We start from the raw sequence: 72,089 nt of genomic DNA, 5'->3' as shown, positions 1-72,089 counted from the left end.
GTTATGTCGTTTGGATTAACCAATGCACCAGCTTATTTTATGAATTTGATGAACAAAGTGTTTATGGAGTATTTGGACAGATTCGTCGTGGTGTTTATCGACGATATTCTGATCTATTCTAGGAATGAAAGTGATTATGAACAACATCTAAGGTTGGTGCTACAAAAGCTGCGAGATAATCAACTCTACGCTAAGTTCAGCAAGTGCGAGTTTTGGATTGGCAAGGTGCCATTTCTTGGACATATCATTTCTAATGAAGGAATATCAATGGATCCTGCTAAAAGTCAAGGAGATAGTGGTGTGGAGCATACCCACTACAGTTACGAAGATTTGGAGTTTCTTGGGACTTGCAGGATATTATCGAAGATTTATTAAAGGATTCTCTAAAATTGCTAAGCCTATGACCTCACTTCTGGAGAAGGAAAGAGAGTTTAAGTGGGACGAGAAGTGCCAAGACAGCTTTGATCATAAAGAAGAGATTGATGTCACCACCAGTGTTGGTTATGCCAGATCTACAGAAGGGATTTGACATTTATTGTGATGCATGTGGCTAAGGCTTGGGATGTGTGCTTATGCAAGAAGGACATGTGATTGCCTACGTGTCTCGTCAGTTACGGAAAGTATGAGTTGAACTACCCCACTCATGACTTGGAAATTGGCAGCCGTTGTAGATGCGCTTAGGATTTGGAGACATTATATTATGGGAACTAAGTGCCAAGTATATACGGATCATAAGAGTTTGAAGTATATATTCACTCAGAAGGATCTCAACCTTAGGCAACGCCGTTGGTTGGAGCTTATTAAGGATTATGATTTGGAGATTCACTATCACCCGGGCAAGGCAAATTTGGTTGCAGATGCCTTGAGTCGAAAGGAGCATGTTCATTCAGCTATTGTTGCCCAGCTACCTGATGAGATTGTCGAGGACTTCAGGAGACTCAACCTGGGGATAGTTGCTCATACTAAAGGAGTTACGATTGATGTGGAACCTACTTTGGAGCAAGAAATCCGCAAAGGTCAACTTGATGATGCTAAAATAAAAGAAATTAAGGATCTGATTATTGTGGGTCGAGTTCCGGAATTCACGGAAGATGAGCAAGGCACAGTATGGTTCAAGGATCGAATATGTGTCCCTGAGATTGATAGTTTTCGTGAGACTATTTTAAAAGAGGCCCATGACTCGGATTATTCTATTCATCCTGGTAGTACCAAGACGTATCAGGATTTGAAGTAGAAATACTGGTGGTATGGATTGAAGAGAGATGTGGCTGCACAAGTGGCTATGTGCGATGTGTGTCAAAGAGTTAAGGCTAAACACCAGAGGCCAGCTAGATTATTGCACCCACTTAAGATACCCGAGTGGAAGTGGGAAGAGATTGGTATGGACTTCATGACTGGATTGCCTCGCACCCAGAAAGGATATGATGCAATATGGGTGATTGTGGATAGATTGACTAAAGTGGCTCACTTTATTCCTGTCAAGACTACTTATAAAGGTTCTCAACTAGCAGAGTTATATATGGCTCGGATTGTGTGTTTGCATGGAGTACCAAAGAAGATCATGTCTGATCGAGGTTCGCAGTTTACCTCAAGATTTTGGAGAAGCTTTCATGAGAATATGAGTACAAAGTTGAATTTCAGTATAGCTTATCACCCTCAGACTGATGGACAGACTGAAAGGACTAATCAAGTATTGGAAGATATGTTGAGAGCTTGTGCCCTTCAGCATGGTAGTAGTTGGGACAAGAGTCTACCTTATGCTGAGTTCTCATATAATAATAGCTATCAGGCCAGTTTGAAGATGTCACCGTTTGAGGCTTTGTATGGCAGAAAGTGCAGAACTCCCTTGTATTGGAATCAAACTGGTGAAAGGCAGTTGTTTGGGCCTGAGATTATACAAGAAGCAGAAGAACAAGTTCAGCAAATAAGGGAGAATTTGAGAACTGCACAATCCAGGCAGAAAAGCTATGCTGATACCCGGAGAAGACTACTTGAGTTTAAGGAGGGAGATTATGTCTATTTGAAGGTGTCACCACTCCGGGGTATGAGGAGATTTAAAGTTAAAGGAAAATTGTCCCCTCGCTATATTGGACCATTCTTGATCTCTAGGAGAGTTGGAGAGATGGCCTACCAACTTGAGTTACCTGCTAGTCTATCAGATGTGCATAATGTGTTCCACGTGTCTCAACTTAAGAAGTGTCTCCGTGTTCCCGAGGAACAGTTACCCATGGAAGAGCTCAGTGTTCAAGGTGATTTGACTTACACGGAGTGCCCGATCAAGATTTTGGATACTTTGACTCGGGTTACGAGAAATAAGGTGATAAAGATGTGCAAAGTTCAATGGAGCCACCACGGTGAAGATGAAGCAACTTGGGAAAGAGAAAAAGAGCTTCGCATAGATTTTCCTCATCTTTTCCCTAGATCTTCTTAAATCTCGAGGACGAGATTATTTTTAAGGGGGGTAGGATTTGTAATACTCAAAATTGTTTACAAGGAATAAATAGTGATTTCCCTATTGTATGTGCCATAATTGCATCATAAAAAGAGCATACCAAAAAAAAATTATGAGGGATTAATTAAAACAAATGATACTAAAATAAAATAAAGTGCATCATGTTGGAGTTTATATGTTTGTGCATTAAATAAAAATAATAATAATATAAAAATAACTAGAAATTGAATTAAGCCCTAAATTAAACCTAGGGTTTTTGAAAATGAGAAGAAGAGAAATGATATAAAAATATAAATAATATAATTGTATTTCCAAAACTTGTATTTTAATTTCTCAATATGATTTGAGAATAAATTTGACACAAATTTGAATTTAAAAATTCGAATTCAAATTGGAATTGGAAATAGAAAATAAAAATCAAATGAAAAGAAAATAAATCAAAAAGGGAAAGGAGAATAAAAGAAAAGGAATAAAACCCTAACTGGGCCGACTATCTCCATTTCGGCCCAGCTCCACACTCCCCCTCTGCGCAGCCCGGGCGGGAACGTGATTGCGCTGTGAGCCACTGACCGGTGGGTCCCACGTACAGTCTCACCGTTTCACGCGCGCGCACACAGGTGCTCGCTGCCTTGTGGGGTCGGGTCGTCAGATCTCTCTCTTCCCCGCTTTCCTCGCGTCGGTAACAAACCCGCCGAGCTACTCGCTGACTCCGCGCGCCATACCCGCCGCGCGAGATCCGCGGTCTCGGGTGACCCACGACTCCTCCTCCCGACTCATCCGCGCAAGAGATAAAAAGCCTCTCGGTTGCTCGAGAGCTGCTTGAACCCATCCCTCTGCCATCTCTGAGAACTGAAAGCAAACAAAACCCGCCACCGTTACCGTTCTTTTCCGGCGTCGAAATTGGACATTCCGTGCCAAAGCTAGAAGGCCGGGTGGGCGCGGAAAGGCTTCTGCCCCAACGAATCTACCGAACCGTGCCCGAGGGCCGAGCAATTTCTCGCCGTAGTACTACACCGCCGCGGCAGCCGCGGAATCGCGGGGTCCGGCTTCGTCGTCGCTTCAACCCTTCGGTATGGCCTTCAACCACCTTTACCGCGTTTGTAGGAACGTCATGCATCTATCCATTGTAGTTCGGGGCACCGTAGCGTCGCTTGGGTAGCTCACCGGACTTCTCTGCCCGGGATAACGCGGTGCGCCGTGGACCGAGTCTTGCAGTTGATGTCGGCCGAAATTTGCTTGGGAATTGTGTTCAGGGAGTCGTCAATCTCGTGGGGGTCGAACGAATTTGGGTCTGGCGCTCGGGTTGGCCGGAATCGTGGGCTCCGGTGACCCCGCCGCCGTGCGCGGTGGCTAGTTGGGTGGCTCGGGCAGGGTTGAAGACGAGGCTTCCGCGGCCGTTGGATCAAGATCTGGCGGTCACAAGCTCATACCGGTTCAACGTGCAGATCCAGCCATTGACCTCAATCGGGCGGCTGAAACAAGTCTAGGTTAATGGAAGATCTCTACCATTGGTCTCTGATCCGACGCTAGGAATTGCGTACCGGTTCGCAGAGTAGGCAATCTAATCTGATGCGTCCGTTGTAGATCGGACGGTGGATCGTGGCCCGCACCCCTTCGACTGCGCGATTTACACTTGAACCCCTCTGTTTATTCGAAATAAAACCCGCCGTCCACACCTGGGGTTTCCTGAGTCTTAGATACTCTTACACCGAGACCCCTATTTTTCCTGGTATTTGTGGCCCAATCCAGAGAACTTTGAAAATTAGAAATTAATATCAGAAATCGATTTTTAGTGCATAAATAAATGTTAAAACTTGTATAATTCATAGAAAATGCATACGAACTCCAAATTGGTCCATTCCAGTTCCTAAATTTTTGTAATAATATTGTCTACCCATTAGTGCCTCTGTTCTGTCATGACAAACACATTAAAATTATTCTTTCACTTAATCTTGTATTAAATGCATAAAACCTTAGAAAATCCATAACTTAAAATATATAACTCCAAATTTAATGATTCCAGTTCCAGTAATCTTATTTTAATGTCTAGTTTACTACTGTATATTCTATTTGCATGTTTGATGTGATGTTAATTTATGCTATGCTATGTATGAATTGTATTGATGCGAGTAGACGAGCAAGCCACCGTGGAAACTGAGGTTCAACAAGTAGAGATAGCTGAGCAGGAGCTCGTGGAAGGCAAGTTGTGCCCTTGATCACTTCTTTTACCTATTCATGTTCTTATTATTCATAATGATCTGCATAGGTTAATTTTGATGGGACCCAATAGGATACCCTAGATTTTGACTATCTTTATACCTTGTTTCACCACTGGTTTTACTACTAAATTTTTGGGTAGTACATGCTATTGCTTTATGTGGATTTGGGTATAAAGATATTTATGACTCATGACTACACTTTCTATTATCTGTTCATTATTTTATGTTCATGATAAGATCATTATGTTAATGGGAACATGGAGAACCACCCGGGAAAACAGTGCTACCACAAGGGTTTAATGGGACGCCCTTGGCTGACTAATTAGGAAAGCTAGTGGAATACTACCTTACCCGAAAGGGGCAAGGGCAGTAGGGGAGAGGTCAGTGCGGGGAGGTCCCTGGTTGATTTTGCTGCGATGGCTGTCAGCCAGGAACCCTGTACTGGATCTTCCTATAAACTGTAGCGGGTTTTCGGAAGCTAGTGGAACTTTGTAAAGGCCTCGTAGTGGATCCCTAGCCATTCACCTCGGTAGTGTCTAAGGGCCTTGCAAACCCAGGCGACATGGGATACACGACTTGTGGGTAAAGATGCGCAACCTCTGCAGAGTGTAAAACTAGTATACTAGCCGTGCTCACGGTCAAGAGCGGCTCGGACCCTCACATGATTAATTATGGAACTTAAATTCAATTTGACATTTGCATCGCATTTGGGATTATTTTACTATTACTGTTCTTTATTATTATTAAGGTTTGGTATTTACTTACACTTAGTAACTGCTAATAAAATTTTGACCAACTTATAAAAGCAATGCTCAGCCTCAGCCTTTATTCCATTGATTAGCCTTACACTTCATGAACTCCCACCTTTGGTGAGTTCATGCCACATTATTCCCCACGACTTGTTGAGCTATGAACGTATGTGAGCTCACTCTTGCTGTCTCACACACCCCCCCACAGGAGAAGAACAGGTGGTTCAGGAGGAGCCACAAGGCGAGGAGTATGATCTGATCTAGGTGGCGTTTCTCAGTCGACATTGGCGCCGACGATCCTTAGTTCGTTTTATATTTATCTTTATTTTGTAATAAGACTTCCGCTATGTAATAAATACTCTGATGATTTATGACATTTATCTCTATACACTCTGTTATTATATATGTTGTCTTCTTGGCGCATGTATGAGGTGCACCCGGCTTTGTCCTTTAAAACCGGGTGTTACAGTTTTGAGGACGTCCCGAATTTCTTTGGCATTTTTCAACCCTTGCACCTTATTGTACTCCTCTCGACACAAGGAGGCGAGGAGTATAGAAGTGTTTTGGGAGTTAAAAAGCCTAATTTGGGCGGCCTCGTCTGAGTCGTAGTCCTCGTCGCCCACTTGTGGTGCCTGCGCTCCAAACCTAACAATATCCCATATGCTTTCATGGAGTGAGGTTAGATGGTGCCTCATTTTATCACTCCAAATTCAATAATCTTCACCATCAAAATATGGTGGTTTGCCTAGGGGTACCGAAAGTAGAGGAGCACGCTTTGGAATGCGAGGATAGCGAAGAAGCATCTTGCTATACTTCTTTCTCGTGGTGCTTCGAAGTTGTAGACTCGGCGCTGGATGTGGAAGGTGATGAAGAGTCGATCTCATAGTAGACCACCTTCTTCATTTTCTTTTTCTTCTTGTCACCCTTCCTATGTGACTTGATGGAGGAAGAGGATTCCTCCTTGTATTTGTCGTCGGACTCCCTTGATAGAGTCTTTCCCGAGCCTATCGCCTTGTTGCCGGTGATAATCTCCCTCTTGGCGCGATCTCCAGACATCACTTCGAGTTTGTTAGACTCTTAATGAAGCACTAGTTCTTATACCAATTGAAAGTCGCCTAGAGGGGGGTGAATAGGCGAAACCTGAAATTTACAAACTTTAAGCATGCACTAAGGCCGGGGTTAGCGTTAGAATTAAATCAGAGTTAGAAAGATAGTTCTCCTTGCTTAGAGTTGCTCAATCAATGCAGATGACGTTTGGGAGCAAACTCAAATTAATATGAGCAAGGGAAATTTTAGAGAGAGGAATGAGGGGAAACAAATCAAGTGAAGATCAATGCAAGTGAACACGGTGATTTGTTTACTGAGGTTCGGTTCCAAAGAACCTAGTCCCCGTTGAGGAGGCCACAAAGGCCGGGTCTATTCCAACCCTTTCCCTCTCTCAATCGGTCACACAGACCGGTCGAGGCTTCTCCTTAATCACTTGGGTCACTAAGACCCCGCAAGGATCACCACACACTTAGGTGTCTCTTGCTAGCTTTACAAAGCACTTATAAGAATAAGAATGGAGAAGGAGAAAGCAATCCAAGCAACAAGAGCAACAAAAGAACACAAAACACCCTCTCTCAAGTCACTAATGAATTGAGTTGATTTGGTGGCTTGGAGAGGATTTGATCTATTGAATGTGTCTTGGAGTGAATGTTATTGCTCTTGTATTGAATGAGAACTTCAGAAAACTTGGATGCCATTGAAGGAGGTGGTTGGGGGGTATTTATAGCCTGCAACCACTTCCTAGCTATTGGCTGAGTTTGCTGTCGATGGGCACACCGGACAGTCTGGTGGTGCATCAAACAGGTACTTTTCACTGTCCGGTGCGTGCCACATCAGCACGCTCGTTGGGGTTTGGAGCTGTCGACCGTTGAAGTCCTTTGTCCTATAGTTGCACCGGACAGTCCGGTGCCACACCGGACATGCTCTGACTTCTGCCGTGCACTGTTCACTTTTGGCAGTCGACCATTGGCACCAGGTTACCGTTGCTCAGTTGGCTCACCAGACATGTCCAATGCACACCGTTTAGTTCGGTGAATTATAGCAGAGCGCGCCCTAGGAAAACCCGAGAGTGGCTAGTTCGAGTGGAGCTCGGCCTGGGGCACCAGACACTGTCCGGTGCGCCACTTGCAGCGCACTCTCAAGTCTTTGCTCCATATTTATTTGAGTCCTCAACTAAATTTCTTTCTTGGTTTGTGTTGAACCTTATGCACCTGAGATAAATGACATCTAAGCAAACTAATTAGTTCATGTGGTTTGTGATGGACGTCAACCACCAAAATCGATTATAGGAAATGATAAAGCCCATTTCCCTTTTAGGTAGCACCAAAGGAGGCATCTGAACCGACTCCCGACACTGACACACCCCCAACCAGTGAGCCTAAAGCCATGCAAATCGACGGAGAACAGGGCGGGGCCACCCTAGCCTTAGACTGGCAGACGTCGTATCTAGAATTTCTCCTTCACGGAGAACTCCCTCTCGGCAAGGCCGAGGGCAGGCGTCTGGCTCGGTGGGCGAAGACCTTCATACTACTTGGGGATGAAAAAGAGTTGTACCAACACAGCCCCTTAGGAATTCTCCAGTGGTGCATCCCCATCAGCCAGGGATAAGAATTAATAGGCGACATCCATTCGGGGGCTTGTGGACACCACGCGGCACCTCGGACCCTGTCACACCCGGATTTAAGGAACAAAGCCGGGTGCATCTCATACATGTGCCAAAGGAGACAACATATATAATCACAGAGTGTATAGAGATAAATGTCATAATAATCAGAGTACTTATTACATAGCGGATGTCTTACAAAATAAGAAATAAATATAGCAGGATCTAAAATCCATCCTTGGCGACAGAAAGCTGACTGAGAGACGCCACCTAGATCAAGTCGAATGCCTTAGTGTTAGGCGGGTCCTCTTCGACCACCTGTTCTTCTCCTGTGGGGGGATGTGAGACAGCAAGAGTGAGCTCACATACGTTCATAGCTCAACAAGTCATGGGGAATAATGTGGCATGAACTCACCAAAGGTGGGAGTTCATGAAGTGTAAGGCTGATCAACAAAGTAAAGGCTAAAGCTGAGCATTGCTTTTATAAGTTGGTCAAAATTTTATTAGCAATTACTAAGTGTAAGTAAATACCAAACCTTAATAATAATAAAGAAAGTAATAGTAAAATAATCCCAAATGTGATGCAAATGTCAAATTAAATTTAAGTTCCATAAATTAATTATCGGAGAGTCCTGAGCTGCTTGTGACCGTGAGCTCAGCTAGTATACCAGTTTTACACTCTGCAGAGATTGTACCGTGTACCCACAAGTCGTGCATCCCATGTCGCCAGGGTTAGCTAGACCCTTAGACACTACCGAGGTGAATGGCTAGGGATCCACTACGAAGTCTTTACAAAGTTCCACTAGCTTCCGAAAACCCGCTACAGTTTATGGGAAGAGCACTTGCAAGAATCCCCCGTCTGACCACCATCGCAGCAAAATCAACCCGAGAACCTCTTTGCATGCAATCCCCTACTGCCCTTGCTCCTTTCGGGTAAGGTAGTCTTCCACTAGCTTTCTTAGTTAGTTGGCCAAGGGCGTCCCATTAAACCCTTGTGGTGGCATGTGTTTCTCAAGTTAAGCTCCATGTTCCAATTAATATTAATGATCTTGACATGAACATAAATAGAATAACAAAATAACTGGAACATGGATATAATGAAGTATTAATTCCAAAACCATATAATAGCAAAAACTACCCATGTGATTCAGGGGTAACAAGGTAAAAAGGATAAACAGGCTAGGGTGACCTATTGGGTCCCATCAAAATTAAACCTATGCATTGAATAGTGATAATAAAGAATATTATTGGGTAACAAAAGTAGATCAAGGGCACAACTTGCCTTCAATGAGCTCCTGCTCAGCTACTTCTACTTGCTAAACCTCAGAATCCACGGTGGCTTGCTCGTCTACTCGCATCAACACAATACATACATAGTATAGGAAAAATTAGCATCACACCAAACATGTAATTAAAATACACAATAATAATCTAGACATTAAAATAGGATCATTGGAACTGGAATCATTAAATTTGGAGTTATATATTTTAAGTTATGAATTTCTAAAGGTTTAATGTGCTTGAAATAGGATTAAATGAGAAATACATTTTCTTACTGTTTTCATGTCAAAACAGAGACTCTAGGTGATAGACATTAACATTAAAGAATTTTAGAAATTCGAATGGATCGATTTGGATTAGAAATGAATTTTCTATGCATTTTACAAGTTTCTAGTTTTGTTTTTATATTAAAAACTAATTTCTATAATTATTTCTCCATTTTTAATCCTCTCGGGACTGGACCTTGATTTCTAAAAAGGTCAGGGGCCTATGCGTAAAAATTTCTACGACTCTGTGAACAGCCTGTGTGGACGGAGGGTTATTTACGAAAAAGTACAGGGGCTATTTACAAAGATTGCCACGGCGAAGGGGTATCTTGTAATCTCGGTCGCACAATCGCAAATGGACGCTACAGATTAGATCTGAGCCGCGGCGAACCGGTATGCGCCAGGAGCCATCCGATCCCAACTCGACGGCCCAGATCTAAAATACCCTAAATCTAATCTCAGTCGGTTATCAACAGATCGACGGTTCTGACTAGACCAGGCAAAACGGTAACCTAACATCTAATCTGGGTCGTCCGCCAATGATCCGATGGCGCACGGTTATCGCCCCAACTTGGCAGACTCGCATGGCGGCGCCGTCCCACCTCACGGTGGAGCTTTGCCGTCGTGCGCCCTGTTCCGGCCCCCAGAGTAAGCCCCTACGTGATTTCTAGCACAGATCCATGAGAGAACGATAGTGAACACGATGGGAGGGTTATTACCGGTGTTAGGAGGATTGGTGAAGCTGCCCCCCGCACGCAGTGCTTCCGCGGCGACGACACAGCGCCGGTGAGCAATCGCCCCGCTAGAGACGACGACACGGCTTGCCTAAACCACGCACGCACGAGCCACGCCTGCGCGCAGATCCGGTGCCCCTCCCTAGTCCCTAAGCCACACCAATCGATGGAATAGGCAGGCGAAGGCGGAGCGCTTCTCTCTTTCCCACTTTCTCCTCCTCGGACGAACACGACAGGATCACATAGCTGGGCGCGAGGAGCGAAACAGGTCGTGGAAGTCCTATTTATCCCCAGGGGACTTGGTCCGCAACTACCCGCGTGCAAAAGGCGGCATCAGAAGCGGTGAAGCTCGCGACGGCGACGGCGTTCGTTACGGAGAAGATGACCGAGCTGACGGGTGGGTCCTGCGTTGCAGTGTAACAGAGCCGCGGCGCAAAGGTTTCCGGTGCGCGCGTGGCATGGGGAGTGGATGACAACGTGGGCCCGCTCAGAAGAGAGCGTCCGCGCGCGAAGAAACTAACGCGTGGGGTCAGACGTGGTCCATGTGGGGCTCGCATGTCAGTGTGGGTCAAGCAGGTCGCGCGCGGGTGAGAGGTTAAGTGGGCTGAGCTGAAGGATTGAGCCCAGGCGCCTTCTTTTCTTTTTTTTCTTTTCTTCTTTTTCCCATTCCATTTTTCTTTTATTTGAATCTCAAGTTAAATTGCAATTTAAATTCAAACTTTGTGGCTCTTCATTCTCAACTATAATTGTGCAATAACAATACCAAGTCTGAAGATATTTATTTATATATTTTATTTATTTATCCATATCCTTTCTCTTTTTCTTATTTCCAAACTCTAATTTCAATTTAGGGTTTAATCCATCTTCTAGTGATTATTATCTTATTATTATTATCCTTATTATTTTATGTAATGCACAAACACAGAAAACTCCAACAAGATGCACTTTCTTTTATTTTTGTATCATTTGTTTTTATTTAATCACTATTAATTATATGTGTGCTTTTTTGATGATGCAAATAAGGCACATAAAATGAGGAGACCTCTATATAATCCTTTTATAAAATTTTGAGTATTACAAATCCTACCCCCCTTACAAAGAATCTCGTCCTCGAGATTGTTAAGAAGGACTAGGAAAGAGATAGGGAAAATCTATGCGAAGCTCTTCTTCTCTCTCCCAAGTAGCTTCATCTTCTCCGTGGTGGCTCCATTGCACTTTGCACATCTTTATAACCTTATTTCTTGTGACACGAGTCAGTGTATCAAGAATATTGTTGGGGGTATGCTTCGTAGCCGAAGATCCTGAAGAAAGGAACACCTTCGGCAGATCCTCTAAGAAGCAGTACCGAAGCTACCATTCACGAAGCTTTGGAATAGTGACATCTCAAGACGAAGGAGCGAACCGACATAAAGATGAAATGACCAGCAGATCCATGATATTTTGTGTCATGATTGTAATCGATTGTTAGGGATATAAATGTAACTTCACACAGGCTACGCCCTGTGCCTATAAATAGATGAACAGTACCCCCGTACTGTTCACGCTGACTTGTATTCACTCGCACGTCACCTGGATTTTCACCTTCTGTCAAGACGAAGGTACAAATGTAATTCGATATTGTTCATATTTGTTCATGATGATATAATAAAATATCTTAACAATATCATAATATTATTCATGTTATCTTCCATGTTTCATATCCTTCTACTTTCATTATTATAATACTTAGATGATGAAGGTATGTCCTTCATAACCTTCGTCTGAAGATCAATATATCCCAAGGGAAATAATACTTCGAAGGACGAAGGATTTTAACGTTTAACATTTTCTGTGTTGCCTTGTTCTTAATTCATAGCATTTGAGAACAAGTCCCCAACATTGGTGCCCACCTCCGGTGAACTCACTTCCACTTGTTTGAGCTGATGACTTCGTTCAACAACCAAGCTGGAGCTGCTTCGGCTCCGAAGCTGATACTCCTGATAACAGGCGGTTCATGTTCAGAGTCAGCTAACAAGAAGCAGAAGAAGGAGGCGCAGAGAAGGGTACAGCATGTTGGGGTGCAAGGACCCTTCATCAAGTCAAGATGGTCTCACATCCCAATCACCTTCTCTCAAGAGGACCTTCAACTTAAGGATTACTCTCACAATGATGCTATGGTTATTTCTTGTGTTATCAAAGGATTTCTGGTCCACAATGTTCTGGTTGACACAGGCAGTGCAGCGGATATTATATTTGCTAAGGCCTTCAGACAGATGCAAGAGCCCGAAGATAAGATCCATGATGCTACACATCCCCTTTGTGGCTTCGGAGGAAGGCAGATTGTGGCACTTGGCAAGATCACGATGCCAGTGACCTTCGGATTCGTACACAATACAAGAACTGAGCAAATTGTGTTTGATATTGTTGACATGGAATACCCCTACAATGCAATCATTGATCGTGGGACACTCAATGCTTTCGAAGCAATTCTTCATCCAGCATACCTATGCATGAAGATACCTTTGGAACAAGGGCCTATTGCAATTCATGGAAGCCAGGAAGCTGCCAGAAAAGCTGAGGGGAATTGGACAGACTCAAAGGCCATTCACAACATAGATGAGGCTGAAGCTTGTGAGCAGTACAAGTACATAAGAGAGAAGGCTACTTCGGCTGATTAGCCGAAGCCCATGCTTCTATGCGAAGATATAGCAGAGCAGAAGGTACTGTTGGGGTCTCAGTTATCTGAAGAACAAGAGAAAACTTTGATAAGGTTTCTATTCAACAACAAAGATGTTTTTGCATGGTCAGCCAACGACCTTTGTGGTGTTAACATAGACGTTATTGAACATTCACTCAATGTTGATCCATCCTTCAGACCCAGAAAGCAGAGGCTTCGGAAAATGTCCGATGACAAAGCCGAAGGTGCTCAGAATGAAGTGAAAAGACTTCTCAGTGCTGGTGTCATCAGAGAAGTAAAGTACCTAGAGTGGCTAGCCAACACTGTTATGGTGAAAAAGGCCAATGGTAAATGGAGGATGTGCATTGACTTTACTGATCTCAATATGGCTTGTCCGAAGGATGAATTCCCATTGCCAAGAATAGATTCTCTAGTAGACGCAGCAGCTTTGTCAGAGCTTATGAGTCTACTAGATTGTTATTCAAGTTACCATCAAATCTAGATGAAGGAAGAAGATGAGACAAAAACCAGCTTCATAACCCCCAGTGGTACATATTGTTACCTTCGGATGCCTGAGGGGCTCAAGAACACTGGAGGAAGCTTCAGCAGAATGACAGCAAAGGTCCTTCATTCTCAAATAGGCAGAAACGTGCTAACATATGTTGATGATATCATAGTAAAAAGCACGAAGCAAGAAAATCACGTTGCTGATCTGCAGGAGACATTCGCTAATTTTAGGCAAGCTGGTCTGAAGCTGAATCCAGAAAAATGTGTCTTCAGAGTAAAGAAGGGGAAATTTCTTGGTTGTTTGGTTTCAACAAAAGGGATCGAAGCTAATCCAAATAAAATCGAAGCTATCATTCGGATGGAGCCACCAAGCACAAAGAAGGGGGCTCAACGACTAGCAGGAAGACTGGCATCTTTGAATCAATTTATATCCAGATCAGCAGAGAGAAATTTACCATTCTTTGAAGTGCTGAAGTTAGCCGAAGTTTTTCAATGGGGGTCAGCTCAGCAAAAAGCCTTCGAAGAGCTGAAGCAGTATCTGATAGATTTAACAACCTTAACTCCACCAGTGCCAGGGGCTCCTCTGCTGCTGTATGTAGCAGCTTCGCACTCTGTAGTAAGTGCGGCTCTTCTTCAGGAGAAGCTTGAAGGACAATTGAAAAAGCAGGCTCCAGTATATTTCGTCTCCGAAGTTCTCAGTTTATCAAAGAAAAACTATACAGAATTGGAGAAGGTGTTGTATGCCGTCTTAATGGCCTCCAGGAAGCTTCGACATTATTTTCAAGCATACCATATAATTGTTCCTTCATCACAGCCTTTGAAGGACATTATGAGAAATAGAGAAGCTACTGGAAGGATTGGAAAGTGGGCTGCGGAACTCAATGAGTTCACCATTGATTATGTGCATAGATCTTCGATTCAGTCCCAGGCGTTAGCAGACTTCATCGCTGATTGGACGCCAGGGGCTCAGGAGGAAGAAGCAAGTAAAGATGCCGAAGCTTGGACAGTGTTCTGCAATGGCTCCTGGGGAACCTTCGGGGCAGGTGCAGCTGCCGTTTTAATTGCACCTTCCAAAGTCAGAACATGCTATGCAGTAAAACTTGATTTCAGCTGCACAAATAATATTGCTGAATACGAAGCTTTGCTTTTGGGGCTTCGGAAGTTGAAGGCAATGGGGATAAGAAGGGCGGTTCTTAAAACTGATTCCCAAGTTATTTCTGGTCATGTTGACAAAAGTTGCAAAGCAAGAGATCCGAAGCTTGAAAGATACCTGGATACAGTTCAAAGGTTGGAAGCCTCCTTCGAAGGTTTTTCTGTCAAGAATATCCCAAGAGGTGAAAATGAGCATGCAGATTTGCTAGCCAAGTCAGCGGCTCAGGGGCTCCCCTTACCTTCGGAAGTATTTTTTGAAACAATAAAAGCACCTTCGGTTGAGCTCATGGAAAGAGCAGTACTTAGTATCTCTCCAGTACACAGTGAAGACTAGAGAACCGAAATAATATCTTTCCTCAAAGGCAATTTCCTTTCAGATGACGAAGCTTATCATAAGAGAATAGCGGCAAGAGCCCGTCCATATGTAATAATAGAAGGGGAGTTATACAAGCATGGAGTCTGTTCTCCATTACTCAAATGTTTATCCAGAGCCGAAGGTATAGAGCTGATGAAAGAAATACATGCAGCGCTGTGTGGATCTCACATCAGATCTAGGCCCTTGCTGGGTAAAGTTTTTCGCCAAGGATTTTACTGGCGGAAGGCAGCTTCGGATGCAGCAGAACTAGTCCAAAAATGCGAAGGTTGTCAAAAATGTGCAAGAGATCAAAGACAACCTTCGTCTCTAACCCAATTTATACAGCCCACTTGGCCATTGCAAAGGTGGGGCCTTGATTTGTTAGGCCCACTTCCACCAGCACAGGGGAATTTAAGATATGTTGTGGTGGCAGTAGAATATTTTTCTAAGTGGATTGAGGTGAAGCCCTTAGCCACAATAACTTCGGTTACTGTCCAAAAGTTTTTCTGGCAAAATATTGTGTGTCGCTTCGGAGTACCGAAGGCTATCACAGTGGACAATGGAACGCAGTTTGATGCCGAAGCTTTCAAAGAGTTTTGTGAACAAATTGGCACGAAGATCCATTTTGCATCGGTTCGACATCCGGAATCAAATGGACTTGTCGAAAGAGCTAATGGCATTATAATGACAGGAATAATGAAGTTAATCTTCAACCAGCCTAGGGGGAAGTGGCCAGATGAATTAATCAAAGTGGTGTGGAGCCACAATACAACAGTATCAAGGTCAACAGGCTTTACACCATTCAAGTTATTATTTGGTGACGAAGCAATAACTCAGAAGAAGCAAAAGCAGGATCAATAAGAACAATGGCTTCGGCAGAGGACGAAGCTAATTATTCTGTGGAAAAAGATGCCATAGAAGGGATCAGGCTTCAGGCTGTGGAGAACATTAATATGTACCAAGCCGAAACAATAAAATGGTGTGACAGAAAAGTTCGGCTAAAAACATTAGGCCTGGACATTTGGTACTTCGGAGAGTGGCCAACCCAGATACAGTAGGCAAATTGCAGCTGAAGTGGGAAGGACCGTTTCTCGTAGTATCTTCGTCAAGACCCGGTTCTTACAGATTAAAGGATATGGACGGCAACGACATTCCTAGATCTTGGAATGCGGATGAGCTTCGGCGATATTATGTATAGCTTGATGTAATCTTTTTTACTTTATTTTATTTTTTCATGGCACCCTTTTTCTTTCCAAAGGGGGAGAAAGGTTTTTAATGGGGCCATAATTTGTAATTTTTCTTTTTTATTCAGCTCCATGAGAGCAAAATCCCCCAAAAATATGTAAATGTAAAACCTGAGCATGCACCTTCGAGTGCAGAAAAAAAGAAAGAGAAACAGGGAGAAGCTCGAAAGTCGTCCCTAAGGGGATGCAGAGCACGACGAAGCTACAAAAAGCCATTCCTAAGGGAGCGCAGAGTAAGTTTTTTGCTCAAAAGTCGTTCCTAAGGGAATGCAGAGCCAAATACTGCCGAAAGTAAAAGGCGAAGAAGTTCAAAAGACGTTCCTAAGGGGATGCAGAACTTATAGCGAAAAGTCAACGCTGATACCGCCGAAAGTAAAAGGCGAAGAAGTTCAAAAGACGTTCCTAAGGGGATGCAGAACTTACAGCGAAAAATAAACGCTGATACCGCCGAAGTAAAAGGCGAATAAGCTCCTAAGGGAGGCTTGCAGCGAAAAGTCAGCGCTGATATTGTGGGAATGTGTGCTCTACTGTGGGAATGTGTGTATCTTCGGCACAAATATCATTTTGCATAAGCATAACATCATCACATCATTTGCATTCATAAACATTCACTTAGACATACATAGGATCATCATCGTCATAACATACATGCTTGCTTCGGCTTTAAAAAGAGAAGGCTTCGGAAAAAAGGAAAAAGAAGCAGTTTCATGCTCCGTTGTGTACAAAGAGAAGGGAATGTGTTTTTTGCCTTTGGCTCAAAAGATACTGGTTTTGTAAGATAAAGGTTCGGCAAAAAAGAAAAAGAAGTAGTTTCATGCTTCGTTGTGTACGAAGAGAAGGGAAGGTGTTTTTCGCCTTCGGCTCAAAATATACCGGCTTCGTCCACATCAAAGCAGTTCATACATAAATAAAAAGGTAAAAATATATTGCAAGGTATGTACAAGTTTACAAAATTAGTACTTGATTCTTAATTTACAAATATTTTTACAATGATATTACAAGATTTTCTTTAAAGTTTTTTCAGCAAAGCCTTCAGCTTCGGCATCATTGAGCTTCGGAACATGAGAGCTTCGGATCATCTGACAAGCTTCGGCTCATTGTTCCTCAGCATCATCATCCTGTGCATATTAAAACGGTGTAAGAAGAGCGCAGAATTAAAGATGAAGGTAAAGTAATAGGTACAAATTTCTTACAGGTTTAAGGTGACTTCGAGCTTCGTCACCAGCCAAGCTTCGTCCGCCCTTTGCCCAAATCTGAGTTATGAACCTGTTCCAAATGCTTCGGGCCAGGCCAGGGATATCATTCAGATCCGCAGGAGATAAACTGAAATTTGGTCGATTTACAATATTTCCGTGCGTACAACCAGTCTTCATGAACGCAATAGTTGTGCCCCGAGAAGCTAGCAAGGCACAGAAATCACTGTGTCCAGCTATAACTTCATCAAGAACATCAACTTCGCCTTCAATATGTTCGAAGGTTCCGGGCAAATCTTCAACTGAAGGGTTAAATTTTTCAGAGCTGGCTCCGACCGAATGGAAAATCTGCTTTAGTCGCTGCACGCATCGGTTGCCAAACTCTAGACATTTATCTTGAAGTTCTTTTAATGATTTTTGCAAATTGGAGCTCTTCTCAACTTCGGCCTCAAGCTTCATATTAAAATTCTGCTTTTCTTCTTCGAAGCTTGTTGTCTTCGCCAGGAGTTCATCATTTAATTTGGCAATTTTAGCTTCAGCTTCTTCCAATAAGCCTTCTGTTGACTGAAGCTCGAAGTCCTTCTTTTCAAGAGCAGCTGCTTGATCTTTTATTTCACTTTCTAAGCCCTCAATTATAACTTCATGTTTTTTATCCTCAAGATCTTGCTGCATTCTCAAAGCCTTACTCAGCATCATACTCTGTGCGCAAGTAACCTTCGTTAGAAGACTCCTTCATCATTAAAAATAATAAAAAGGTGAAGAAAAGTATTTTTTACCTTAAAATTGGAATAGAACAAGCTACCGACGAGGTGTTGGCGACGATAGCGGCTGATGTCCGTCTCAAGCTTCGGGAAACCAATACTCTTCGATAGAGTACCGATAACCTTCGCTCCAGTTTGATCTCTGACACAGCCTAACTTTTCATCGTCGACACCGCCGAAGATTAGTGCTCCCGGCCGGTACCCGCAGGAGATGTCATACTCTCTTAAGTCCTCTTTTTCGGCCTTTGTCAATTCTTGTCCTACTAAGTTTTGGAAGTTGAAATCTTCTTCTTTAGAAGTATCTTCGGCTATTTCCTTTCTAGGCACTACGGCCATGGTCTCTTTGGTGGCTGTAGCAGCTTCTTCTGCAGCTATGTCCTGAAGTACTCTATCAATGTCAGAAAGCGTACTTTCTAGAGTTGCATCTTCGGCAGTCGCAGCTTCAGCAAGTGCGCCTTCGGTGGCTGTAGCTTCCTCAATGGCTGGAGTTTTTGAAGCCGAAGCTAATAATGGTGTTCCTTGGATAGCTTCTGTTACTGTAATGATTCTTCGCTTCTTCGGCCCAGCTGCCTTCTTCGTTATTAAAGGCTCCTTTCCCTTCTGAAAAAGTTATGTCAGATGCAGCCCCAGAGGACTTAGCTTGGTAGGCAGGGTTTCAGTCATTACCTTTAGGATTTCTTCCACGTTGACAGCAGAAGGCGTTGAGGGAATTTCCTCAGTGGACTCAGTCGTTTTCAACTCTGGAGTTTCAGCTTTTCTCTTTTTCGAAGCTGTCACCTTCGGTTTAGGAGTGGTTTTTCTCTTCTTCGAAGCCTTCTCATCCTCATTTATCATTCTGGCAGCTTGTCTGCTCAAAATGCTGACAGTTCTTTTTCTTTTAGCCCCTTCGACACCCTTATCAAGCCTTTCGTAATCAGGATATTCAAACTTCAAGGCATCCATCACCCGGTTCAACCTTCGTTTGGGTCGGGTGTCGAAGGCTGCGGTCATCAGTTGGTCTTTTTTTTGGTATAATTTCCAAGTATTTCATTGCACATTGTCTCGATCATGTCTAGCCATTCTTCGTAGGGCTCTTTGAACTGTTTCTTGAATTTAAAATGATAGGGCAGCCGAACGAGTTCATTTTCTTTCTTCTCTCTTTCAAGCTTCGGCATACCCCATTCCCTTAATGTTGGAAATACTCGGTTGGCCAAGTATTCTTGCACCAAGTCCCTAGTTCCAATATTCTCAGAAACAATTCTGAATTCATGAACAGCATCTGAGCATGGTGCCCCCGGCGTCATGTTGCACTGAGGCCTAGTCAACCCGAAGGTTAGCTTCAGCGGGCTTTGAACTAGATTCTCCTTCTTCTCATCAATTTTAACATAGAACCATTCAGTCTTCCAACCGGTTGGCCACTTGGTGCAGTAGCTGACCACCGGTGTCTTCATGTCTTTGCGGTATGCAAAGTTATAGCAGCCAAAATTCTCATGCAATCCATCTTCTCTAGCCTTCGTCTGATAGTGAAGCTCGTGCACCCGGCAGAAGGCTTCGGCGAGCAGCTCCACTCCTTGGCTTCGAAGAGCCCAAATAAAAACGCTGAGCCTAACAATAGCGTTAGGAGTCAGCTGATGAAGAAAAATCTCAAAATTTTCCAAAACATCTGCGATCATCCTGTGTAGAGGAAACCTCAACCCTGCTTTGAAGAAGCTCTTAAAAACTACCACTTCGTCATTTTCCGGTTTCGGGATGGCCTCTTCCCCGCCAAAGCGAATCAACTTCTTCTCAGCTTCCCCGAAGTAGCCTAGCTTCAACATCATAGCCATATCAGCTTTAGACACAGTTGATTTCCCAAAATCTAAATGGTTGGGCTTGGATGGCATAGCAGTATCATAATCAGCCTCTTCTTCACTTTCGTCAACATTTATCTGCTCCGCTTCAGTGGCAGGAGCGTTCTCCGTCACCAGTCCTGACCGCCTCATAACTTCGGAAATTGGAGCAGTCTCAGTAGCTTCGGTTTCCTCGCCGTCGCGTGTAATCCTAGCTGTTGAAAGCACCCTAGCCATTTGGTGTTGAATTTTTGCGTTTTGATGAAGTTGAAATTTTTTAACTTTGCCGAAGCTCAACTTTGCCGAAGCTCTTTCTTGTCACGAAGCTTGAGCAAAATGAATAGCTTCGGCTGAGGTTGCAATAAACAAGCTTCGGCTATGGTTGAATTTTTTGGCAGCAAAACAGTGCAATAGCAATGAATGTTGTGGTAACTTCACACCTACCCGTTTGTTTATATAGTGCCGCAGGTGAGAAGGTAAATTGTCAAGTCTTCCGCACCGGACAAGCAGTCGCTCGCACCCACTGAACGGTGGGCCACAGAGCCCGAGAAGATGAATAGCGAGGACGCGTGTAGCTGCTTCATGGTGGGGCCACCCCACGCTCGGATTATTCTAATCGTTTCTCAGCAACGAGCTCAGGGAAGGTGTTTTTCGGATCTTCGGCATCTCGAAGCCTAGAAGACTTTTTTCACGGATCAAGCTCGTTACGAAAAACGATCTAGTACCACAAAGGGGCTACTGTTGGGGGTATGCTTCGTAGCCGAAGATCCTGAAGAAAGGAACACCTTCGGCAGATCCTCTAAGAAGCAGTACCGAAGCTACCATTCACGAAGCTTCGGAATAGTGACATCTCAAGACGAAGGAGCGAACCGACTTAAAGATGAAATTACCAGCAGATCCATGATATTTTGTGTCATGATTGTAATCGATTGTTAGGGATATAAATGTAACTTCACACAGGCTGCGCCCTATGCCTATAAATAGATGAACAGTACCCCCGTACTGTTCACACTGACTTGTATTCACTCGCACGTCACCTGGATTTTCACCTTCTGTCAAGCCAAAGGTACAAATGTAATTCGATATTGTTCATATTTGTTCATGATGATATAATAAAATATCTTAACAATGTCATAAGATTATTCATGTTATCTTCCATGTTTCATATGCTTCTACTTTCATTATTATAATACTGAGATGATGAAGGTATGTCCTTCATAACCTTCGTCTGAAGATCATTATATCCCAAGGGAAATAATGCTTCGAAGGATGAAGGACTTTAACATTTAATATTTTCTGTGTTGCCTTGTTCTTAATTCATAGCATTTGAGAACAGGTCCCCAACAAATATTGATGGGGTACTCAGCATAAGTCAGATCATCTTGAACACTAAGGTCTTCCATTGGTAGCTGCTCTTCAGGTACCTTGAGACATTTCTTCAGCTAAGATACATGAAAGACATCATGAACATTCGCAAGATGATCCGGTAACTCCAATTGATATGCCACCTCTCCCACTCGCTTTAAGATTAAGAAGGGTCCAATAAAGCGAGGGGACAACTTTCCTTTGACTTTAAATCTTCTCATACCCCTGAGTGGTGACACCTTCAAATAGACATAGTCTCCCTCCTTAAACTCGAGCAGTCTTCTCCGGGTATCAGCATAGCTTTTCTGCCATGACTGTGCAGTTCTCAAATTCTCCCTTATTTGATGGACTTGTTCTTCTGCTTCTTGTATAATCTCAGGCCCAAACAATTTCCTTTCACTAGTTTGATCCCAATACAGTGGAGTCCTGCACTTTCTACCATATAACGCCTCAAACGGTGACATCTTCAAACTGGCCTGGTAGCTATTATTATAAGAGAACTCCGCATAAGGCAAACTCTTATCCCAACTTCCACCATGTTTAAGAGCACAAGCTCTTAATATATCCTCTAGCACTTGGTTGGTCCTCTCAGTCTGCCCATCAGTCTGGGGATGGTAAGCCGAACTAAAATTCAATCGTGTATCCAAGGACTTGTGCAACTTCTTCCAATACCGAGAGGTAAACTGTGATCCCCGGTCTGACACAATCTTCTTTGGCACACCATGTAGGCATACAATCCGTGCCATGTACAATTCTGCTAACTTGGCTCCTGAATATGTGGTCTTCACTGGAATAAAGTGGGCTACCTTAGTTAGCCTGTCCACAATCACCCATATAGAATCATACCCAGCAGAGGTGCGGGGTAGTCCAACAATGAAGTCCATGCCAATCTCTTCCCATTTCCACTCAGGTATCTTCAGTGGATGCAGTAGTCCGGTTGGCCTCTGGTGTTCAGCCTTAACTCTTTGACACACATCGCACATAGCCACATGTGCAACCACATCTCTCTTCAATCCATACCACCAATATTTTTGCTTCAAATCCTGATACATCTTAGTACTCCCAGGGTGGATAGAATAAACTGAGTCATGTGCCTCCTTCAATATGGTTTCCCGAAGACTATCGATATCAGGAACACAGATCCGATTCTTGAACCATACCGTGCCTTGCTCATCCTCCGTGAAATCTGGGCCTCTACCTTCTGTTATCAGATCCTTAATCTCTTGAATTTTAGCATCACCAACCTGACCTTTACGAATTTCTTTCTCCAAGGTAGGTTCCAATTCAATGGTAACTCCTTCTGTATGTGTAACAATTCCCAGGTTGAGCCTCTCAAAATCTTTTGCTAATTCATCAGGTAGCTGGACAACAATAGCAGAATGAACGTGCTCCTTCCGACTCAAAGCATCTGCAACCAAATTTGCCTTGCCTGGGTGATAGTGAATCTCCAAATCATAATCCTTAATAAGCTCCAACCAACGGCGTTGCCTAAGGTTGAGATCCTTCTAAGTGAATATGTACTTCAAACTCTTATGATCCATATATACTTGGCACTTAGTTCCCATAATGTAGTGTCTCCAAATCTTAAGTGCATGCACAACGGCTGCCAGTTCTAAGTCATGAGTGGGGTAGTTCAATTCATGTTTCCGCAACTGACGAGATGCATAGGCGATCACATGTCCTTCTTGCATGAGCACACATCCCAATCCTTGGCCACATGCATCACAGTAAATGTCAAATCCCTTCTGTAGGTCTGGCATAATTAACACTGGTGGTGACATCAATCTCTTCTTTAATTGATCAAAGATTTCTTGGCACTTCTCATCCCACTTAAATTCTCCTCCTTTCTCCAAAAGCAAGGTCATAGGCTTGGCAATCTTAGAGAATCCTTCAATAAATCTCTGATAATATCCTGCAAGCCCCAAGAAACTCTGAATCTCAGTGACAGTAGTGGACACGCTCCATTCCATTATCTCCTTCACTTTAGCAGGATCCACTGCTATTCCTCCATTAGAAATAATATGTCCAAGGAATGGCACCTTGTCAATCCAAAACTCGCACTTGCTAAACTTGGCGTAGAGTTGATTATCTCTTAGCTTATGTAGCACCGGCCTTAGATGTTCTTCATGATCACTTTTACTCTTAGAATAGATAAGAATATCGTCGATGAACACCACGATGAATCTATCCAAATACTCCATAAACACCTTATTCATCAAATTCATAAAATAAGCTGGTGCATTGGTTAATCCAAACGACATAACAGTGAACTCATATAATCCATATTGGGTTGAGAAAGCCGTCTTAGGAATATACGATGGTCTAATCTTCATTTGATGGTATCCCGATCGGAGATCAATCTTCGAGAATACCCTTGCACCTCTCATCTGATCAAATAAATCCTCAATACGGGGTAATGGATACTTGTTCTTCACAGTAACATCATTAAGTGATCTATAATCCACACACATCCGTTGTGATCCATCCTTTTTCTGTACAAACAGCACTGGTGCTCCCCAAGGTGAGGAACTCGGATGAAAGTACCCTGCCTCTTGTAACTCCGTTAGCTGCTTCTTAAGTTCCTTTAATTCTTCTACAAACATCCTGTATGGTCGCTTGAAAGTACGGGCAGTCCTAGGTAAGGGATCAATGACAAACTCAACTTCCCTATATGGTGGCATCCCTGGTAACTCTTCTGGGAAGACATCCAGAAAATCTCTAACCACACTGATGTTCACACCAACAAACTTCCCATCTACTAAGAATGTCGCTAGTCTGGTGGTGGTAGTTACTGCAATTCCAACTTCAAATCTTTCTCCTTTGGAACTAGTGAGTTCTATGGTTACTTTAGCACAGTGTATAAACTGCCTTTGCCTTTCTTAACCATGACATACCAAGGATCACATCTATAGTGCTCTCTTCTAACACTATAGGGGTAGCCCATCTGGGTTAGAAACACATGGTAAGAAAGGAAGAATTGTAGACAAGGCGAGTAATTACGAGGAATGTTACTGCGAGGGATTTATTAGCTAAGTAGATTAATGTGTTACCTACTAAAGCCATTACCTTATGGTGGTACATGCTAAAATGTCCATCTATACTATTTCAATCAATCAAAGAAGCAAATCAAGCATTGATCATCAGAACAATCAACCGACATTTTTAATAGAGAAAATAATTTAAATTTTGTCTTAGGTTCCCTATCTCTTAGAAGATCATAAGTGTAGGATTCCAAGGTGTGAAATCCATCTTGTCTTAGAGTAGAAAAGATAAGAGTAATCAGAGTGGAACAGCAAAAGGTGAGATAGGATCAAGATAAGTATAGAGAGAATCAGAGTAAGGTAAGTATAGAATGAATCAGAGTAAGATAAGTAGGTAAAGGTTTGTCCATTTCTATCTAGGTTTCATCCTACAGTCAACATTTGTTCTGATACCACTTCTGTCACACCCGGATTTAAGGAACAAAGTCGGGTGCATCTCATACATGCACCAAAGAAGACAACATATATAATCACATAGTGTATAGAGATAAATGTCACAATAATCAGAGTACTTATTACATAGCGAAAGTCTTACAAAATAAGAAATAAATATAGCAGGATCTAAAATCCATCCTTGGTGCTAGAAAGCTGACTGGGAGACGCCACCTAGATCAAGTCGAATGCCTCAGTGTTAGGCGGCTCCTCTTCGACCACCTGTTCTTCTCCTGTGGGGGGTGTGAGACAGCAAGAGTGAGCTCACATACGTTCATAGCTCAACAAGTCGTGGGGAATAATGTGGCATGAACTCACCAAAGGTGGGAGTTCATGAAGTGTAAGGCTGATCAACAAAGTAAAATGTTGAAGCTGAGCATTGCTTTTATAAGTTAGTCAAAATTTTATTAGCAATTACTAAGTGTAAGTAAATACCAAACCTTAATAATAATAAAGAAAGTAATAGTAAAATAATCCCAAATGCGATGCAAATGTCAAATTAAATTTAAGTTCCATAAATTAATCATCGGAGAGTCCTGAGCTGCTCGTGACCGTGAGCTCGGCTAATATACCAGTTTTACACTCTGAGAGGTTGTACCCTATACCCACAAGTCGTGTATCCCATGTTGCCAGGGTTAGCTAGACCCTTAGACACTACCGAGGTGAATGGCTAGGGATCCACTACGAGGCCTTTACAAAGTTCCACTAGCTTCCGAAAACCCGCTACAGTTTATGGGAAGAGCACTTGCAAGAATCCCCCGTCTGACCGCCATCGCAGCAAAATCAACCCGAGAACCTCCTTGCATGCAATCCCCTACTGCCCTTGCCCCTTTCGGGTAAGGTAGTCTTCCACTATCTTTCCTAGTTAGTTGGCCAAGGGCGTCCCATTAAACCCTTGTGGTGGCACGTGTTTCTCAAGTTAAGCTCCATGTTCCAATTACCTTTAGTTAAAAGGCGCTCGGATTTCAGTCTCTCCCCGCGTTTCACGCGCTCTCGGCCGCGCGCGAGCCAACGCGTGGCCGCACACCACAGACCCGAAATTATACTTCAGCGCTTCCCGCGTACGGCGCAGCCTGAACATGCCGACACGTGCAAGCTCCGCGGACGCGAAATCTCTCCTCACGGACGCAAATTTTTCAGTCGTCTATCACGGACGCCGACACGAACTTTCTAGCGTTTGCCCTTGACGGCCACACCACGCCCCCTTCTCCGATCTCTCCACTGTCGACGCACCCACCGCTCACCTCGCCGTCGACTGCGTCCCGTCCGTGCCGACGCGCAGGGGAAGTCAGCTCTTCGTGCCTCTCAACCTCTCGAGGCCTCGACCCCGCGCCTCTCCAACTCCTCCACGCGGTCGCACTCCCCAAACCGTCGCCTCGTCGACGGCAGCAAGCGGCGACGCCCTTCGCCAACGAGAACCGCACGCCGTCGTCTCCCACGGGCACTGTCACACGCTGGGCCACGCTGCAGTCGGTGGCGCCGCCACACCTTCTTCCTCCATGCGCCGTCGCCGCCCTATTCTTCTTCGAGATGCAGCCGCTAGCGCTGCCCTCCTCCCAGCTCCCCTTCATGGCCGCGTGCAGGTGGACCGCTCCCCACCCCGTCGCCTTCCTCCTCGTACTGCCCCCAAGAACGCCCTAGGTTACTTTTTCTTAGATTTGCCTTTTGGTTTCAAGTATGTTTCTCTGATGCCCTAGCTGTCTGGTGGATTAAATTTAATTATTGAGCTGCAACTTTCACCAATTGGTTTGGAGAAAGACAATAGAGGCTTGGGTTCTTTTAGTTAAGAAAAATTGCGTCGGTGTTCAGTTATAACATAAGATTGTTTATTGTTCTCTGTAATCTCACATTTCATGGCGGCGCTCACAAGGTGCCACGGCCCGCTGCAGCTGTCTATCCCCAAGGAAGGCGGCAACGAGGGGGAGCCTCGGCAAGGGGTTTGGGTTCCCCCTCCCCTTCGATCGGTCGAGAGCAACCAAGTGAAGCGCCATCACCGGACATCAGATCTGCAAGTCGTCGGCGTCACCGAGGCACCCCCTACTTCTCACGAAGCATCCGAGTCCAGTATGGAATAAAATTACTGTTCCCCTTCATCTTTGCGTCCATGGCAGACTAGATCACAACTAGATCATGCGATATACTTTATCGTTCATTTAGGTTCCAAATGATGCGTACCCTAGATTGTGGCCTTTTATTTAATAAATTTGTAAATTATATCCAACCAGTTCATCAGATCGTGGCCTTTTATTTAAATCTAAGAACACCAACACGCTTAGGCATTTAGTTGGATATAATTTCTATGTTGTACCCAAGAAAGCAGCACTTACCGATGAACTATATCTTATCAGTCGTGTAAACGGAATGAAATATAACAAAATTGTTTTTATTATCTGCACATTCCCATTATATTTTGTAGCATATAACCACAAGGTCACAACCAGTTTGTATGATTTAATTGGCGTATGAATCCGAGATGAGTGTTTCATATGATTTTTTTACAGTCTATGTACACAAGCATTTCATGAAGAAATTATTTACTTGACTCAATAAGTTCCAAGTTCCTGCTTTTGACATTTATTTTCTTGGTCATCAACATGCGAAGCTTTACATGTCTTCATGTCAGTGGTCGTCAAATTTTCTCCAGTATTGCCTTGAGTAGCTGCAGTGGTGACCACACAAGTGAACGAGATGCAAACAAGGCAGGTAAGCTACTGCAAATTTATACAATAATTTATTGTCAAGAAACGGACGCTAGATTACTGTGCCGGATAGATCTTAGCAGGCAAACAGTAGGAGAACTGATGTAAATGAGAATACAAAGTTCTTCATGTGAGGTAAAATGTTGTCCAGTTTTTTTTTCTTAAAATGAAATATCTATGTCTTTGCTGATTTATTTGTCCAGTTTTTTGTTCTTCAGGTGAGAAGACAAAGTTCTTCAGATAAACAGTAGGAGTATAACCAGGGAGTGTGGATTTTCTGAATCTAAATGGAAAAGAGGGGATATGGTACTTTAGAATTTGGTTTTCGGTGAAACTATAAATTCCATTGGCATGCTTGATTTAATGTTCACTTAAATTGCCTAGATCCTTATCCACTTGTCCTCATGGAAGCCTCTCAACCCTCAAATGTTTGTCTTTGCTGATTTATTTGTTTAGGCAGCCCTCGTTTAGCTGCACCTTTTCCTATTAAGGAAAAAAAGAAGCTTTGCGTTCAATTTCTCCTAGAATCTTTCTGTGATACCAGCTGATTTATTTATTCTCTTATTTGGAACGTTATGACAACAAGAAGCCACTAGCTAGAAAGAATAAAGGAACAGAATGCAGTGACACCACCGCTCCATCATGTAGGTGTTATTACAAATGTTAGTACTAACCTTTTATGTTTATATTTGATCAAACCTAAAATGGCTGACTCATTAAAGAATGAGAAATGACAAACTTTTGTGTTAGAGGGAGTAGATAATGGTGATCTGTGCAAGCTAATCTGCAGTAGTTGTCACCAGCCGATGATCATGTGTTTCTCTGAATTCTGAAACCTAATCCTGCTTCAAAATGGCATATATAATTCCTGGTCCTCTTGAAAAGGCAATAGAACCTGAGCTTGTGATCTTGTTTTAGGAGTAGATAATGGTATATAATTCAAGATGTTAAGTATATATAAACATGAATCGTATATGAACCCAGTTTCTCTGCATTCTGAAACCTAATCCTGAGATGATGTGATTGTGATCCACTGACTGGAGGATCCATGCAAATCTCAGTGTCACCTTCTCCAGCAGGCAACAACTGACTGTTTGTTGGTGTGCAGTGTTCTTCAAACTATTCAGCAATTAAACTGTTCAAACATGTTACTGAAGATTGGCAGCTGAAACACATGATCACCGGCTGAACATGGTAGGTGTGAAAATTAAGATCACCGACTGAACAGTTTATGATCACCAGCTGAAACACAAGATCTGGGAGGCGTGGAACATGGTAGCTGAACTCTTCAAACATGTTAGGCAATAGCAGGCAACAACAGTGAAACACAATCATCAACTGAAAAGCTGTCCGGCACCTGAACTGAGCAAATTTGGTTGCCTGGTAGAGGGAGGTCTAATGGCTAACGCTGCTATTCAATTATTTTTTTACTTTAGTTTGTATCCTCCTTACAGATGTTGGATGAAAGCAAACCTTCATTTTTTGTTTAGCAGGCCTACTAAAACAAGCTTAGTGAACCTGGGTGAACAACATGCACTGATTCAAAATTTTATTTTCATTCATTGCATTTAGCTTGCCTTGATGACCCTGTCATTTTAATCACAGTCTTGGGCATTTTATTTGTGTCGGAATCCAAACTTACAAATTTTAACACAAATTCTTTAAAGGTGTATGGTCTGGATATAAACCCAAGAGTTGTTCTGCTAGGGCGCCCGAAAGGGTGCCTCCTATTCTAGTTAATATTAATGATCTTGACATGAACATAAATAGAATAGCAAAATAACTGGAGCATAGATATAATGAAATATTAATCCCAAAACCATATAAAGCAATAGCAAAAACTACCCATGTGATTCAGGGGTAACAAGGTAAAAAGGATAAACAGACTAGGGTGACCTATTGGGTCCCATCAAAATTAAACATATGCATTGAATAGTGATAATAAAGAATATTATTGGGTAACAAAAGTGGATCAAGGGCACAACTTGCCTTCAATGAGCTCCTGCTCAGCTACTTCTACTTGTTGAACCTCAGAATCCACAGTGGCTTGCTCGTCTACTCGCTTCAACTCGCTTCAACACAATACATACATAGTATAGCAAAAATTAACATCACACCAAACATGTAATTAAAATACACAATAATAATCTAGACATTAAAATAGGATCATTGGAACTGGAATCATTAAATTTGGAGTTATATATTTTAAGTTATGAATTCCTAAAGGTTTAATGTGCTTGAAATAGGATTAAATGAGAAATAAATTTTCCTTCTGTTTTCATGTCAAAACAGAGACTCTAGGTGATAGACATTAACATTAAAGAATTTTAGAAATTCGAATGGATCAATTTGGATTAGAAATGAATTTTCTATGCATTTTACAAGTTTCTAGTTTTGTTTTTATATTAAAAACTAATTTCTATAATTATTTCTCCATTTTTAATCCTCTCGGGACTAGGCCTTGATTTCTAAAAAGGTCAGGGGCCCATGCGTAAAAATTTCTACGACTCTGTGAACAGCCTGTGTGGACGGCGGGTTATTTACGGAAAAGTACAGGGGCTCTTTACAAAGATTGCCACGGCGAAGGGGTATCCTGTAATCTCGGTCGCACGATCGCAAATGGACGCTATAGATTAGATCTGAGCCGCGGTGAACCGGTACACGCCAGGAGCCATCCGATCCCAACTCGATGACCCAGATCTAAAATACCCTAAATCTAATCTCAGTCGGTTATCAACAGATCGACGGTTCTGACCAGACCAAGCGAAACGGTAACCTAACATCTAATCTGGGTCGTCCGCCAATGATTCGATGGCGCACGATTATCGCCCCAACTTGGCAGACTCGCATGGCGGCGCCATCCCACCTCACGGTGGAGCTTCGCCGTCGTGCGTCCTGTTCCGGGCCCTAGAGTGAGCCCCTACAAGATTTCTAGCGCAGATCCATGAGAGAACGACAGTGAACATGATGGGAGGGTTATTACCGGTGTTAGGAGGATTGGTGAAGCTGCTCCCCGCGCAGTGCTTCCGCGGCGACGACACAGCGCTGGTGAGCAATCGCCCCCGCTAGAGACGACGACATGGCTTGCCTAAACCACGCACGCACGAGCCACGCCTGCGCGCAAATCCGGTGCCCCTCCCTGGTCCCTAAGCCACACCAATCGATGGAATAGGCAGGCGACGATGGAGCGCTTCTCTCTTTCCCACTTTCTCCTCCCCGGGCGAACACGACGGGATCACACAGCTGGGCGTGAGGAGCGAAACGGGACGCGGAAATCCTATTTATCCCCAAGGGACTCGGTCCACAACTACCCACGTGCAAAAGGCGGCATCAGAAGCGATGAAGCTCGCGACGGCGGCGGCGTTCGTTACGGAGAAGATGACCGAGCTGACGGGTGGGTCCTGCGTTGCAGTGTAACAGAGTCGCGGGGCAAAGGTTTCCGGTGCGCGCGTGGCATGGGGAGTGCATCAAATCCGAGCAGGCGGTAGCGTTCTTCACAGACATCATCCATCACTTCGAGGTCCCCATCTCCATCATCACAAACAACAGCACACAGTCCACAAGGAAGATATTCCTAAGCTTCTGCATTGACCACCACATCCACGTAGACTGGTCAACCGTGGCTCATCCTAGGACAAATGGGCAAGTAGAGCGTGCCAATGACTTGATCTTACAAGGCCTTAAGCCAAGAGTCTTCAATGAACTAAACAAGTTTGGAATAAGATGGCTTACCGAGCTCTCCTCGGTGATTCAGAGTTTAAGGACAACCTCGAGCTGGGCCACGTGGTTCACGCCATTTTTTCTAGCCTATGGGGTAGAGGTCGTCTTACCCATAGACTTAGAGCATGGCTCCCTGAGTATGAGCATACAACGAAAGCAGCAACCAGGTCAACCGTGAAGACTCGCTTGGCCAGCTGGAAGAGGCTCAGGACATAACACTCCTCCACTCGACCAGGTACCAACAATCACTCCGACGCTACCATGTGAGGCGTGTTCGACCTTGGGGGTTCCAAGAAGGAGACATGGTGCTTCGGTTATGACAAGACAACCAAGGGCGCCAAACAAGGAAGGAACTGCTTTCAATCTAAAACACTATACTGAACACGAAATGTCAATAAGATCCTGCAAAGGGTACATCATTATAGAATACCTACACTGATAATACTTTAGGTAAGGAAGGGTAGCAATAAGTGTTCCTCTACCATCACATTTTGATGTATATTTACAAAATGGAAATATGGACCATGAACAAATCAAGCCATATACTGCTCTGTTGTTTAGCCTTTTGTTACAACGAATAAATATGGACTAAGGTCTATGGTAACTGCTAAAGAAATGCCTACATCAAAAGAAATGCCCAAACTAATTATCTAGGAGGGAAAATCAGGATGGAAATTGCAATCATACAAACATATGGACTCAGAAGTAACATGTACATTCTATTTTTTACATTAGTTAATAGATGTGTGTTGTAATTCTACACAACCATTCCCTACTGATTTGTATGGTAACACAAATGTGTTTCAATCACATTAGTTCGTGTAAATATGAAAGCTCACAAATACGAGTCTAGTTCCATGAACGTAACAGAACTATGTTGGCAACCTGTTTGGGAACTAAAAATAAACCACACTCCTCCATATTAGCTTCAATCAAGGTACCAAGTATTGCCTTTCTGGATGAAATTTAACCTCATTTGCCTATAGACCAACAAGATTTGGCACATTGCACGAACTAATCAACAATAGTGGCCAGATTGTCGCATATGAGGCAAGCAAATCACACATCAATGTATGGGGAATAGAGATCTCAAGATGGAGAATTAACCATTCGCTCATTCGATGCTTCTTGTGGGCTCCAACGACACAAACCTCACAACGACAACGATGACGACGACGGCCGTGGAAATCTTTGTGCTCTGGGTCTGACCTGAACAAACCGTCTGGCGCCCGATGGAGCCTCTCTCCTCGTCGATGGACTTCGGGTCCATTTGCAGCACCGCTCTAGGACCTCAACCGATGACGTTCTTCGCCACCACTGCCTAGATGCTGGCAATGACCAGATCTAGGAAGCGCTCTGATTCCATGACGTGAACCCTATACTACTGGGGTGACCTAGCCTCTTTGCTCGTTGACGTACCTCATAGGCACTTGGAATCACCGTCGTCGCCTCCTAGCTTTGGGGAGACACTGTGGGATGATGTCGTCACCCCGATTTCGACATCGGTCTAGAGGAGAGCATGTGGGTGGTCGAGGCCATCTGCAGTGGTGGCCTTGTTTCTCCCAGATCCCCATCACGGGAGGGGGAGCGAGGTTGCGGATGACAACGGGGGAAGGGGGGCGCGAGACGGGGGATGACAATGGGCGTGGGGATGACGACGCGCCAGAGGTGGCGACAGGCATATTGGCGAGGGATGTGAAGGAGAGGAGGAAGGGAAGGAGTCTGGTACCAACGACAAAGGCGAGGAGAGGGAGGGTGGAGCGGAGGAAGGGGGAGGAGGACGGCGACTGTCACGCCAGCGGGCATCGCGCGAGGGGGGGCACAAGCGAGCGGGCGAGGCATGCTAGGGTGTGGACGCTGACCTTATATATAGATGAGTAGACTAATGTAGAGATTTCCAAACGGGCCGCCCAGCTCGGGCCTGGTGAAGCTCAGCCCGTTTTGGGCCCGGCCCGTCAGGCACGGTTAGAAAACCGGGCCGGGCCATCCAAGCCCGCGGGCTCGTTTCCCTGTTTGAGCCCGGTCCACTGCAGGCCTAAACGGGCCTAGCTATCTCGGTAAGCACGAAAAAAGTGGGCCACAAAATGGGCTAAGCGGGCTGGTAACCACGGTATAGTGTAAACAAGCGGGATTGACAGGCTTAGAGGTAAATGGGCCATGCCGGGCTAGCCCACCGGGCTTAGTTTCCTGTTCGGGTCCAGCCCGCTCATTCGTGCTGGGCCGGCCCAGGCCCGTATAAAAGCGAGCCGGAACAGGCTCATATCAGGCAAAAAAATGTGCTTCGGGTCGGGTTTTCATGCTCCGGGCTTTCTATACATCTATAGACTGATGTGAATGAAAAGCTAACAAACCAAGGTTCAAACCCTCATTTATGCATAATTTTACTTTATTTTTGCATTAAGTGGGAAGGGGAAGATGCGAGACGACAGTTGAAACCAGTGTTTTAATATAGTATATATATACTAGTCAGTTGTCCGTGTTTTGCTACGGTTTCTATGTATCATATAGATGGATATTAATTCAATGAGATATTTATTCAAACATGATTATATTTTTGAAATCTTCAAGTTTTAGTATATGCATATTTAAATAACGTTCCTTTCGAGACACAAACAAATGTGTGGTCTAGTGGTAGGCGTCAGATGTTTGGAGTTGGATAACGCGGGTTTGAGCATCACTCCATTTTTTGCATGGGAGTGCGCTTGGCGGGGGGTCCGTAGGGGCAGTGAACGTAGAGAGCGCGGGACGCACAACGAGCACGGGCACGCGCTCACGTCTGGGCGGGGCTTCGTAGGCCAGCGAGAAGAGCGCGTGACGCGCAGCGAGCGCGGGCGAGGGCGGAGGCAACACACGATCCATTAGTGTTGGGGGCCTTCCTCTTCTGAAGGTCCTTAAAAACTCAACTAACATGTTTTTTAGTATCAGACCGTTACAGGAGGCTTCGGCTTTGAGATGAAGGTGTGCATAGTATGAATGTGTGGTCTGAAGGAAGGACAAGCTAGCTCCAAAGCTGTGGCTGAAGGAGCTTCGGCTTGGCACGATGACGATGGTGAAAGGAGAAACCGACCTAAAGGAGAAAAGACTGCTTAGTCCTCGATAGCTTGCCTTACGGTCAACAGTAAATGTCAGGGGCATGATTGTAATTTTGTCCAGGCTGCGTCCTATGCATATAAATAGATGAACAGTAACATCGTACTGTTCACGCTGCCTTGTAATCACTCTCGCGTCACTCCCACTTTTTCACCTTCTGTCAAACCGAATGTACAAATGTAATATAAATGTTATTGATGTTTATCCATGTTTATAAAATAAGAATATAAATAGTCCAATAATTTGAAATGATTGTTCATATTCTCTTTGTATTTCATATGTCTCTGTTTACATCCTTGCTTACTGAAATGGTGAAGGTATGCCCTTCATGACCTTCGTCTGAAGATCATTATATCCCAAGGGAGATAATGCTTCGAAGGACGAAGGTCCCTAATCATTAACAATTGTGTTGCTTTGTTTTTTATGTATAGCATCCGAGAGCAAGGACCAACATTGGCGCCCACCTCCGGTGAACTCATTAGACCACCTTCGGCAAGCATCGACCTTCGTCATGCCGTCGAAGAAGACAGTAGCGCCAGGGACTACACTGCAGGCACTGGACATTAATCAAGAAACGGTACACGAAGCTAGGAGCCAGAAGAGGAAGGCTACCAGCCCAACACCTTAGGAGGAGGAACTGGACCAAGAAATCAGGGATCTCGAAGCTATCCATCAACAGGTCCAAAAGAAGAAAGAGAAATGCTTTGGCTTGCTGATCTCCAGAGGAAGATTGATGAGGCCGCCAAAGAAATGTGTCACCTCACCCAGGATGACCAAGACCGAAGGCCCCAACATAGGGAGCTTCGTCAAGAAAATTCAAACAATGATGATGAATGGTATGGTGATTTTCATCATGGAAATTTTGCTTTTGATGATGCTTATCCCTTGGCAGCAGAATTGCAGGCTACCCCATGGCCCCCATCATACAAGCCACCTCAACTTCCTATGTATGATGGGCACTCAGACCCGAAACAGTTCCTGATGGGCTATGAAGCAACCATATCTTCATATGGGGCAATACTGCAGTCATGGCAAAATCCTTCGTCATGGCAGTCAAAAGCATAGCGCAAACTTGGTACTCTTCTCTTCGGCCAGGGATAATTACGTCTTGGCATAAGCTAAAGGACATGCTGGTCACTACCTTCCAGGGCTTTCAAACGAAGCCAGTCACCGCTCAAGCTCTGTTCTAGTGCACACAGGATCAAGAAGAGTACCTCCAGGCGTATGTCCGAAGGTTTCTCCGACTGAGAGCCCAGGCACCTATAGTGCCCAATGAGATTGTCATTGAGGCCATGATCAAGGGGCTCAGACCAGGACCAACGGCACAATATTATGCAAGGAAGTCGCCCCAAACCTTGGAGAAGCTTCTCTAGAAAATGGATGAATACATCAAAGCTGATAATGATTTCCGGCAAAGAAGGGAAGAAACTTACAGGTACTCTGAGATGGCTAGCGTCTTCGGAGGAAGATTTCACCCCAGGCATGTCAGGTCAATCCATAACGCCAACCCAAGTGATGATAGGGGAAGCCAACCCCAAAGGCAACAGCACAACTCCCAATCATCAGGGTCACAACAGAGTTCCTTCAGGCCACCAGCTCCAAGAGGCAGAGGGGGCAGAAGCTTCGGAGGAAGATACGGAGACCAGCCCAGGAGACTATTTTGTTTGTTCTGCTGCGAAGACAAAAGCCACACCACAAGAACGTGCCAGGTCATGATTCAGAAGCAGAAAGAGCTTGCTGAAGCTGAAGCATGGCAGAATCAGCCGAAACAAGTCCTACATACTGCTTCATGCTATTCTCCCTACGTCCCCGAGTACGTAGGTAATTGTCGGTACCCTGAATCAGGGGTACCCCTTACTACAGTATGAAGACACGGTACCGGTGCAGCTATCTCTGGCCGCGTGGTGAACGGCACCCGACTCCACTAATGTGGGTTGTTGGAACTTGCTCTCTGCAGCAAGGGGATCCAACGGGGGGAGTAGTGACGTAAACAGGGCTCACGTGCGAGATGGCAATAGCTCTGTAAACCTGGCCTCTCACGGGCACTGTGCGGGGGTATTTATAGGTATCTGAGTGCCCAGCGTCTCGTGTTAAGGACGCATGTGCCCTCAGACACCTAGGTTATCCCCAGAATATTCCCATGAAGCAGGGTTACAGACTGTAATCACAGGGATGCCTTTACAAATTAGGCCCGTAACGCGCAGTGGCCACGCAGGGCCAGTTACAATGGGCCGGATCGCCCGTGGGCCTCCGAGATGGACGAGTCCGCGCGGTGGGATGACCTCGTCGCAGGCCTTCGTCTGATGTCGTACGGGGCGAAGGGTGTTCCAGCCCGTTTTAACTCCGTTGCACCAACGACAGCAGCGACGGCCTCGAGCGAAGGGTGGCGTCTTTGCCTTCGCCCCAACATTTGCCCTCCGAGGGACCAGTTCGACAAAGTCATCTGGTGCCGAAGACGTCGCTAGATGGCGGAGACGCTGCCCTCGCTCGAAGTGGTTCCGCGGGGGTTTTTGACATGACCGTTGATTGACACCGTACTGTGGGACGGCGGGTTTCCCGAAGCGCCGCGCCCTGTGTATAAAAGGAGGCGGGGGTCGGTGCTTTTTGAACTTCACTTTCCGCGCTCCGTGAAAACCCTAGCCGCCTTTTCCACCGTCTTGCTGCTCGTCTGCCCTCCTTGCTCTTGTTCGCCGGAGATCTGGCTCGAGTGAAGCAAACCGCCCGCCGCCGCCGACGGTACGTAGCGATGCCGACCTCCTCTTCTTCTGCTGCCGCTACGCCGCCGGCCGACGCCTCGCCGCCGGCCGCCGCCTCGTCTGAGGAGACGCTGAGCATTTCGATGGCGGAGGAGTTGCGCGCCGGCGATACGGTGGATTTTGGCGTGTCGAGGATGTCGTCGGTCCGCGTGCAAGACATGCAGCGGTTGGGTTACTTTGGCGGCGGAGTTGCTCGTGTCCCGGGGACGAAGGAAGTCCCCGAGCCGGAGGGCGAGTTGGTTGTGTTCGAGGCGTTCTTCGCCGCCGGTCTTCGCCTGCCTGCGCACCGATTTGTTGGGGAAGTGCTGCGCAGATTTAATGTTCAGATACATCAGTTGACTTCGAATGCCGTGGTGGCTCTGTCGAAGTATGTCTGGGCGACGACTTCGTACGGCGGGCAGCCATCAGTCGAAGTCTTCGCGAAGTACTATTGCCTGCACTGGCAGAAGAGGATGATTGGAAATGAAGTTGCTCAGTTTGGGTCCTATACGTTTACGCCGAAGACCGGCAAGACCACGATGGAGGTAGTCGAGTTGGTCCCTTGCGCCCGCAACAAGTGGGGCAATTGGCATGAGTTTTGGTTTTACGTCGCGGAGGGTACCGCCGAAGGCCATGAGGGGCTCCCCGTGTCTGAGATGTGTTCGCATTTTTACTCAGCATACCCGCCCTTTGAGGTGGCGGAGGATGATGTGGACGAAGGGGCCCTTCGGTGCGCCGCCGGCCTGAGCAGTGGGCGACTTGGTTGAAGAATTTGTGGCGTACGGGATATGGCCCTTAGCGCATGGCTGGGCGTTGGGCGAAGTGTGCCCTCGCCAGATGCCTTCCCATGGTGGGAAGTTGGTGCGAAGTCCTGCCTTCGCGCTGGATCTGCAGAGCCGCGATCCGGCCGCCTTTGTACGTGAGGCGGAGGATGGGGCGGTGCGGATCGTTGGTCGGTACGTGCCGAGGACAGAGGGCCAGCGTAGCTGGGATATCCGCGGGTCGAATGACCGTTTGAACAGGGTTTTTGAATTGAATCGACTTCCGTATAACGGCTATCTCGGCCAAGACGATGTGGACCGCCGCGGGAAGAAACCGGTGGTAGAGTCTGGAGACGACCCTGCGCCGGCGATCGCCCCATCCTCTAAGAGGAGGAAACTAGGTACTGCCATGGGAGGACTTGGGGTTTCCGATGGTTTTGCCAGAGAATTGATGAGGACATGCGCGGCCCCGGGGGGAAGGATGTCTTCGCCCGAGCTCCGGGAGTCTTCGACGCGAATGCTGAGGGTTACCGGGGGTCGGTGGCCTAGGAATGTTCCTATCCCCCGCGCGGCCGGCGAAGACTTTTTTACATCTCGCATGGTTCGTGAATGGAGAGTGTTTCCTTACGGGCGGAATATTGCTGCTGTTGTGTCGGCAGTGATGGACAAGGATCGCCAGGGAGCTGCAGAGAAGCGCCAGGCGGTTGTCAGGCTTCATGAAGCCAGGCCGAAGAGGCAGCGAGGGGCTACGAAGGTTGCTGCCCCTGGCGGAGGCAAGCCGCCGCTGGCAGCGAAGTCGGTCGTCCCTACGCCTAGCAGGGCGACGGAGGTTGCGGCTGGCGCCGGTGGTTCCAGGTCTGCGAAGACTGTGCCGCCGTCCAGCAGGGCGCCGGAGGTCGCGAAGGCGGCCCGAGGGTTGCCGTCGCCGGGCAAGCGCGTCGCCGACTTCGCCACTGATATTTGTGTGGACGACTATCTTGGTGGTAAGCCGTTGGCTTGTTTTTTTTAAATTCGTTGACACGTCGCAGGGTCGGACGAAGGCCAACTTGTTATTGTTGCGCCTGTCGCGGCGACCACGGTGGCCGCGGCAGTGCCGAAGGCGAAGGGCAGTGCTCTGAGCGCCGGAGGCGAGATGCCGGCACTCGCTGCTGTCAGGGACGAGGCGGGCGCTGTGTCCCGCCGGCTGGAGGAGATGAAGGAGGCGCTAAGTCAGGTACATTGAGCTAGACTTCGATTTTTTTTATCGGCTTTGCTTGGGCCGCGGTCTTATGTGTGTTTTGCAGGCAGCTGACTTCGTAGGTCGCGCGGCGTTAGGGGCCCTTACGGCGGTTGTGTCTGCCGAAGTCGAGAGACTTCGGACGCAACATGCAGATGCGGTCCAGGAAAAATCGGCCGCCGACAGTAAGTGCCGCAAGCTGGCGGACAAGGTGGCCGCGCTAGAGGGGGAGAAGGCTGACCTCCGGCGCCAACTGGTGGAGGAGAGGAGGGAGGCCAATGAGGCCGTCGCCAAGGCGCAGGCTGCGCTGGCGGAGGCCAATTTGGCGCGGGCGGAGGGCAATCTTGCCAGGGAGCGCGCCGCGCAGTTGGAGGAGCGGCTCAGCGCCCTGCAGAGCCGTGTGGAGAGGACCGAGGCCGTGACGCGCGCGGAGGCTGAGCGGACACGCAAGCAGCTTATGGATACGTACCATGAGCTGGGCGCGCTGACCGCTGAGTTCGAAGTGCCGGACCGAGAGCCCGGACTTCGCTGCCTGGAGTGGGTGCAGGAGGAGCTGCAGTCGCTCCCCACCGTCGTGGAGGGGTTTATGTCTTATGCCTCCCTGGTCACCTGCGAGGGGGCGATGAACGCACTCTCTCGCGAAGGGTGCCGGCACTTTGAGGTCTTCGACCAAAGTGACGAGGACTTCGAGCGTGATATCTACAGGGTTGAGGACCCTGTAGTGAGGGAGTCCGCCGGAGCCATCTACGACCGGATGTGGGGCCCGCACGGTCGAGAGGTGGTCAGGGAGCGGGCCGAGACGACGAGGGCTCAGGTAACGTTTGGCTTGTGTTTGACATTTGCTGGATGTGGGCTATGTGTGGGTTTGCTGAATCTGTGTGCTGTGTCTTAGGCGGCGCGCCGCGAGAAGGTGGATGACTTCGGGGCGTTGAACAGCGCGCTGCCTGACCCGGAGTCGAACCCGGCGGGGGCCGTGTCCGAGGCCGCCCTGGAGCCATCTACGGAGACTGCCGAAAGCACTGCTGATGCCCCCGTAGCCGCTGCGGCCGGCGGAGGCCCGCCCCCAGAGGCTGTTGGAGGCGCTCCTAATGCCTCCGCAGCCGCTGAGCCGAGGGCTGAAGATCCTGCGACGGTGGCGGCGGAGGCGACAGCGGAGGCAACCGCGACGGCTGGGTTTTCGCAGGTGGCGTAGCGGGTGTGGGTAGTTAGGGAATTTTGGATATGTTGCTGAATTTTGGTTGCTGCGCAGGTTCAAGATTTTGGGCCTGCACACGCAACCGCCACTACTAATTTTTTGGCGGCTTCGACCGTGGATGGTGGTAATAAATGTGATGGATCTACATCTGAGTTTTCTGATTTTTCTGAATCTGGGAGCTCGGTTGAGTGGACTGAGTCGTCGGAGGACTTGGACTACTTCGCGGCCTTGGATGTGGCAGCAGCGGAGGCTTTACCTCACGCTGCGGATGTTGAGGATGTGCCGGGTCCGAGTGCTGGGCATAGGCGACGAAGGGCGGTTGCAAAGCGTAGAGTGAGTGGGGCGGACGGCGGTCGGCTTCGAGTGAGTAGGGCTGACCGACAGGAACTGTTGTCCGTGCCGGCCGCCGTGAGTATAGGTGAGGGGGAATTGCGAAGTCTTTTTGCGGGTGAGGAACTTAGGATAATGTTATTTAACTATAGGGAGATGGGGATTATTCCGAAGGTTGAGCCGATGTAAAGTGTGATGCCCTCTCTTGTGCATGTGTAATGGCTTGTATAATGTATTTGTTATGCTGGAATGACGCGCATGTAGTCGGTCTTCGTACAGTTTGGTGTGGTCGTTTTTGTTATGCTTCGTCCGGCTGCGCCTGAGCGACTGCTGCACGGAGGACTTCGATTTCTCGCACTTATTGCGCTAGCCCGGCTGCACCCGTAGGCGACTTCTGCTCGGATAGTCTCTGCGGTAGACTTCGGTGTTTTGCACTTGTCGTGCTAGGCTGGCTGCACCCGTAGGCGACTTCTGCACGGTAAGTCTTCGCGATAGACTTCGAGTTTTCGCACTTGTCGTGCTAAACCGGCTGCACCCGTAGGCGACTTCTGCACGATAAGTCTTCGCGATAGACTTCGAGTTTTCGCACTTATTGTGCTAAACCGGCTGCACCCGTAGGCGACTTCTGCACGGTAAGTCTTCGCGATAGACTTCGAGTTTTCGCACTTATTGTGCTAGACCGGCTGCACCCGTAGGCGACTTCTGCACGGTAAGTCTTCGCGATAGACTTCGAGTTTTCGCACTTATTGTGCTAGACCGGCTGCACCCGTAGGCGACTTCTGCACGGTAAGTCTCCGCGATAGACTTCGAGTTTTCGCACTTATTGTGCTAGACCGGCTGCACCCGTAGGCGACTTCTGCACGGTAAGTCTCCGCGATAGACTTCGAGTTTTCGCACTTATTGTGCTAGACCGGCTGCACCCGTAGGCGACTTGTGCACGGGGTTGTCGCACGCGAGGGTGGCCAGCGCTGAGCCTCGCGGTGACTTTGTATTGGTCGAATGTCGAAGACCGTCGTCGCGGTCTTTTTTCGACGTGTTTTTGCGGGGGATTCTTCGCTTGTATATTACATGGCCCCGCCTCGTTAAAAACCTCACCCCCCGGGAGGAAAAGAGTGCGGGCCAGAATAGAATTGTTTTTGCGAGTTACAAGGGCGAATCGGCCCTGATGAGTCAAACAAAAAATTTGCGGAGATTGTCTATGTTCCAGGAGTGCTCCAGGTCTTCGCCGTTTGGCGTCATGAGCCTGTAAGCGCCGGGGGAAGCCTTCGTATTGACAATGAAAGGGCCCTCCCACCTGGGCTCCAGCTTGCCCCTGGACTCTGTCCGAGCTGTCCGGACGAGTACGAGGTCCCCTTCGCTGAATTCTCTTGGGATGACTGCGTGGTCGCGCCATGCTTTTGTCTGGGCTTGGTATTTGTTCAGGGCCTGTAGAGCGAAGACTCGGTCTCCATCGATGAGGTCCTTGGAAGTTGGCTCGTCCACGTCGGGGACGGCTGAAGGAACTGTTCGTGGGGACCCATGTTTTATTTCTTGTGGGGTCATAGCCTCCGATCCGTATAAAAGGCGGAAAGGAGTGAACCCGGTCGCCCTGCACTCAGTCGTGTTCAGTGCCCAGACCGCCTCGGGTAACAAATCGGCCCACTTGCCCTTTTTCGTCGAGGAGCATCTTTTTTATGGCTGTGAAGATTTTTCCATTGGCGCGTTCCACAACTCCGTTGGACTGCGGGTGATAGACTGAAGCGAAGGCAAGCTTGGTGCCAATGGAGAAGCAAAAGTCCTTGAAATCTTGGCTGTCAAACTGCTTGCCGTTGTCGACTGTTAGTTCGGACGGTACTCCGAAGCGGCAGACAATGTTTTGCCAAAAGAATTTTTGGGCAGTCTTTGATGTTATTGTGGAGACAGCCCTTGCCTCGATCCATTTGGTGAAGTATTCGACAGCGACGAAGGCGAACTTGAGGTTCCCCTGAGCCGTGGGTAGGGGCCCGACGATATCTAGTCCCCAGCGCTGGAGAGGCCATGTGTGGGCGATCAGCTTTGTAAATTGCGAAGGGCTGCCTGATCGAGGGGAAAACTTCTGGCAGGCTTCGCAGGATCTTGTTACCCGATTCGCGGCGCAGATCATTGTGGGCCAGTAGAAACCTTGGCAGATCACCTTAGCAGCTAGGGCCCTTGGCCCTGCGTGAGAGCCGCAGGTACCGCTGTGGACTTCGCGTAGGATCTGGACACCTTCGGTTTCGGTGACGCATTTGAGCATTGGCTGACTGACCCCCTTCTTGTAGAGTTGGCCCTCAATCAGTGCGAAGTCCCGGCTTCGATGTTTGAGGCGCTTGGCCTCGTTGACGTCGGTTGGATGATAATACCCCTGTAGGAATAGAGTTATTGGTGCCCGCCAGTCTTTGGTCATGATAAGGTTGACTATTCGGTGGCCCTCGTTGTCATTGGTTATTTGGAGCCCTTCGGGGCTCCGGACGGTTGGTGTGCCGATGACGTGGTAGAACACGTCGGAGGGCAGGGGCTCGCCTCTGGCGGCAGCCTTGGCCAATGCGTCGGCCTCTTCATTCTTGGCGCGGTCCACATGCTGCAAAGTGAATCCCTTGAATTGTCTCTCGAGACTTCGGATAGCCGCGAGGTATTGCATGAGTGCAGGGTCTTTTGCTGCATAGTCTTTTTCGACCTGGCCAGCAACTACCTTGGAGTCCATTCTGATGATGCAGGTGGTGACCCCAAGGGCCCTCGGCTTGCGGAGACCGAGGATGACTGCTTCGTATTCTGCTATGTTATTTGTGCATCTGTCGGATTCCAGAGCGAAGCTGAGGCGAGCCGCATATCTGTGCTTGACTCCGGTTGGCGAGGTGATGACTGCCGCGGCGCCTGCCCCCGCATGGCACCAAGCGCCGTCGCAGTGGATCGTCCAAACCTTTTCTGCGGACGGGTCCGGCTGTGTTATTGGCCCAGTCCAGTCGACGACGAAGTCTGCCAGGACTTGTGACTTGATGGCTGTCCTGGGCTCGAAATTGATGTGGTATCCGGAGAGTTCGGCCGCCCACTTGGCAATCCTCACCGATGCTTCCGGGTTTCTGAACAATTCGCCGAGCCCCCTGTCTGAGGTGACCCGGACCTTGAATGCTTCGAAGTAATGGCGCAATTTGCGCGAAGACATGACGACTGCGTAGGCAATCTTCTCCAGCTCTGTCATGTTACATTTGGACGGCGTCAGCACTTCGGAGACATAATAAATTGGGCACTGCCTGATCACGCCCTCGACTGTCTGCTCCTGCACCAGTGCCGCGCTGACCGCATGCGGCGAAGCCGCAACATAGAGCAACAGAGGTAGTGAAGAGTCGGGGCTTGTAAGGACTGCCAGCTCCGACAGGTACTGTTTTAATGAGGCGAAGGCCACTGCCTGCTCTAGTCCCCAAGCGAAGTCTTTTGCACCGCGGAGAGTTTTGAGGAAAGGGAGGCTTCGCTCAGCGGATCTGGAGATGAATCTGTTGAGGGCGGCCAATCTCCCTGTCAAGCGCTGGACGTCTCTGGCGGACTGTAGAGGCCTCATGTTCATGATGGCTTGAATCTTGGTTGGGTTGGCCTCGATGCCGCGGTGTGATACCAGGTAGCCCAATATTTTGCATTGGCGAACGCCGAAGACGCACTTTTCCGGGTTTAGACGGAGTCGTGCGTCTCGCATGTTCGCGAATGTCTCGGCGAGGTCGGAGAGATGGTCCGCCTTGCTCTTGCTGGCGACGACGATGTCGTCCACATATGTAAATATATTTCTGCTGACCTGCCCGTCGAGCACTGTCTTGGTAAGCCTGGAAAAGGTGGACCCGGCGTTCTTGAGTCCCTCCGGCATTCTGATGAAGCAATATGTGCCGAAGGGCATTATAAAGCTGGTGCTAGCCTTGTCTTCTTCCTTCATGTATATTTGATGGTAACCGGAGAAGCAGTCGAGGAGTGACATGACTTCGCATCCAGCCGCGCTATCGACTATTTGGTCGATCCGCGGCAACGGGAAGTTGTCCTTTGGGCAGGCCTTATTGAGACTGGTGAAGTCGATGCACATTCGCCACTTCCCGCTCTTTTTCTGCACCATCACAACATTGGAGAGCCACGTGGGGTAGGCCACCGGCTCGATGAATTTGGCTTCCAGGAGGCGGTGCACTTCTGCCTTGGCGGCCTCTGTTTTCTCGTCGGACATCTTGCGAAGCCGCTGTTTTTTCGGCCTCACCGAAGGGTCGATTCCCAAGCTGTGCTCAATAATGGATCGGCTGACCCCGACCAGGTCGAGGGCTGACCAGGTGAAGACATCTTTGTTCTTGGACAGGCAGCAGAGGAGCTTCTCCTCTTCATGCTAAGTGAGGTCTTCGCTGATAGTGACTGTCTGCTTGGGCGTGGCCTGGTCGAGGGGGACAGTCTTGGTCCCGTCATTGCTCTGCAGCTGTGCCTTGTCGTGCTGTTTATCGGTTGGGCTGGCGGGTGCAGGGACCTCACGCTGGGCCGTGAGGCAGTGCACGTTTCTCTGACCGGGCACGAAGTCTCTCTCTATGTTGCGCGCAGTCTGTTGATTGTCGTAGACCGTAATAACGCCTAACGGACCTGGTATCTTCATACACAGGTACAGTCCGTGAATGGCTGCTTCGAACTTATTGATGGAGCCCCGGCCCATGATAGCATTGTACGGATATACCATATCCACAATATCAAATGTTACTTGCTCGCTTCGGGCATTGGGTGCTACACCGAAGGAGAGAGGCAGCTCTATTTTGCCGACAGGAAAGGTGCCCTTGCCGCCGAAGCCATACAATGGGTTGTCCGAAGGCTTGAGCAGGCTATGGCTTATGCCCATGCGATCGAAGGCGTGGAGGAAGATGATGTCCGCCTGACTGCCATTGTCGACTAGGACTTTGTGCAGGTCCCAGCCTGCCACGCTGCAATTGATAACCATGGCGTCGCTGTGGGGGGCGCTGCGCAGGTCGACGTCTCGTGCGTCGAAGGTTAGCAGTATATGGGACCACTTTTTCTGCACGACTGGACCAGTGATGGCGACGTGGTTGATGCTGCGGTAGTGGTCCCGCTTCTGCCGCTTTGTGTCGAAGTCGGTGCTGGACCCCCCAGTTATCATGTGAATGACTCCGCGATATGGCTGATCGGCGAAGTCTTCCTGCTTTGGGGCGTGGGGGATGTTTTGTTGTTGGTGGTGTGGGGGTGGGGGTGGGGGAGGTACGATTTGTACTTCCTGATGGTGGTGGTAAGCGTGGTGCGGTGGATGCGGGGCGGGGGCGTGGATATATGGTGGAGGGGGTTGCTGGTAAGTGTGTGCGACAACTCTGGGGTTGTCGGCTGGCTGCGCCCGTGCCATTCTGTCTTTGGTGGCCTTCGTTTCTGGGCAGTCTTTGGTTTGGTGGGCGCAGTCTTCGCCATGGAAGAGGCAGTAGAATCGGCGTGGCGGCTGCGCACGCCCCCGACCCCTGCCGCGAGTTCCATTTCCACGGCCCTGGGGGGGATATTCCTGGCGACGAGGGGCCTCAGCAGCGGGGTGCTGGTTGGCGATGTTATGCACTTGCTGTTGATTGCGGCCGTCTCGACCGGAGTCTTGCTGCGGAGTCCTTGTCCACGTGCGGCTGGACTGTGGAGCATCTTTAGGCTTCCTTTGGGACTCAACCTTGCGCTGGTGGAGTTCTTCGGATTTGGCGTATTTTTCGAACAGCTGATATAATTCCTGGAGGTTCTTGGGTGGATCTCTGATGCAGTGGCTATAGAGGACGCCGGCGCGAAGGCCACTGATAGCGTAGTGGATAGCGATCTGGTCATCAACTGAAGGCAGCTGTGACTTGAGTGTTAAAAATTTGCGGTAATACTCTCGCAGAATCTCCTTTTCCAGCTGCTTGCAGAGCGAGAGTTCGGCCAAGGCGTCAATGTCTGGGCGGTACCCTTGGAAATTGAGCAGGAACTTGTCCCGGAGGCTCCTCCAGGAATCAATGGACAGCAGAGGCAACCTGGTGAACCAGGTGAGAGCTGGGCCTTCGAGGGCGATGATGAAAGACTTTGCCATTGTGGCGTCGTCCCCTCCGGAAGATGCAACGGCGACCTGATAACTCATTATGTATTGTGCTAGGTCGGTGCTGCCGTTGTACTTGGGATAGGTCCCTGCCCGGAAGTTAGCGGGCCAAGGCGTCACTTGCAGGTGTGGCGCCAGGGGACTTCGCTCGTCCAGGTAGTTGACCCCTTGGAATGGCGCGGCATGCGGGAAAGTGTGGTCGCGCTGGGGGAAACGCGGGTCTTGCGGTTGTGCGCGCTGTTGCAGGGTGGCCCATGCTGCAGGCCGAGGTGGCCTTCGCGCGTGTCTTCCAGTTGCTGCTGTGGGGGTAGCCCGTGCTGCAGGCCAAGGTGGCCTTCGCGCTGCATCAGCGCGATCTCCCGCTCGAGGTCCTGGGCTTTCTGCTCTTCATCGCGTATCATTTGCCGCACTTTGGCTAGTGCGGACACACGCTGGCGCTTGGCCTCCAGTATCTCTTTCTGCCTCTGGAGATTGCGGTTCTTGAGGCGCAGGGCGCGCAGCTGTAGCTGTTCTTCCGCTGAGACGCCGAGGACTTCACCGTCCTCAGTGAGGTCCGCGCCCTCTAGTGGGGCGAAGTCTGGGGGTGGCTGCGATTGTCCTTCAGTGGGGAGAGTGTCGTCTTCGCAGGTGTGGGGGACGTCGTCTTCAGTGGCCTCTTGGTGGGTGGATTGGGTGAGGGCGAGGGCCTTGCCCTTTCTTGCGGCAAGTAGCGCTGCCTTCGTAGCCTCGTCAGCCTTCGGGTTAGCTTTCTTGGGTGCCATCGCGGGTGGTTTTTTCGTAGCACGAACGGTGGGCGCCAAATGTTGGAACTTGCTCTCTGCAGCAAGGGGATCCAACGGGGGGAGTAGTGACGTAAACAGGGCTCACGTGCGAGATGGCAATAGCTCTGTTAACCTGGCCTCTCACGGGAACTGTGCGGGGGTATTTATAGGTATCTGAGCGCCCAGCGTCTCGTGTTAAGGACGCATGTGCCCTCAGACACCTAGGTTATCCCCAGAATATTCCCATGAAGCAGGGTTACAGACTGTAATCACAGGGATGCCTTTACAAATTAGGCCCGTAACGCGCAGTGGCCACGCAGGGCCAGTTACAATGGGCCGGATCGCCCGTGGGCCTCCGAGCTGGACGAGTCCGCGCGGTGGGATGACCTCGTCGCAGGCCTTCGTCTGATGTCGTACGGGGCGAAGGGTGTTCCTACCCGTTTTAACTCCGTTGCACCAACGACAGCAGCGACGGCCTCGAGCGAAGGGTGGCGTCTTTGCCTTCGCCCCAACATGGGCGGCCCAAGGATGCCACATGACCAGAAGAAGCGATATACTCCAGGATGTCATCAGTGGGTCCGGACCTTTACGAGAGAGCACTGGGCCCCTGTACACTCAACCCGGACCTCCGAGTACGGTCCGGGACTCCCAAGTAAGCAAGCCAGACCCCTTGTGGGGACCGAACCCCTCTGAGTAAGGTCCAGACCACCTATAGCAAGGTCCCAGGACAGGGGATACCCTAGCCCATGTCAAGGACGGGCAAGGGTCCAGTACTGACACGTGTCTAGGCTTCGACCTGTGCGCTTACGCTCCCTGCTCAGGAAGAGGCCCGATGTTGCCACGTGGCCTATCGCCCGTGATGTAAGCCAGTGGGCGGGGCCTGATGTAAGGTCTCTGGGCCGCGCTGCCTCTGCATTTATTGCGGAGAAGACGCGCCGCCTGTCTATCCAGTTGACAGACGATGTGCCCCCTCAGCATTTAATGCATCCTGTCCACTTCGCTGGCAGGTGGCGCCCAGGCCATCCTACAGACGGCGTGCCTGTCCAGTCCATTGTCAAACAGTACGCCCGTGCTGCAAGGTGCACTGTATCCATCATCACTTATACGGGAAGCTTCCCCTGCACGCCGATACTACGCAGATCTCGGATGTCAGGGCGCAAGAAGTTTGCTCCAGCAACGAACATTAGTTGCTCCAAGTATTACATCCATTATGTTCCTAGGCCCACATGTCAGGGCTCAGTACCCTTGTACATGCCCCCCTTAGCTATAAAAGGGGAGGCATGCAACGTTACAACACAGGCTGATTAACACCCACAAGGGGGTCACTCAGACCCAAGCACACTTAGACGCTCACAAGTTCATACTAGCTCAATACATCACACAGCGGAGTAGGGTGTTACACTCCGGTGGCCTGAACCACTCTAAATCCTTGTGTGTTCTTGTGTTCACTCCATTTCCCAACTAACAAGCAAAACGCTTAGGCCCCTCCTCATCTTAGGATTCAGAGCGGGTGCATTCCGCCACCCGGCCGGAGAATTTCCTCTCTGACATTTGGCACGCCAGGTAGGGGGCCTAGGCACTAGGTTTTTGCTTGTTCTCTCGCTCAGCATGATGGTGCAAATCGTTGAGCACCACGCCGAGACTTTCGTGGAATTCATGGTGGAGGAAGAAGCTGCTTCTTCCACGCCGCAGGTTCCCAACCGCCCAGTGCTGGACACTGCCGCTGTGCACGTTGCACGGTAGCATACAACCGCACAGACATCCCGGACTCCGTCGCAGGCAGCTCCGGGGCACTGTCGGCGACCCAGGAGTTGCTGCATCACCCCTCGAGCTCCACGGCCTCATCGGGGGCCATGAAGCAGTGGCGGGACAACGTCAACCGACTGCTCGGCATGGCACATTCTACCTCGACTAGGTCGAGACCACGGTCATCCTGGCGCCAACATGAGGCATCGGTGTCAGTGCACTCACCCTCAGTGAGGGGTGCACAGACCAACGACCTCCGGGCAGAGCTCAACCGTAGGCGCGCGGGGGAGGATGCCCAGATCTCTCTGGAGAGGGCGCGGGAGCGCCGACAAAACTTTGAGGGTCGTGATGACGCTCGGGTCTCTCTGGAAAGGGCGCGTGAGCGCTGGCAAAACATCGAGGGTCGCAACCTCGATCAAGACTTTGTTGCGGTAGCACCGCAGACCCTAGCAGGCGCCCGGTTCTAGGCAGGTGTCCGCTTAGCTGGCGTGGGCTGCGTCGCTCTCGCGGATCACCTCCGCGCGGCATCCTAGCCATCCAAGTTCCGGCCGCACCTGCTGGAAAAGTACGATGGAACATCAAATCCGTCGGAATTTCTGCAGGTGTACGTCACCGGTGTCACAGCAGTAGGTGAAAACACCGCTGTGATGGCGACATATTTTCATGTCGCCTTGTCTGGGCCTACCCGGACTTGGCTCATGAATCTTTCCCCAGGGTCAATCTATTCCTGGGAAGAGCTCTGCGCGCGGTTCACAGTGAACTTCGCAAGTGCTTACTAACAGCACGGCGTGGAAGCCCACCTCCATGCATTGAGGCAAGAACCCGGGGAGACTCTCCGGACGTTTATCTCCCGCTTCACCAAGGTGCGAGGTACTATACCTCGCATTTCCGACGCTTCCATCATCACGGCCTTCCATCAGGGAGTACGTGATGAAAAAATGTTGGAGAAGTTGGCCACGCATGACATGGAAACTGTCCCCACACTCTTTGCTCTGGCCGACAAATGCGCCAGAGCCACCGAGGGCCGGGCATGGCACTCGGTCCCACGAACTGGGGTCGCCCAGGCGGGTGGCTCGGCTGCTGTCCCCCGGGACAGTAAAAAGAAAAAGAAGGGTCGCGGCCACGAGAAGCCGTGGTCAACCGCTCTAGTCGTCGCGGCTGTGACTAGGGGCCGAGGCGACCACAACAAGCGCCCACGGCCGCAGAGGGGTAACAGTGGCTCATGCCCTGTACACCCCAACAGTCGCCATAGCACCACAGAGTGTCGCGAGATCATCGACCTCGCAAAACGCGTCAGCGAGCGGCGCGAGCAGTCTTCCAAGGACGGCTCCCCACCTTGTCGCCGACCTGGCAAGGAAAGGGTCGATGACGGCGAGGTGGCCACGGCTGAATGGGACCTCGAGTATCAGTCACCCGAGGGGGTCCTAAAGGATGTCATCACTGGAGACTCTAACTCCGGTGGCGACAGCTAGACAGGCCACCGGGGGGACCCCGTACTCCCCGGTCTACGGGGCCAAAGCCTGCCTTCCCCCAGAAACCCTTCTGGACTCCCCACAGGTCCAGTCTCTGTGCAGAAACGGCTACAGCGTAAGGACGTGGACTCTATCAGCAAATGCAGATGGGAACCCTGGGTCAGGACCTAGCCCTATGGCGAGTACTGAACCAAGGAGGGTTCCGTAAACGCTCCCCCAGCTGGGAGGAACCCTTCAAGGTGACGAAAATGTGCCGACTCGGGGGTAACCACCTTGCTACAGCTGGAGCACCTCTTCCTAACCTCTGGAGCATCTCTGTAAGTTCTGTCCATAGGAGCAAGCCTGAGGGGTTGAGTTTTTCTCCCTTTTGTAACTAGGTTGCGCATATGTGTACGTCGGCCCGGTGAGGTCCACCCTCATAAACCCGGCCTGTTGGCCTGCACCCATGCATGTTGAGTTATAAAGAGAAGATTTACCCCCTCAGATGTGCTCCTATGATAGTTTTATCCTCCTGCCTCCGTGGTTTTACCCTGCAGTCTCCGGATATTATTTTTTACCTAACCCACCCATACAGTTCCTATCTGTCCTGACATGAAGACATCCGAATTGAGTAGCCAGGCCTGCAGTTTAGGACCCCTCTACGAAAGCAGGGGGTCCGGTAGCCTGGGGATTGGTTCTAAAGAACAGGAGCCTGTTCCATGGGGTGGTCCGGAGCAGTGTGGCCGCTTAGCCTGGTTCCGTACCCAAAAGCCTGCACACTCCACCACTCTGTGATGGGCACCCTAGTATTTGGAGCTATAGTCCTGTGGGTCCGACAACCTGAGGTCCGACTTTAGAGAATGGACACTTGTCTCCTGGGGTGGTCCGGAGTCGTGTAGCCGCTTAGCCTGGTCCCGTACCGTGAGCCTGCACGCTCCACCACTCTGCGACGGGTGTCCTAGTATCTGAAGGCACCATCCAGGGGGTCCGGACACACAACTTGGCTTCCCAGACTAAAACCTGCAGGTCCCGAGCATGTATCAAAAGATGGCTAATGTCAGACGATGGGTCCTATGGGTGTACTACTAACGCTCCCTAGCCGAAGCTGTGTTCAGGTCCAGGTCCCAGTCGAGGCTACCTCCTGGGGGCCGTTCCCAACTCTTTTAGGTATGCTGGCATCCAGTCTCAACACGTCGAGCCTACATCCCATGGGGGCCAGGTACCAAGGAGGAGTCGGTAACACCACACACAACAGGGACAAACGGTACACAGATAAGTGCTAATACTGCTTGATAAATAGTAATCAAAAGTACCTTACAAAAAGCAAAAGTTATTACATCCACCTTCAAGTGGAGTCCTAGCTCCATCTCTACTCTACAGGTATGGACTACTCTGCGCCAGCAGGGTCGCGTTGAAAGCAAGCTCCGAGCGGCTTGCTAGCGGTGGCGACCACCTCTACACCAGCGGCGGCAACCACCTCTGCACCAGCAACTTGCCAGCGGTGGCGACCACCTCAGCGTGTGCACCATGGCGAGGAGGCCCTCGCCCCCGTCCTCGTACGGGGGTGAGGACAAGACCATCCAAGAATGCGGCCGCCACCTCCACGGCGTACGACATCTTGTACGACTCCCCGGGCGACATCAGAGCAGCATGGCCTGCGGTGGCCGGCGGCGCAGGGCGTGCTGCGGGTGCGGCGGACCTGCACACGGCGTGACCATTGCCCATACGGTGGACGGGCAGCCATGCTCCGCTTGGCGGCAGGAGGCGGTACCGAAGCCATCAAAGCCAAAGAAATGGAGCCGCAGCATGGCTCGCTTCCCACCCCAAAGAGTTGGAGGCGCGAGGGATGGAGCCGTGGCTTAGCCCGCTGTCCACCTTCACGAGGCTGGTGATCATCCTTCCCCCGAATGCTGGAGGAAGAAGCGGAAAGGAGCGTCGCCTCCACGAACATCCCGCGGAGGTAGGCGATGATGGTCGCCTAAAGGATGAAGCAGGGCGCAACGTGTAGAGGCTGGAGGCCAAGCCCCTCCAGCAGCTGCACGAAGAAAGACGGGATCAGCAGCGCCAACCCACTAGGGAGTTTGGAAACAAAGAACACAAACTCTCCGGTGGCGGGTTCACCGTGAGGAGAGACACCGACATGGGTCCTTCCGGCAAACACCAGCACGCCCCATCCGAGCGGGTTGCGCACCAAGTTGAGTGCCACCTCGAGCTGGAGGCGCTCGCGAGGGTCTAGCAAGGCCATGGCGGCTACGACGACATAAGAGTGCGGAGAGCTTGAGGGCGAAAGGGTGCTGATGAGAATGGCTACTACGCTTGGGGGAGTCCCTTTTTAAAGAAGGATTCTCCCACTGGTGCCCCGAAGTGCCACAGAAGACCACGCCCGACGCGCCCCATGGTGACCAGTCTCTAGCATGGGGGCCCGGGCCCATGAGTCATACTCCTTGGGCGTTGGCCTCCATGTGCGGCGAAGGCAAACCGCCGCGTAGGGAGCACGCCACCGCCTACGGTGGTGCGTCTCTTCACCTCCGCCGAAAGCAGCGGATCAGTCTACCGCGTGAGGAGTACACCACCGCTTGCGGTAGTGCGCCTCTTCGCCTCCATCGAAACCAACAGCCCAGGTACTTACACGGGGGCTTGGGCCCATGAGTCACCCTCCTTGGGCGTCGGTTCCTAGGTGCAGAGAAGTTGAACCGCCGCTCGCACCAGTACCGCGCCTCCTCGGGGCCGCCGCAGAAGATGGAGAAGTTAAATTTTCAAAGTCAATACAGCGGTATCGAGGCACCCCGCGCGTGGCCCAGCAAAAGCATCAAGTGTGAAGGTCATGGGTCAGTCAGCCGCGGGGACAGGCGTGACAGTTAGTGTGCCCGAGGGTGAACAGGCAGTAATTACAACAGCAAGCACACAGAAGCAGCGAGCCAATCGCTAATCAAACTTTGGCCCCACCTGTAGGCTTGTATCCTCCCCTGAGGTGGGCCCAGGGGCCACTGTCGGTACCCTAAATCAGGGGTACCCCTTACTACAGTATGAAGACATGGTACCGGTGCAACTATCTCTGGTCGTGTGGTGAACGGCACCCGACTCCACTAACATGGGCGACCCAAGGACGCCACGTGACCAGAAGAAGTGATATACTCCAGGATATCATCAGTGGGTCTAGACCTCTACGAGAGAGCACTGGACCCCTGTACACTCAACCTGGACCTCCAAGTACGGTCCGAGACTCCCAAGTAAGCAAGCTGGACCCCTTGGGTGGGGACCAAACCCCTCTGAGTAAGGTCTGGACCACCTACAGCAAGGTCCCGGGATAGAGGATACCCTGGCCCATGTCAAGGATAGGCAAGGGTCTGGTACTAACACATGTCCAGGCTTCGACCTGTGCGCTTCCGCTCCCTGCTCAGGAAGAGGCCCAATGTTGCCACGTGGCCTATCGCCCGTGACGTAAGCCAGCGGGCGGAGCCTGACGTAAGGTCTCTGGGCCGCGCTGCCTCTGCATTTATTGTGGAGAAGACGCGCCGCCTGTCTATCCTGCTGATAGACGATGTGCCCCCTCAGCATTTTAATGCGTCGTGTCCACTCCGCTGGCAGGCGGCGCCCAGGCCATCCTGCAGACGGGTGCCTGTCCAGTTCATTGTTAAACAGTAAGCTCGTGCTGCAAGGTGCACTGTATCCATCATCACTTATACAGCAAGCTTCCCCTGCACGTCGATACTATGCAGATCTCGGATGTCAGGGTGTAAGAAGATTGCTCTAGCAACGAACATTAGTTGCTCCAAGTATTACATCCGTTATGTTCCTGGGCCCACATATCGGGGCTCAGTACCCTTGTACATGCCCCCTTAGCTATAAAAGGGGAGGCATGCAATGTTACAACACAGGCTGATTAACACCCACAAGAGGGTCACTCAGACCCAAGCACACTTAGACGCTCACAAGTTCATACCAGCTCAATACATCACACAGTGGAGTTGGGTGTTACGCTTCGGTGGCCCGAACCACTCTAAATCCTTGTGTGTTCTTGTGTTCACTCCATTTCCCAACTAACAAGCAAAACGCTTAGGCCCCTCCTCATCTTAGGATTCAGGGCGGGTGCATTCTGCCACCCGGCCGGAGAATTTCCTCTCCGACAGTAATCAAGAGCCTACGACCTCTGTTGCTTCGGCGAGCCACTCTCAAGCTTCCTGGGCCCAGCTCCCACCACCACCACCGCTAGCACCTACTCTGGCCCGAAGCCAGCAGCTAGAAGGGCACCAACACGCTCAACAGCAGCGCGATTTTCGGGAGGAGTCCGAAGCTCGTACAGTTAATAGCACTGTGCCTGAATCCAAGCACATCTACTGAAGAATATCCTACCTCTGGTGCACCTTTATCTTTTCTATCGTTTTATTTTTCTTGTATGAAAAACAATTCATGAAGGATTGAATTCTGATTTCATGTAATAATATTGTACTCATATCATCGAGTGGAATGCTTCTTCTTTACGAGATTTCGAAGCTATAAAAGTCATTCCTAAGGGAGCGTAGAGTAAGATTTCGAAGCTATAAAAGTCGTTCCTAAGGGAGCGCAGAGTAAGTTCCGAAGCTGTCGGAGAGGAAATTCTCCGGCCGGGTGGCGGAACGCACCCGCCCTAAATCCTTAGATGAGAAGGGGCTTAAGCGTTTTGCTTGTTGGCTAGATGATCGATGAACACGAGTGAACACGAGGATTTAGAGTGGTTCAGGCCACCGGAGCGTAATACCCTACTCCACTATGTGTTGTATTGAATCTGTGAGCTTGAGAGCTTGAGTGTATGAGAGTCTGTGTGAATCTGAGTTGGGTCTGAGTGAGTGTCTGCCTTGTAACGTTGTGTGCCCTCCCTTTTATAGCTCAAGGGGGCACGTACAAGGATGTTGAGCCCCGACATGTGGGCCTAGGAGCAAAACGGAGGGAATACATTATAGAAGTAACTAATGTGAGTACGCCTGAGCAATCTCCTGGTGCCATGATGTTCGTAGTCCCTGTAGTATTGATATGTTGCGGCTGCCTCCTTGGTAACGTGCGAGTGATGATGAGCATAGTGCATGCGGCAGCATGGGCGTACTGCCTGCTAGTGGAATGGATAGGCACGCCGCCTATGGAATGGACTGGTCGCCGCCTGCCCACGGAATGGATAGGTCTCATTAAATGCGGAGGCGGCACATCGCCTGCCAGTGGAATGGACAGGGCTCAATAAATGCGGAGGCGGTACATCGCCTGCCAGTGGAATGGACAGGCGGCGCGCCTTGTCCGCAATAAATGCAGAGGTCGCGCAGCCCAGAGGCCTTACGTCAGGCTCCACCCGTTGGCTTACGTCACGTGCACCGTGCCACGTGGTAGCATCGGGGCTCCGCCTGAGCGGGCAGCAGAAGCGTACACGGTATGGTCCGAACACGTGTCGGCTCCGGACCCCCGCCTGGCCTTGATTAAGGCCTGGGTATTCTTTGTCCCAGAATCCTGGGACCCCCGCCTGGCCTAGCGCACAGCTCCTTTACCACGCGACTAAAGATCTTTGCGCTGGTATTGTGTCTTCATACAGTAGTAAGGGGTACCCTAGTTTTAGGGTACTGACAGTGGCCCCCGGGCCCACCTCAGGGGAGGATGCGAGCCTGCATGTGGGGCCAAAGCTTGAACTTCACCTCAACATGTCTTGCTTGGTGATTGGCGCATCGTTTCAGTGCGTTTGCTGATGTACTCACCTTTAATCCGCCCTCGGTCACGCCAACTGCCATATCTGTCCCCGCGACTGACAGCCCCACGGCCCCACATCTGGCAGTTCCATTGGGCCACGTGCGGGGCGCTTCGTTGTCGCCGCCTTAGTTAAAAAAATATCTCTCCGCAGCGGCCCCGAAGCGGCGCGTGATCGTGCGTGGCGGTTCGCTTTTTCCACACCCAGAGACCAGCACACCAGCTGCATGACTTGTGGACCCGGGCCCCCGTGCCAGAGACTAGGCTGCCTGGGCATCGGTCGCGCGTCGGACGGGATTTCCTGTAATGTCTCGGGGCATGGGTGGGAGAGTCTGCCTTGAAAATGGATTCATCCCGCGTGCAGCAGTTACGCCTTAGCATTCTCCCCCAATCGCTGCGCCCTTTCGCCTTCGAGCCCTTTGCGCCCTTATGCATTCGCGCTCTCCTGCTCTACACCCGCGCCGCCACCATCACCATGACTTCGCTTGGGCAACCCGACCGCTTCCAGTCTGAGGCGGCACTCAACCTGGTGCGCGGCCTGCTCGGGTGGCGCGCGCCAGTGCTCGCCGGAAGAATCCATGCTGGTGTCGTCCCCCTTGGTGACCTCACCGCCAGGGATTTTGTTTTGTTCGTCTCCTACATCTCCTGCGGGTTGGCGCTGCCAATCTCACCGTTTTTCCTGCTGCTGTTGGAGGAGTTCGGGCTCCAGCTTCAGCACCTCACCCCCCACTCCATCCTTCAGGCGGCCATCTTCATCCACCTCTATGAGATGTTCGTGGGGTGGCCCCCTGCACTTCCCTCTTCTGCCATTTCTTCGTGCTGGTCAAATCTGGGAAGGCTAGGGACCATCTTGGTGCCTACTATTTTTAGACGAGGCTGGATTCGGTCGTGTCCTACATCTCCACCCTCGGCGGTGCAAGGTGGGAGAACTGGCGCCGACTGGGTGATCGCCAGCGTCGAAGCAAATGACCGCCTCGTCCTGCCGAGCAACGGGCCAAACCTCGATCGCAAGCTCTTGAGGACCCAGCTGTTGCTATCGCCAGAGCTCTTGCCCGTGCTGGATCGGATCGAGACCTTGGCAACCGGTGGCCTGACCTCCATGCATGTGGTCGATGATTTCTTGAAGCGCCAGGTCATGCCGCTGCAGAGGAGGTCGCGCCTGTGCTGCTGGTTCACCGGCCCGAATGATATCGGTAGGATCCAGCGCAGGCTAGGTACCGATCTATCCTGGGAGGAGCTGGAACTCCTGGTGAAGGGGATTACCGGTGAGTCCTTTATCCCTGAATCCTTGATACTCCCCTAGGACATCCTGGCGCTCTGTGATGATCCAGGGATGCGAACGGCGGTGCTGGCCTCGCTGCCGACCCTCGATGAGAGCGGCGTGGTGGTTCATCATACCGGCGGTCGGGACCCCCTCCGCGGGATCTAGATCCCTGGAGTACCAGCTGGGGGTCCCTAGCCTGCCAGTGGGGCTCCTAGTGCTGGTCCCGCCACGACCCCTAGCCCCTTGGACCCCCCCAGAAGCGTCAGAGGACTGCTAGTGGGGCCAAGGAGGCCGGCTCCCAGGCTCAGGGCACGCAGAGGCGCGTCAGTCCTCCGCCACCACCACCACCGGGTCCGCTGCCACCACAACCACCACCACCATCGGTCCCGCCGCTGCCACCACCACCTGGGGGTGATCTCCCCCAGGGCACCAGCAGCAGCAGCAACAACAGCAGTAGCAACAACAACAGCAGCAGCAACAGCAGCAGCATCAAAAGCAGCGGTCGCCCCGCTTCCAGGGTCGCTGGAAGGTCCAGGGCCCCAAGTAAGTGTAGCCCCTTTTTCCATTAGTCTATCTATTATGTTGACGGGTCTTAACCCATCCTTTGCTTGTCAGGGCTTCCTCCCCCTCTGCTCCCAAGGTCACGCCTCCTCCGCCCCCGGCTGCTGCCGCCGAGACAGCGCCACCGGGCTCCCATGCTCCAGCTGGGGGTCAGGCAGCAGCGGCGCCAATGTCAAGCAGCGTCGCAGCGGCGGAGGGGGTCCCAACTGCTCCGACGGCTACCACAGCCTCAAAGACGGCGATGCCGTCGAGTACACCATCAGCAGTGGTAGAGGAGGCCCCAACTGCGCCCGCCCCCGCCATCGAGGTTGACGCGGGGGGCGCATCCAACTCCATCCCGCCGCCCACTCTGGAGGAGACGGAGGTGGTTTTTGGGCGGCGACTCCGGTACAGCGCCAAGCCAGAAGCGGCACCGGTTCCCCTTCCCCGGGTGCTGTCTCGTGCCCATCAGGCTCTTCATGAGACTGAGGCGGCGATCCTGCGGGAGTGGGAGGCGCTTGAGGCCGAACACCAGTGCCTCAGCGACTGGCGTACCTAGCTGGAGGAGCGCACCAAAGCAGCGTCCCGCCAGTTCGCCTCCGAGCGGTCCGAGCTTGAGCGGGACCGCAAGGACTACAAAAAGGACCTCAAGAAGGTGTACGCCCGGGAGCTGGAGGTGAGCCGGAAGGAGAAGAGGTTGGCCAAGAAGGAGGAGGCCTTGAACTAGAGGGAGGAGGTCATCATAGAGCTCCAAGCCAAGCTGAGTGCCTTCAACGAAATCCTAGAGGAGCAGCGGGTCCAGCAGACCGCGGCTGTGGAGAGGCTGCAAAAGCTGCAGCGAGAGCTCGAGGGCAAAGCCCGCGACGCCGCCCTCGCTGAGGAGAAGCTTAAGGCGAAAGGAGAGTCCTTAGACAGGCGGGAGGCGAACCTCGCCAGGCGGGAGACAGACCTCGCCAGGCGGGAGAAGGATCTCGCCTTCAAGGAGTAAATGCTTGAGAGGCGGGAGAAGTTGCTGGCCGAGCATGAGCTCGAGGTGGAAGAGAAGGAGCGGACGCTGGAGGAGTGGGTCCGCTAGTTCTAGGCGGCGCAGGCGGCACCGGGGCCCCATGTGGTGGAGGCGACGAAGAAAGCACTTGAAGACCTTCAGGCGGAGCATCGCACCGGGGTCCAACGCATCACCGCATGGGCCAGCGAGGCGAGCACGGCTCTGGTGCCGCTAGGGGTGAGTCCCATCCCGGTGTCGCAGCTACCGACGTCCATCTCCAACGCGCTCCCGGTGCTGGACTCCACCGTTGACCGCCTCCGATGCCTGGATCAGATTCTTGGCGCCCGCCTTGAGGCCGAGGGCGGCAGGCTCTGCCTGGCGGTGATCGAGTACATCCTGACGTGCTTCCGGAGCCATGACCCAGCCATCCCCTTGGAGCCGGTGATCGCTGGTCCGGTGGCCGACACTGAAGACACCGCCCGGGAGGGCGTACAAGATGTCATGGAACTGGTGGCCGAATGTTTCCAGTGGGATCCTACTGATGATGAGTAGCTAGATCTGCAGAGAGAAGGCAAGGGTCCCGCTGGGGAGCGGCTTTGTAATATTTTTTGGTCTTTGTAAGATACTTTTGAGTACTATTTATCGAGCAGTGTTAGCACTTATCTGTATGTTATTTGTCCTTGATGTGTGTGTCGTTACCAACTCCTCCCTGGTACTTGCCCCCCTGGGATGTAGGCTCGACGTGTCGAGGCTGGATACCAGTATACCTAAGAAAGAGTTGGTGACCCGGCCCCCAGGAGGTAGCCTCGACTGGGACCTAGACTTGTACACAGCTTCGGCTAGGAAGTGTTAGTAGCACACCCATAGGAACCATCGTCTGGTATCAGCCATCCTTTGATTCATGCAACAGGACCTGCAGGATTGAGTCTGGGGAGCCAAGCCTCATGTCCGGACCTACAAGATCACAACTCCAAATACTAGGGCACCCGTTGTAGGGTGGTGGAGGTGCAGGCTTAGGGTACGGGACCAGGCTAAGCGTCTACACAGCTCTGGACCATCCCAGGAAACAAGCGCTCATTCTCTAGAACCGGACCCGCAGGTTGCTGGACCCCCTCTATCAGGATAGGGGTCCCGAACTGCAAGCTTGGCTTACTCAATTCGGATGTCATCATACCAGCAAGGGTGGGAACTGTATGGGTGGGTTAGATAAAATAGCTCAAAACTGTAGCAGAATAAAACCATCACAGAAGCACATCTGGGGGGTAAATCCTTTCTTTATAACTTGATATACATAGGTGCAGATCAACAGGCTGGGCTTATGAGGGCGGACCTCACCGGGCTGACGTACACATATGCACAACCCAGTTACAAAAAGAAGAAACCTCAACCCCTCAGACTTGCTCCTATGGATAGAACTTACGGAGATGCTCTATGTTCTAGGGATTGGGAAGAGGCACTCCTTCAGTTGTGGCAAGGCGGACACACCCGGGTCGGCATACTTTCCATCACCTTGAAGGGTCCTTCCCAACTGGGGGAGAGTTTGTGGAGCCCTTCTCGGTTCAGTACTCGCCTTAGGACTAGGTCCCCGACCCCGAGATCCCTACTATGCACGAACCGTTGATGGTAGCGCCTGAGCGCTTGGTTGTACCGTGCATTTTGGATCGCCGCTTGCCATCTGCGCTCGTCGATGAAGTCCACGTCCTCACGTCGTAGCTGTTCCTGCATAGACTCATCAAACGACTGGACCCGTGGGGAGCCCATAAGGATTTCCAGGGGAAGGCAGGCTTCGGCCCCGTAGACCAGGAAGAACGGGGTCTCCCCGGTAGCTCGGTTGGGTGTGGTCCGATTCCCCCATAGCACGGACGGTAGTTCATTGGCCCAATTTGCACCATGCTTTTTCAAGCAGTCATAGGTGTGTGTCTTGAGTCCCCTGAGGATCTCTGCATTTTCCCTCTCAACTTGGCCGTTGCTCCTGGGATGAGCCACAGACGCAAAGCAGAGTTGGGTGCCGATGCCCTCGCAATACTCCTGGAAGAGTTGACTTGTAAACTGGGTCCCGTTGTCCGTAATGATACGGCTTGGGACCCCGAATCTACAGACGATCGACTTGAGGAAGGCAACAGCAGCACCTTGGGTGATGCTAACCACAGGGGTGGCCTCAGGCCACTTCGTGAACTTGTCGATGGCGACGAAAAGGAATCAGTACCCACCGACGGCCCTAGGGAATGGTCCTAGGATATCCATCCCCCCATACGGTGAATGGCTAGGAGGGTGGAATCATCTGCAGAGCCTAAGCTGGTGTGTGTATCTGCTTTGCATGGAATTGACACGCCTTGCAGGACTTTACCATCTCAGTTGCATCCTGGAGAGCTGTTGGCCAGTAAAAACCATGCCGGAAGGCCTTACCAACAAGTGTGCGGGATGCTGAATGACTTCCGCACTCTCCTCCATGGATCTCCGTGAGTAACTCACGGCCCTCCTCCTAGGTGATGCACCGCATGAGAATGTCGTTGGCGCCACGGCGGTAGAGATCCTCTTCCACCACCGCTTAGCGTTTAGCCAACCGCACTATGCGCTCTGCGGACACATGATCTTCAGGAAGGATATTTTCCTTCAGGTAGTCCCAAATCTCGGAGATCCATGCATCGGGACCACTCTGAGATATTGGCTGTGGCGCTAAGGGGCTGGCAGGACCTCCTGAAGCACACACAATCTTTGGTGGGTTCTGTATATGGTCTGCCACCGGGACCGCTAGCTTCGAGGTGCTAGTCTCGCCCCCTTCGTCCAATTCGGCAGGCTGGGCGGTGGATGTAACACCCCAGGTGTTTATATTCCGCTCGACAACGAGTATGGATTTAAGCACGTAATATCAGTGGGTAAACGGACGCTACATTTTAATCATCTTTGCCTATCGCGATTTTAATATCGCGTCGGTTTCGTCTGTCGCGAGTGCGACATCGTTTTTATTTTCATCTATCCGGGCTCGTCCTAAATTTTCGTGATGTTCGGAACCTAGTTGTTCTGAAAATCGATGCGTCCGGTGATTATTTAAAATTTATCGCTCGCGCGTATACGAGTTCGGAAGCTGGACTCAATCTGCCATCCGCGCCGAGGCTCGCCCTCGCTCCATCCCTTCCCTGACGCGCGTCCTCTCTGCGTCGCGCCTCGTGCTCCGTGCGCGTGCTCATCTCCCTCCACGCCGCGCGCCCCTGGAGTCTCCTCGCCGTGCGTCGCTGCTCCATGGCTGGCTCACTGAGCTCGGCCCCTGGCTTCTATGCTACGCGCGCGCGGTTTCCTCTCTCCTCCCTTCATTTCTCTTCAGCCGTCGCGCCCTAGTTCTCTGCTCGGCCATGGAGGTCGCGGTTCCCTGATCTCCTGCTCGCCTGGCCACGCCGAGCTCCATCCAGGGCCGGAGTCTCCTCTTTGCTCGGATTTCGTCGGGCCCGCGAGCTCCCCTACGCGCTCGTACTCCAGCTCGGTTTTCCTTCACCGCGGCTCTCCCTGACCTAGCTTCTCTCTCCCCATGGCCACGGCACCCCTGCTCCCTGGTACAGCGCGCAGCTTGCCTGCTCGGCTGTAGCCACCGCGCATTCCCCTGCCCTCGGCTTCCTGCATCGCGTGGTCGCACCCCTCCCTTGCTTCTCCAGCTCGACCGTTCCTCCTCTCTTTTCCTGCTAATCGCGCGCCATGGTGTTCTCTGTGCGCGCCCCAAGCTCCCAGCTTCCCCGACGTTTCCCCCTGTGTCGCGCCTGCTGCCGGCGTTTTTCCCTGACGCGCGCTCCGGCTTGCCATCTCCCTGCACGCCGTGGTATCCCGGCTCTTCCTAGCTCGGACCGCGCTCAGTCCCCAGCTCGCCGCGTCCGGTCGAGCTCTCTGCGCACACGTCGCGCGCAGCCGTGTCCCTATGCTCGCCGTGGCCGGTCCCCTGCGTCGCGCCCGGGATTTTGTCGCGCATCCCTCGCCCTACTGGTCCCTGACACTCGTGCTGGCTCACTTCATCAACGATTTCTAAAGAACCAGCGTCGTCTGCTTGCCGGTCTCATTCTAATTTGATTTGGAATTATTGCGCCTCAACCTTGATCTGTCACGGTCGCCGCCAAATCGTCAGAGTCGTTCAACTCGCCGATCACATCTTGGTCGGTCGTTGATTTCCTATTCGCCATGGTACAACACACCGCTGTTAGATCCTGTCTCCAACCCGCCATGGCGCTTGCCGGACTTCGCCGGTGAAGTTCGGCGTGGTCCTCTGGTCCCAGCCCGATCCATCCGTGCGCTCGCTCCTCATCCATCGGGTTTCGGCGTGTTCGTGTTTATCGTCGAGTCATCGAACCCATCATCTCCTGCTCGACCCTCACCTTATCAGCTCGCTCCAGACTTTAATCGAAGGTCGTCGTCGTTCCGCGCGTCATCAAGAAATCCCAAGCGTCGGGTGAAGACAAAGCCAGCAGCGTGGTGTTCACCAAGTGCGCGACAAAAAGCTCGAACAAGTCGTCGATTTCGTGGTTTCAAATCGGATGTCATAAGGGTAAGTTTATTCGTATTCCAATCTAATAGGTCTACAAAATAGATTAAATAGAATTGTTGGTCACAATAAATGTTATTAATTTAGCATGTGTATATTGTGATGATAGATTTAGATAAATCGGTAAATCAAGTAATTAAGATACACAGTTTAAAGAGCTAATAAAAAGCTAGGAATAAAAATAGATTTTCTAGTGTTATTATGTCAGTTTGGTTAATGGATGAAGTCGATACCCTACTTAATTAGTTAGCTTATTCTAGGTTGGGTGTTTAATTCGCTGTCGTATAAGTATTATTTAGGTTTGCGATATTCCTCCTTATATGCATACATGTGCATTATGCATATCATTCAGGTACGTTAATTAATCACGTGATGCGGAAGACGACCCAAGTCGACCCCAAGCGTGGGCTAATCCGCATGGTGATGTTGATGGATGAACCTGAAGATAGGATGATCTAATCAAGTGCTAGGACAAGGATGATCGCCAAGTGGACGTCACCTAACAACACTAACCTAGTGTTATTCAGACAAGCCCCGGTGCATTTGCCACCTCCTTGTGTTTTAAAATCTTTATCACCTTGTTTGATGCATTAGGTGATAGGAGTTGTGTGCTAAACCATTGATGCATTTCCTTCCTTGAAAAATTGATTACCCTTCCTTGATACCCTTTTTGAAAAGAATTTTTGATGCTTAGCCTTGCTCTAGAAAAACAAAATGTTTTGTTTTTAAAACAAAAGTGATACTTTAGTGGGTGGGAATGTTTTCAAAAAAATTTGTGATGGTGAATCCATCAGGGCCTTGATGGGTTCAACATCGGAAAAGATGTACCTCTGCTAGGTACCAAACTTTGGGTTTTAAATGATAAAGCTGAGACCGGGAGGTTGACTTGCACGAGAAAGGAGTCTCGGTGTAGTGTCTCCGTCTGAGTCGATTAAGGACCGTGTCGATGTAGGCTTGATGATCGAGGACCCTTTAACTGGTCACATGCCTCATCATGGGTAAGCTTTGCCTCGGGCAGACTAATACCAGAATAAGATAACACGCAATGGTCGTGGAGAGATGGCGAGAGTAGTGTGTACCCTCCATGGCAAGAGGTTGGACGGTGGTGTATCTGTGCTCTCGGTTAGCGTGAACCTGATCTGGTCTTAAGAACCCCGATGGCGAGTTGACATATGCAAGGGTTAAGTGCTACATATGTCGTGTGATCGGATATCCCCAGCTGGGTATTAATCGATTCGGATCGTCGTAACTTCGCGGACATGAAGACTTGGTCACTGACTTACACGTAGAAATCCAGTGAACTGATGGGATGATAAAAGACGGCTAGTGCAGGTCAAGTGATTGAACTAGGGTAGAAAGAACTCTAGATGCAGGTAATTTTACTTAACCTGACAAGTAAAATGGATTTTTAAGGATCCACTCATAGTAAGCATTCTGCAAAACAGAGTCTTTGATTCTTGATAAGCCATACCTTGAATCCCTCTAGCCAGCATATCCTTGAGAGTCTTTTCTTTTGTCGGGTAAGTCTTGCTGAGTAATTCCATACTTAGGGTTTTATTCCCTGTTGTTTTTCATGTTATAGTTTTGTGCTGCTGATGATGGTGTTAAGTGCCGGTGGGCTCGGCCTTCTTATAAGTCTAAGTAACCCTTCTATACTTCTTTTTTTCTCGAAAACGCGCAGGAGAGCTGCGCCCCTTTATATATTAAGAAGATAGGAAAAAGGTCTAAAATAGACCAAACAACAGCAGGCCTCCTCACGGGGGCCAGAAAAAAACATTCAAAAAAGAACTCATCTAACAACACACCACTCTAGGGAGCAGCTGCAGAAGCAGCCAGAGAACATAGGGCCTTCGCCCCAGCTGCCTCCCATCGACTTCTCCCCTCGTCTGCCCAAGCTAGGATATAGGTGAGGCAAGGAGACATTCCATCAAAGACACATTTGTTTCGATGAATCCAAATAGTCCAAGCACCCAGAATAATGAGGGAGTTAAGGCCTTTTCTGGTGACACCTGAGACCACCTCTGAAACCTCCTCCCACCAATTCAAGAAGGAGGTGACCGCCGGCTGGGGAGCAAGGGAGTGAAGGCCAAATTTCCGGAAAAGCTGGTACCAAAAGACTCTCGAGAAGGAGCAAGCCACCAGAAGATGATCAAGGGTTTCTTCAGCTTGGTCACAAAGCAGACATTTCTCATGGTGGTTTAGGCCTTTCTTAGCTAAACGATCTGCTGTCCAACATTTATTATGGGCAGCAAGCCAAATGAAAAAACGACACTTTGGCGGGGCCCAGGTTTTCCAAACCCTTGTGAAGTGTCCAAAGGAAACTGAACCCATAAACAGTCCAGTATAAGCAGATTTTGCAGAATACATTCCATCTGGGGCAATACTGAAAATATGTCTGTCTTCAACTCCAGGCTGCAGCACAATAGCTGAGAGCATCTCCCATAGCTGAAGGTAATCAATCAACACACCCACTGAGAGAGCCCCTTTAATATCAGCAATCCATTTTCTGTTAGTCAAAGCTTCAATCACAGTTCTGCTGTTCACAATCCGCCTAGGAATTGTAGCTAGGAGTCTAGGTGCCAGGTCTGCAATTTTCTTTCCATGTAACCACTTGTCTTTCCAGAATTTGGTGTTGGCCCCGTCACCAACTACAGTGAGCACTACCTCATTAAAGAAGGAAGTAGCCTTTTTTGGGATTTTCATTGGGAGACCAATCCAGGGCCTAGAGGGGTCTGTTCTAGACAGCCATAGCCATCTCATTCGAAGGGCCCAGCAGAGTTCTTTTAAACTGGAGATACCCAGCCCACCAAGCTGAAGGGGGCGGCAAACCTTTCTCCACGCCACCAGGCAGTGCCCCCCATTTACCTTTTTTCGACCTCGCCAGAGGAAACCTTTCCTTAATCTGTCAATGGCATCTAAACCCCATTGTGGGATATCCACTGCCATTGCCATATAAACCGTCATACTGGTAAGAACATGCTGAACTAGGGTTCTTCTCCCTGCCTTCGTTAATAAGTCTGCCTTCCAATTTGATAGCTGGTCAGCGATTTTATCAATAAATGGCTAGAGGTGCTGCCTAGACAGCTTGTGCAAGGATAAAGGAAGACCCAAATAACGGCAGGGGAACGAAGATATTCCACAAGGCAGCAGACCTTGGGTTTCCACCATATCTTCCATTGAGCATCTGATAGGAATGACATTAGATTTCTGGGCATTATTGTGCAGCCCAGAGGCATCCCCAAAAAGCTGAAGAATGCCAAGAGTGATAGATAAATCTGTTGCTGAAGGGTGAACAAAAAGGGCAACATCATCAGCATATAAGGAGATCCGATGGAGCCTTTTCCTGTTGGATAACTGCTGGAGTAAACCCTCCTCTTCTGCCTTGGAAAACATATATACCAGGACGTCCATGGCAAGAATAAACAATAAAGGAGATAGGGGGTCCCCTTGCCGAAGACCTCTCCGGTGGTTGATGTGCTGTCCTGGAAACCCATTCAGCATCACTTGAGTAGAGGAAGAGGTTAACAAACCACAAATAATATCCCTCCAAATCTGACCAAAATCAAGCTGCTTCAATACCTCAACCAGGAAAGGCCAAGAAATCGAGTCGAAAGCCTTAGTAATATCCAACTTGTAGAGCAAAGAAGCCTTATGCTGTTGGTGAAGCAGTCTTGAGGTTTGTTGAACCAACATAAAGTTGTCCTGGATGAATCTACCTTTAATGAACGCACTCTGGTTAGGTGACACCATCTCATTAAGCCTTTTAGCCAACCTATTGGCTAGGATCTTTGTGATCAGCTTAGCGAAGCTATGCACAAGGCTGATAGGCCTGAAATCCTTCACCATTTCAGCTCCATCATTCTTTGGGATCATGGTTATATATGCAGAATTAAGGCGCCCAAAATTATCAAACTTCCTACCCCAAACAACGGAGATTGCAGCCATCATATCCACTTTTATAATGGGCCAGCAAACCTTGTAAAAGCGACCAGTAAAACCATCAGGCCCAGGGGCCTTGTCAGCAGGGATCCTTTTAATGATATCCTCCACTTCTTGCTCAGAAAAGGGGGCATCAAGCTCAGCTAGCTGAAAAGAAGGCAATCCCAGGGCTTCAAGATCAATCACCCTATCACGATCAACACATTTTCCAATAAGGTTGGTATAGAAACGATCCACACAAGCAGCCTTTTCAGCATGACTTGTTAGGGTATGATCCCCATCCACCAGCCTAGCCACAAAATTCTTCCTCTTGCGATGACGAGCATGAAAGTGAAACAGTTTTGTATTAGCATCTCCCTCCTTTAACCAGGAGATTCTAGATCTGAGCCTAGCCATGGTGCGCTTGAGAGAGGAAAGCAGAAGAGCTTGCTTCTTCAGCCGGTTTTTGAGCCAAAGCTCAGCCTGACTGAGCACTCTAATGTCCTGAGCCATTTCAAGTCTGTGGAGAACTTCTTTGGTCAAAGCAAGCTGAGAATGCACGTGACCAACCTTCTTTTCGCTCCAAGCCTGCAACCTTTTGGCGGTTTCTTTGAGCTTCAGATCTACAGTTTTAAACGGGCAAGGGACCGGTATCACAGCATTCCATCCAGAATGAACAACTTCCTGAAAGCCATCCAACTTGGTCCAAAAGGATTCGAAGTGAAACCTTCGTTTTCCAGATTTATTATCCCTAAGCCCCAGAAGCAAGGGGCAATGGTCAGAATCCTGGGAAGCAGCACTTTGAAGTAAAACATTGGGGAAGAGCAGTTCCCAGTCAACTGAACAAAGAACTCGGTCAAGCTTGACTAGAACAGGTGTCTCTTGATGGTTGGACCAAGTAAATTTCCTCCCATGCAAAGGAATTTCTTTAAGAGCAAGATCCTCGATCAGCCCTCCAAACCTTCTCATCATGACTCTATTCAGATTTGCATTATTCTTATCAGAGTCCTTATAAATTAGGTTGAAGTCTCCAGCTATCATCCAAGGTCCAGGGCAAGCAATTCTAATATCTCTGAGCTCTTGTAAAAAACTATCTTTTTCACTATTTCTTGGAGGGCCATACACACAAGTAAGCCACCACGCACTTCTATCTTCACTGCAGAACTGAACTAAAACACTGTGAGTGTCCTGTCTTTTCTGGCCTGAAACCCCAACATTTCTTCTCCAAGCCACAAGGATACCTCCACTAGCCCCAGCAGAAGGTAGACAAATGTACGAACTGAAGTCTGATCCGAGCAGGGAAAGAATGGTGTGAATTGAGAACGACTGCATTTTAGTTTCCTGAAAACAGACCACATCCACCCTAGAGGAGTCCACCATTTCACGCACAGAATCTTGGCGCATCAGCGAGTTCAGGCCCCTTACATTCCATATCAAGATTTTTGAAGGATCCATAACCAAAACGAAAGGAATACAACCAAGGAGTGAGGCAAGGCACTAATTTGTCCTAACCTCAGGCGGGGGGCTCCAGCCAAACAAGGCTGAGAGGGCCTCCACATGGCACTGAGGAAGGGGGTGCTTGAACAGATTGACATAATCTTCAAAAGCCTCATTGCTAAAATTGTCAGAATTAGAGATGATCTTCAAGGATTTCATAACCTTCTTGATGGACCTGCCTCCCAGCTCTTGCATGTTGAACTCGACCCCGATGCCTGCCACCCGACGACTTCTTCTAGGTGCAGATACAACTGGTGGTGTGGGGGAAGACAAACGAGATTTCCTTATGAGTTTTGGGGCTGGCAAGATACCAGAAGGCTTCCTACAGATGCTGTTAAAGAAGGCATCCATTTTAGATTCCCGGTCTGAGCCTAATTCCGGAGGGGAGATCTGGACGGTGGGGTTCGGGGCATTCATCAGTGGAGCATGATCCAGCATCCTTTCAGCATCGATCTCCGTAATATCACCGCAGCGATCATCCATCTGTGGCTGAGAAAGGCCTTGTTGGCACTGTCTTTTCAATTGCCTTCTGTGATAAACCTTCAGCAACTGTGGGGTAAAGCTATTTCCCAGGTAAGGCTGGAGGGGCGAGCTTGGACAAGACAACTCCAGCGTCCCAGGTTGCTGGGGCGAAGTATCCCTGTTCAAGCCCCACGACTCATCCATCCCAGGTGTGTCTTGGAGGGGTGGGCTCAATCCTGCCAAAATCAACATCCCAGCATTAAGGGACTGTTGGGGTGAAGGCGGCAAGGGTGAGTTCAGCAACCCTATTCTTAGAAATGGTTCACTATGATGAGGCGATTCCAACCTCAACACATCCAGCGTCCCAGTGTATAAGTTTAGCTGGGGCGAAAGTGTTTTGTTTAGGCCCAGCAGCTCCTCAGAAAAATGTTGGATAATTAATTGAAGAGGCGAGCTCATCACTTCCAGCGGCCCATCACCACCCGATGACTGGGGCGAAAGTGTTACAGATAAGCCCATCAACCCATCGAAATGCTGCATAGGATCAGACAAATGAGTTGCCAGCAGGTGGTCCCAATCCCTGGAAACGTGCAGCTGAATATCGCCCACATCCACAGACAGATTGGCGTCCTTCAAGCGTAACATCAGTGGTTGCAGAACCCAAGATGTCCCCTTGAAACCAGAGAAACGGGGTTGCGTCCTTGGCAAAATCCCGGTCCCATGCACAGCTGCCGCCAAATGAAGGTCCCCACACTTGGATCCGCGCGATCCAATAACTCCAGCAGCCACACACTGAACGGAATCCAAAAGGCTTAAATGCGGTGTTTGCAAAATCCGAGAAGACTCCTCGATTTCCGAGACACGCGGTTGTAACATCTCCACAGTAACTCCTGCATTCACAGTCTCCTCGGCCAATTCCAAAAACTCGGTCCCATGCACAGCGGCCGCCAAAGAATGGTCCCACTCCTTGGAACCGCGCGACACATTAACCCCAGCCGCCCCAATCATAACTGTATCCATAAGGCTTGAATGCCCAGTCTGCAGAGTCCGAGAAGTTTCCTCGATTCCAGAGACACGCGGCTGTAATGTTTCCACCATAACTCCTGCATTCACAGCCTCATCAGCTCCAATCAAACATAACTGTGGCGGCCGCTGAAACCAGTGCGACCCCTTGAATCCAGAGCCAAGAGGCTGCGACGTTTTCACACTTCCTGATCCATGCCCGACATGACCGAAGCCCGATGAGGTCCGCGGGCCCAAGCGAAGTTGGACAGGTCGCCGAGGAACCGCAGAAGATCCATGACGACGAGCAGGACGAACTTGACCGCCACGATCACCTCCTAAATCGTGATTATTCCCAGACGACGGTGGAGAAGAAGACGGTGTATCCAGGCTCACAGACTGAAGATCCACCGGGCAAACTCTGATCGAGATTTTATAAGATAGACATCTCTTCTCAAGAACGGCAGGGCCTGGTTCAATAATATGAAGATCCATTTCTGAGGGCAGAAATCTAGGATCAAAACACCATGCTCTCACCAGGAAAGATGAAAGGTTTTTCTTGTGTGCCGAATCCTGGTGGATATCAGAAATCCAGCAAGAGCCACTTAAGATGTGCTCCGCCGTAGAGAAAGTCCAAGCATGTTCAGGAATGCCTTTAATCTCAATATCCACCAGCTTGGACAACGAAGCTGACGAAGCGTGCACAAACCGCGACCATCTTTTGAACAGAAGAGAGAACCGAGGGCCTCTGAACAGCCTACCCCCATTAAGGACTCTGGTTGCAGTATCTTCATCAGGCAAAAACAGCAGAAAATCCTCTGGCCTAGTGCATTGGATTGACATGTCACCAAGGTTCACATCAAAATTCCGCGCCACTTCCTCAAGCACATCCACCTCGGTCACATCAGGTCTTGTACCAGTCACTGAAACAAACAGGGCACGACGAAGAGCATACTCCTCCCTCGCCAAAACATCAGAGAAATCCAGGACACAGGATTGAAGTGAGGGAGGGGGTGTGCCCGGCAAAAACTGAGGTGAAGATAACAAGGCCTCCCCAGAACCCAGGGAAGGCAGCTGGGAGACCAAACCGGGTTCAGACGAACCTTTTCCCCGCCTGGAGCGCTTTCTATTTCTTTGACATCGGAGGCGTGAAGGAGCGCGAACCGAGGTGTCATCATCAGGGGACAAACCCGAATCCTGTGCAGGGTTGATGCGTCTCCACACCGCCCTCCTGGGCAGGGAGGATGGGGAAGAGGCATGAGAAGGGCCCGATTCCTCCATCCCAGCAAGGCGTTGCCAAACTGAGCCTCGCACCACCTTCTTCTTCTTCAGGTCAACAGAAGGACAGCACGCAGCCTGGTGACCAAACTTGAGACACCGAAAACAACGAGTGGGGCGATGACACACACCAGCGAAGTGGGAGGCAGAGAAACAGTTAAAACACTTGCCTCGGAGATCCACTGGGGACCCTCGACGAGAGCAAGGCAAAACACGATTCTGCTTCCGGCGCTCAACCACCTGCCAGCCACCCCCACTCTGCCTCCCCACCCCAGGTTGGCTGAGAGCTTCAGG

At 49.7% G+C, this 72,089-nt stretch overlaps 1 long non-coding RNA gene across 1 annotated transcript; it reads left to right on the top strand.

Annotated features, from left to right (window-relative positions):
- The first annotated feature begins 26,574 nt into the window (after window positions 1-26,574).
- On the top strand, window positions 26,575-29,144 carry LOC109939980 (uncharacterized). Its single transcript, XR_002262478.2, has 2 exons — window positions 26,575-26,929; window positions 27,468-29,144. It is a non-coding gene; the product is annotated as an uncharacterized lncRNA (long non-coding RNA).
- The last annotated feature ends 42,945 nt before the right edge of the window (window positions 29,145-72,089 follow it).

This window comes from Zea mays, chromosome 5, assembly GCF_902167145.1.
Source record: "Zea mays cultivar B73 chromosome 5, Zm-B73-REFERENCE-NAM-5.0, whole genome shotgun sequence".
Taxonomy (NCBI): Eukaryota; Viridiplantae; Streptophyta; class Magnoliopsida; order Poales; family Poaceae; genus Zea; species Zea mays.
Note: the sequence above shows the minus strand (reverse complement) of the source record. Positions and strands in the feature narration are given on the sequence as shown.